General features: G+C 40.5%; 2 protein-coding genes across 3 annotated transcripts; one reads left to right on the top strand and one right to left on the bottom strand.

Annotated features, from left to right (window-relative positions):
• Positions 1–2,065: 2,065 nt before the first annotated feature.
• cpxm2 (carboxypeptidase X (M14 family), member 2) lies at positions 2,066–30,206 on the top strand. Of its 2 annotated transcripts, XM_080475033.1 has the most exons (14): positions 2,066–3,103; positions 5,606–5,707; positions 9,675–9,784; positions 12,522–12,661; positions 17,382–17,466; positions 19,025–19,175; positions 19,877–19,965; positions 22,933–23,056; positions 23,265–23,461; positions 24,781–24,960; positions 25,834–26,131; positions 26,406–26,545; positions 27,176–27,275; positions 29,385–30,206. In XM_080475033.1, exons 1-14 carry the CDS (start codon positions 2,821–2,823, stop codon positions 29,639–29,641), a joined length of 2,256 nt encoding a protein of 751 aa, XP_080331159.1. In that variant the 5' UTR covers positions 2,066–2,820; the 3' UTR covers positions 29,642–30,206. The 2 variants fall into 2 exon arrangements, with proteins under 2 accessions (XP_080331159.1, XP_080331160.1); XM_080475034.1 differs by lacking the exon at positions 5,606–5,707 and having other exon boundaries at positions 2,637–3,103.
• Positions 30,207–40,899: 10,693 nt separating this feature from the next.
• Positions 40,900–45,579, bottom strand: LOC308119422 (G-protein coupled receptor 26-like; the record flags this gene model as incomplete). The annotated part of the gene is made up of 3 exons (XM_080479424.1): positions 44,906–45,579; positions 43,894–44,007; positions 40,900–41,200 (listed from the first exon to the last, which is right to left on the bottom strand). The coding sequence occupies exons 1-3, from the start codon at positions 45,571–45,573 to the stop codon at positions 40,900–40,902; spliced, it is 1,083 nt and encodes a 360-aa protein (XP_080335550.1). The 5' UTR covers positions 45,574–45,579.
• Between the last annotated feature and the right edge of the window lie 15,369 nt (positions 45,580–60,948).

Raw genomic sequence — 60,948 nt, 5'->3', positions numbered from 1 at the left:
ACTCCGCATTTGAAGCCATTTTTGTTCAATTATTGAACTTATTTAAACTCGGACTTTCAACTACACAATTAAAATACAATTGCGAATTATCCTCGAGTCAATCCCCTGGCTTTTCATCAAATACGAAGCGACAAAGCAGCAGCAGGGAGGTATTTGCCGCTAAGCCTCTAACCTATCACACTAGGCACTGACGTCCAATTAATGAGACTTCAGATGGGGATTCTTTCCGTCCTACGAGAGATTATGGGGAAAGGCAGGAGCCATCACTCTCCCACCTTGGGTGTTCCTCAAAAAGAAAGACAGCTATTGTCACAACATCCTTTTCTCAAGCTGCACTGCATCACAAGCTGATAAGCAGCTGTTTGATCCGCCTGCTAGTTTATCGCTGACACTCTGGTTGTTTCAGGCAGTGCGCTAAAGAAGTCTAGCCTTTTAATTAACACTGATGATTTCGTTTTTTCCGAGACATACGGCACATATAGTGAGAGTCTTGTCTCTCATGGTGCAAGTCATTTCATTCCAGAGTGGAAACTAAATCTATATCAGTAGCATTAATAACCAGTGATATTCTCTTTTTGCATAAATGTTGACCGAAGGATAAAATATTCTTATTTATATATCTTTATTTTCATTTGTCCATATCATAATTGAGTGTGGCGGGGGGGATCACCCTGGAAAGGGCCTGTGAACTTAATTTGAAGGGAGCATAGCAGTGAAAACAGTCTGGGGGTCATAAGAAAGTAGACATTCAAACCACAAATGATTTCATTAAAACACATAGAACTTATTGTAAGTGTAAATATAACAAATAAAATTATCACTGTAACAGTGGAAACAGCTGCAGAACTGATAGAACGGATATCCACAAGTTTCTTTCAAAAATTCCCGGTCCAATGAGCTGTGGAAAAAAATATCTTCTAATGTAAAACTAAAAGAAAGTCAATGCTGCTCAATCTCCATGAAGGTGAGTTCATCCTCCTCCACCCCTGCCGTAAACTAGGCAGCCTTGCAGTGTCTCTAAGTACGTCAAAATGTGCTGGATGGCATCAAATGTCACGTCTTCATGTACTCGGCAGTAAAAACTTGCAGTTCTCTTGGCCACCTTCATCTCATCACACCATCCGTTTCCTCCCCGTTTCTTGCACCCAGTCAGCTCAGGATGGGTGTAGTCTCGTTTTGGAGTGGGCGAAACAGTGAACGCTTGCCTAGCTGGCAAAGGGACTGTGCCAACTGAACAGAGAGTCTTCCAGCCTCGAGCTGTCCGCCCACTCCAGATCCTGTTCCTCAGTGATTAGCCTGCAGCCTCAGCCACTTTTAGACTCTGCCCAGATTCCCTCTCAGTCTCAGGTGCTTTTCGGTTTCCCAAACGACCCTTTTGGGATTTTCTGCACGCAATGTCCAGCTGTATTGGTAACGTGCAATAAGCCAGCGTGTTTACATTGGGTAGCATGCAGGCCTTGCCTCAGGTCGATGAAATCTGAAAAACTCCTCACGACTAAACCTTTTAAGCCGGAGGATAGACGTTTCTTTGCTTAGCAATAACTCCAAATGCCACTTTAAATATCAGATGTAACATGCTGCCCGTCCTGTGATGCAACGTTTGACTTTTTCCATGTTTATATATTCATTCCTTTCACAAATCTTCAAGGAAAAATAAAGTGGAGCTCGGACAACATGGATTTAATTGATAAAGTGTCCTATTGGCTCCTGGTTTTAACCTCTTCTCATTAAAGCGTGGCTTCATTAGCTGCTGCAGTCACGACTGCATGAGAGAGAAAGAGAAAGAAGGGAAAAAGGAGAAAAAAGGTTTCACCAGGAACAGACGGAGCTGATGTGATGAGCAGTGACACACAGGACAGCACTCTATCCTTGTGTTGGAACATGCCCGGCTGCTCTGCGGAGAGTTTGTTTGATTGGATTTCAGCTGCTTGTTATTGTGTAAATTACTGCTGAGTCCACAAACGCACACACACCTTGGCTGGAACAAGGACCAGCTCGGCAAATTAGGAGGAGGAGGACGAGGAGGAGGAGGAGGAGGAGGAGGAACAGGTTAATTTCCTTGGCCAGTCTGGGGACATTCTCTGGAGCTCGCTGACATTAAACTCACTAAGCGCACTTTAAGTAACAGAGGCATACCCAGTGAGACCTATTACTGAAAAGAGAAGCTGGCTGCAATCGTTTGTTTGAGAATAGATATTGTGTGCCAGTTTGGAACAAAACACACACACACCCGTATTGATTAGGACACTTGCACCTGCTTCTTCTTTGGAGACCCAGAATTATCAGCCGGTTAAATAGTCGTTTCTCTGTCTGAGTCGTTTCCCCAACAGGAAACAGGAAAGCTTTGTCTGGTTAAAGCAGCTTCTGCCCCAGACAGTGTGGGGCAGGTTGAAGATGAAAGTAGACCCTGTATGTGTCACACTGCCATCATCTGCTCACCACTATCCTCACAAACGAAATGACTGTACAACGTGTCAGCCGGGGCTGGTTTGAATCTCCGAGAAAAACAGAAAAAAGAAAAAAGAAATCTTTTTGAATCACCTGCCAGCCTCTAAAGGAGAGAACTGCTGTCTGGCTCTTCCCTCTCTGCTCCCTGTTTTTTTCCCCTCCCTCACTGCATTTTCCCAGACCGAGGCGTCCATGGACCCTCTGGCTCGTTTCCGTCAGTGACTTGGAGTGCTCTGAGAACTTTGTGAACTCTTTGTGTTGGAGTGGGGCGGGAGAGCAGGGCGAGCAGTTGATGGGACGCAGTCCGGCAGCAGCACCAGGCTCCTCTGGAGACAACCCCGGGACTCTCAGGTGGATATAATCCCCCGGGTCATGACAACACAACGCTCCAGCTTCCTACACCTCCTGGCTCTGCTGGGACTCCTCGTGGGGCTTGCACACCTCGGCCATGGCTCTGTCGCTGAGGATGAGGATTACTACATGCAGGAGCTGCTGACGCGGGAGCAGTATAACCACGTCCAGTTGTTTGACAGGACCATGGCCTCGATACCTGATGGGCATGAACACTCAAGACAGAACCCGGGAAAGAAAATACCCAAAGCGAAACCAGACAGCAGCAGGCAGACAGACAAAACTAAAACGGATGCAAAATCAGGTAAAAGCACTGCTATCTCTTTGAGGAAGAATGAATGACAATGTGATGAATTAAAAGAAATGATACTGAAAATCTAAAGTTTGACAAGTAAGATGAAAGAATCATGTGCAAGACAATAATATTTGTTGGGACTGAATGAAACATTACAGTAATGACATTACAGTAATTATGCATGTTAATTCAGAAAAAAAACTTATATTAGGAAGAAAGTTTTGTGAAATGTTGCCCATGCCATAGCAGAGATCCATGCTCTCTGACAAATGAGAACCAGAAAAATCAAAGCATCAAATTTAATCTTAACGGTCTCCTTGACTTCAGAGGAGCATCTGAATTCAATTCACATGGTGATGGATGTGCAGGGAAAAACAAAACAATTCCAATGACAACCATGACCTCCTGAGTGTAGTCGTCCTCCTCACTCTCACAGAATACATATGACCAGAGCCACACTCATGTGTGGCTTCAGCAGGATTACAAGCTTCGCACACAGCAGAGGTCAGGACTGTGTTATTTGGAGGAGCCCGAGTGCACGTTTGAATCCAACTTTTCTAGCCCAGACACAGCAGCCAGGTCCCGCATACACGTAGAGTTAAAACCTCTCCCTATGGGGCCGTCAGTTCATGCGGTAGCAGGTCTGGAGGTATGTTTGAAATCCGGCCAGGTGATTGGATGTGCAGGCGCGGGCGTGAGGCTGTGTGTTTGTCGGTGGCGGATAATGTCGAGCAGCTGTGGAGACACTGACCTCATGTTTCAGGCATCTGGCTCCACGTGTCTCAGCAGGAATACCTGCAGCAGGTGGCACACGAGGACGACCATCATGATGTAATACATATTGATGTATTGCTGAGTGCTTTGTCCTATGATGTGATTTATATGGTCTTAAATAACAGTCGGCCAAAATGTGGATATTTATTGGGGTGATGCACTTGGAGCTTCTGTAATATATTGCTTGAAATATTAAGAGCAAATCAATTGACTTTGTCTTTCAAAATTACTACCCCACATTATATTATTATGAGGTATTGATATGTCACGGACAGCTTTTGTTCTCACTATGTTCACGCTCACGCTACTGGTCGGTAAAGTTTTATGATAAATTCAAGCAACAGTTTAACAGAACAACATAGAAACTAATGAGGAACCAAGTGGAGCAATTAGCAGCGACAGTAAGTCACTCGTTTTCCATCCGGCACATGTGCAAGCGAGCATATGTATGCAAACTTGTTTACCATGAAAACAACAGTAACTACAATCAATATTTTTTAATATATGACCTTTTGAAAAGGTTAAGATACTTAATTGAAAAGTGATAATGAACATAAGACAAAAGAAGCAAGGAACGGTAAATATAAGATGGACAAAGGGCACACAGAAGATATACTGAAACTAGTTAACAGATGTTGGTTAAATACAACTGAATTAAAAAGAAGTGTTCTCTGTCTTCAGGGCTGGTAATCTGTCCAGGGTTCCTTCTTTCCATTCTGATATTGGCTCCAATGCGCCACAGCCCTAGGCGGGATAAAGCAATGTAGATGAATGGATGAATTTGACCAGTGCTGCTTTGAGGCTTTGTGTTCGATTCAGCTTGATGATTTTCAGAAAAAAAAAAAAAGAAAAAAAAAAAAAGATTTCCTCTTGACATCTGCAGACCAGCATTTAGTTTACAACTTGAAAACCGGCCCACCGGAGGGTCACGCAGCTCACGTGGTGACTATATATAGTGTAAAAATTTTTACTTTTTCAATAAAAGTAGCAGCTGTTTCTGATTTATTCGCTATGGGTTGTACTGTTTCAGTAAGAAAGCATAGGCTGTAGTAGGCCTTGGAAATAAAGAATTTATACATCTATATAAACCTGTACTGATCAAAATGTGTTTTACAAAAGTAGAGTTTCTTAATATGACCTTCAGTTTCCCATTTGCTTTAGCTTAGTGCCTGTTCACTGTGAATTTGTAATGTTGTACTGCAGCTCAGAGCATTGTGGGGGATTTAACCCATCCTCAGAATGACAGGAGGATAAATACTTTCAGATGTGAAATGAGTTGTTGTCATGTGTTTCCTCCGCTGACCTGAAACTATGTCAAATAAAAAGCGCACGGCTCACTTCCATCTTTAGTTCCTGGAATGTGACTCCCTGCCCCTTTCCTTTCCTCGTGTGCTGGGTATCTTTGTGACTGATTTCATCCTTGTCCTGTTCAATATCTCTGCGTCACATATTGTAACTGAGAGTGCAAAATAAAGTTGCTGCATGAGCAGATGTGGGTGAGAAAACTGCTTAAAGATTCAAAATATGTGCGCAGAAATTAACGCTTGGTTTTGTTCCCAATCCTGAATCTGTCCATATGTGTTGGAATTCCAGTAAAGCTTGTTTTTCCCTTTTGCATTTCTATCCTTCTCCACGCTGATGACTTTGAAACTGTTCTCATAGGTGTGATTCAATCCTGCATAGTTTCCTTTAAAAAGAAAACCTAATACGTTTCCCTGGTTTACTATCATTCCTCAGTGAAAGCGCCCAACAAAAAGACAGAGAAGAATAAGAAGAGCACCCTGAAAAACTCAAACAGCATCTCAGAAGGAGATGGACAATACAATCCCATACAAGAAGGTGAGTGGAAAACCAGTGACTCTCAGTCATGGGAAAATGCATTCAAACTTCCACGGGAGCTGTTATGATGGGAAATACGAAACAAACTCTCTCAGACATGAGAAATGTTTTGGAAAAGGAGAAGATTTATTTTTTTGAGAAGACATATTTTCCCCGAGAGAATTAGCCTGGCAAGTTCAGACGATGCTCTCAGAAGTGGAGTAAAGCCACACAGGCACTTTGCTTATGATGCGTCGAGTTTGGTTTCCATGGATCATACTATGTATGTTTGCTAAACTAGAGCCAGGATGCCCCAGTAGTCGTTCGAGTATGTCAAATGATTGATTAAACTCGCCCGGCTGAAACCATGATTTAGTGCAACGTGCGTGAGTTCCCGCCTTGTCGAACTTTCCACACCAATGAAAGCACGGATTCTCCGCTGGGTGTTTTCTAGCATTATGGGAAGCTGTATTTCACAATGTTGGACGGTTCAGACCGAGCAGGGTGGCCAATGGCTGTGTGTGTGTGTTTATGTTGAATTTATTGTAAGTAACCTACCAGAGTAGAAAGTTGGATAATCCTTGCATGTTGAACAGTAGGAGCTCAATGCCGGCATGCCCTGGCATGGCTCACGTAGTCAAGATGTGAAAGGCTCAGACTCTTAAAAATGACGTTTTCATGGGTGAAACTCTTATTTATAATTCCTCTTCTCCTGGTAGCCAAAAACAGACTTTATGTCCTCCATTACTGAACTGTAGCATTGCTTCAACTCAAAGAAAATGTATTATTTATTTTCATATTGTAAGACGTGTTGCCGAGTGCCCGCGTCATGCACATACCGAAACAATTGGGGGAACATTAAAGGGGTCGATCTGAGATCAACAGAGATTTTAAAAGTTTCTCTCAGCGGATGTAACCACACTTCATTCATTGTTCCCATCAGATGTAACCGAACTCTGTGGAAAACAAGCTGTTTCCGCTCTGATATCACAGCTTGTCACGTGTGAGGAGCGAGGCTGCAGAGGCTGTACTGTGTGCAGCTGTCGCACAACGTGCAGGGATATTTCCTCAAGGAGTCAGTCACAGAGTTGTTTAACATGACTTCCTCTGATAGCAAGACGAAGTATCTTTTTGAAGATAGAATATCAAATATGGCTTTCGGTTTTTTTTAATCTTCCTTTTTAAGATTAGAAATGGAAATAGAAACATTTTAATATTTGAAATACAAAAAGCTATTCTGGTGTTTTCTTAAACAACTGTCAGGCTCTTCGGAAATGTGGTATATATCTATCCATCTACAAATGACTGTTCAGGTCAACAGAGCAGCTTTTACATTAAAAGTCGTGCCCTCTATATAATCTATAGTTTACAAAACATTACATCCATCCAGATTGTTGCTGTACAGCTGGAATTGTCTTGTAAAAAAGTGCCAAAAGGTCATTGTTTGGCAACAGTTTAAAGTGCACAAATGCAATCTGGATGAATGGCCGTCATCTAATTTTCATATTTAAATCATGTGAAAAATAAAAAGTTGTGACTCACAAAGCCTGACTAAGCATCGGTCGCTCAATTGGATCTCAAACCCGGGCAGTAACACGGCCAAAAGCCTGGATAGCAACATATGAAGCCTTGGATGTTCGTTCAGCTATTACACATTTTTGTTAAAGCCAGATGCCGTGTTCCTGTGTGGGTCGTCCTGTGAAGGATTGCTTGCAGATTGTGATAATGATTCAGAGCTTTGCAACATGGCAGACGACTCTCTCTTTTCTTGTTACCTTGATTCTCTGATGTACTGTGATCGCTGATTCAGAAAGCTTGCAGATTGTTACTGAGCTGTAAATACATGCAGGCAGGGTCAGGCGTGCAATGACTTGTTTTACTGCTGCATATTGTTACTATGGCAATAATACGTTACAAACTTTCTAGACAATCCTGGATCTACTGTGTGCTAATGTGAAGGATGCACAAGTCAACATCACTTTGTAAATCAGTGAGGAGATAGACTGCGGAGTCACATTGTTTGGCTGAGCTGTTTTGAGGTGACTGACTGGGAGCACATCCAGCACAAGACCCATCCTCCCCAAATACACCACAGAGTGCCACAGGAGGTCATTAATCTTCTTTACATGGAGCACCTTCATCACAAATAATTTCCCCCACGGGATTGTGTTTTTTTTTTATTAAAGGATTTTGATTCTGATGATTGAACAGGGTGGTCAAAGTCACTTTAATTTATTAGACACATATGCTTCAGCGTATGGAATTATGGGGCTGGATTGGAAGAAGAAAAAAAACATTAAGCTCAAATACATGTTCCTGCTCCCTTTTTGGACCCATCTTTTTGACCCACCCATACTCTAATAAAGTAAGCACAGATCCGACTATTCTTTAAGAATTCTTCTTTGTTCTGTCAGACCTGGCTGCGTGACAGCGACATGTGCAGCACATGCTTCTTGTACAAACACACCAGTCTCGGTGCCCGATTGGAAAAATCTTGGCCTGAAAATTCCATCCACTGCGTTCCAGTTCTGCAAACAGCTTGATCGGACCAAAAGAGCCTCAGATATTTCACAGGTCAGCTTTAATTTGAACCCTCACCGGATGAGTTCCACTGCAGTGTCAACAGATGACCAAACTCACTGAAAGAGATCTGTTCGGTGTCGGCCATCTCACGTTCTGTCATCGCTTAAGTGCAGACTCTTGTTCAGACTGATTTCATTAAGAAAAACAATTGTGTTATGTGCAGCTTTCCTCTTTGAAGAGTCTAACGAAGGTCAGCGTGTGTTTTTTGGAGCTAAAGACCGGATATCTTGAACAAGGCTCCTTACCAAGTCCAACACTTTAGCATCAGTTGTTGAGATTCGATGATCAATAGACTCAGAATTCATTGCAAGTTGATTAATCAAATTGATGGCTCCTGATTGGCTCCTGTTTGCAGAAGCCGAATGCAAAAGGCTTAAGTCTCAGTTTCTGATGTGGAAAAAGATTTTATCACGATCAGCTTAAGAAATTTGACAATTTATGCTTCAACTTTTGCCCCCTGAATGTTGAATATCTGATCTGTTGCCATTTTATTTAGTTTCATATAGTTTTGTTGTTTTTATTGATCTCACCTCATGTTTTTAGGCTTTGATGTCTATTCATGTACAGCACTTTAGGTCAGCTGTGGTTGTTTTTAAAAGTGCTCTATAAATAATGTCAAGTTGAGAAAACACCCTGGGGACAGGGCACCAAAGAGATAGACAGTCACGCACACTCACATTCACACCTACAGGCAATTTAAAATCACATGTTTGGCTCAAATGTATGATTTTGGATGGTGGGAGTAAAACTCAGCATTCACAGAGAGAACATGCAAACTACACCATCATCAAACCTCAGAATGGCAGGCCAACATCTGTTGCTGCTGCAATGTCTCATTCTCTCCCCTTTTAGGATAATGATAATGCTGCGGTCATTCCAGCATTTTAATCAGGTATTCGCGGTGCAGTTAGATGGTTGTGATAGTTGCATATTGCAAAATTACAAAAGCCAGCCTTCATAGTGTGCCATCATTAATCACCAATTTCATAACAGTTTAAACATCAAAGTCACTGTTTGAAGATTAAATACTTAATTTAACTTTTTGGGTTTGGCTTTTTTTTTTTCTCCTCGTTGGGAGATTGTTATGTCAAAAAGACTTTATTGATCATGAATAATGAACAGATGTCCTGCAGGTGAGCGGATTAGATTTGATTCAGAGATTTGTTCTGTTTATTGAAAAAGTCTGAGTTAGAGATATCCAATGTCAAAAAAGCTTTTTTATTTTATTTTATATAATGCAGGCATTTTGCTTTTTGAACAGTTACTTTCCTTCATTTCATGAGATTTAATCTTCTCATTGTTAAATATGGGTTGACTGAACTCCATTTTTATTACATTAAGAAATCCATGAACTTTCTTCCAGTATTGCAAAACATGTTCCAGCTTTTTCTTTTTTTTTGTTTAGATTGCCCTCCAATGGGATTGGAGACATTGAAGATTGATGATTTCCAGCTTCATGCTTCCACGACAAAACGCTACGGCCTTGGCGCGCACAGAGGTCGCCTTAATATTCAGGTAAGATAAAGTGCTAGTGATGTTGAGTCCAATACACTGTAGGCTATGTTGCCTTATTTAGAAGCCTTAATGTTGTCCCTAAAGAAACAATACAAAGAGACATTATCTTTTAAAGTGGTGATCAGGGTGCTTGAGCTTCATAAAACGATGTCACCTGTGATAACTTACTTCTTCCTCAACCAGACTGTTTCAATTCTCCACATATTTTACCACCACGAAACTAACTAAACCCAGAAAGTAGAAGCGCTGCCATTAAACCGAAGGGAACATCCCCAAACCTAATAGAAAGGACTGGCATATGGGAGTAGAGGTATTTCCTGTTAGTTCAAGCTGTGCTTTTGGGGGAAATAGCCTGCCTGCAGTCTGCGGCGAACTTGTTCTTCTGCACCACACTGCCCCAAACACAACTGCACAAATAAGGAAACACACACAAAATTAAACACACACGTGCCCTTAATATCCTCAAGATGCCAAGACATACCAAACGAAACAAGAAGACTATGTTTCCTCTGTATGTGCACACTCATGTATGCCTGTGGGTTCTGGAGACAATGAAGGACAAACATTTGCATACAAAACAAACGTTGCAAATTGAATTGGGCAAATGTCCTTTAAAGTTCATTTATTTAGATTTTAGTAGGATCTACAGTATGTTTAGATACTTAACAGTTCTGGAATAAATTTAATTGCATATTGATACTAGCAGGAAGCAAGAATAAACAAATGATTTCCTGGAGGAGCTTAGATAATACATACCCTCTGAATGTGTAATAATAGTGTGCTGCATAAATGATTGCCAGAATCTAGAACTGGGTTAACGTTTCTACACACCTCCCAACCCTCGAGCCAATTTCAAAGGACTTTTTAAATTATATTTTTGCCTGGCTTTTTTATTTCAAGAGAAAACAAAAGGTAGAAATAAGTAATTATCAACAAAAACACATTTTAAAGTTTAACTTTATATTTATAACTTCACCTAAAGTGTAACGGTTACAGGTAATGCTGGCAATTTTATATTGAAATCATATCGTTGTAGGAGAACAGTTATAGATTTCATCGCTGTGTGTAGCTCCAGAAAAAAGTAAAAAGTAGTAATTTTGCATCAGAAAAAGCTTATAAACTGTGAGAGTTGGGGGCTCGTGATGCAAATCTAATGAAATTTAAGCTCTGTGAGAAGTCTTAAGAACTTATGAAAAAGTAGTAAGAACGGTTAATTATCTCACAATTTTCAAACTTCTTGTTTGCAATGTTGAACACGCTGCGTTGTCACTTGTTGTTGCCAACATTAAGTTATTGTCTGCAGTGCTTGCGATACAATTATAAATAAGTTGTTATTCAGTGCATTTTAACTGCTTTAAATTCCTTTTATGTCTTAAAAACGAATGCAAAAATTTCACTGGCATCTTGTAGCATAAACCAGAGGAAACTTTCCACAAAAATACTCACTTTTGCAGCTCTCTCTTGCAACTGGGTTTGGTGCGAAACAAGTGTCCCTATCCTGCTGTAAAAATACTGATCGTGATCGTCTGTAATGTGATGCCAGATATAAATCTGTTCAAGTCAAGAGTTCATGTAAGGTCCCGTCAGTCTGCACCTGGATCTGGATACGTTAAACCGTGTTCCATTTTACCATCTAAATTTGTTGACAAAAAGCCACAATGACAACACTTGGTGGCGGCGGTGTGTCTGTTTTATGATCTGCTTATATGTCAGTGGGTAGAGTTCATCACTGAACAATAGACTTGTATTGACCATACATAAACCAGGAATTTGGTTCAAAGCTGCTCAACAGTCTTGTTTTGTAGCGTCAATGTGCTTTTCCAAATGCTTTATCCAAGCTGTGTGTAATTTAAATTCTTCTTTTTTTTTTTTTTTTCAAGAAACATTCACATTTTTTCTTGTTTTGTCTATGTGTGTGTGTGTGTGTGTGTGTGTGTGTGTGTGTGTGTGTGTATGTGTGTGCGTGTAGCCACGACTGAATCCGTAAATCAGCTCAAACAGCCCGCATGTTAAACTCGCAGCGTGACCTTTAACTCGTGTTTGAGGTTAAAATATGTAAATGCAGATCTGTCAAGTCCCTTTCCTTTATGCTCAGATCTTGCAATGATTAACTGTTCGGTGTACAAAGGCATTAGAGTGGCGCACTTCAAAGGGACTTGACCTTTACGACACAGAGGCGGCGACATTATACACTCGGCGTGTACAGGACAGTAACTCATTATAACGTTTGAGTTCAGATGATGTCTGCACATGAGTGAGTCCGTCCCTCCGCACACCTTGCTCAGAGCCAACAGTGTCAGCAGCACAAGCTTCACAGAGCCGCATTTCATGCACTTGACTTGGTTCATCATCTTCAGCTGTCACACAAAGCGAGAGTGGAAAAATAAGTGTCCTCCGATCACACCCGAATGCAAGGGGCTGTGTTTATTCCTGCAAAAACCACCGGCTCTGTCTGCTCTCGGACGCTCCTTTTAAGGAATGAGGTGCAGCCAGTTTCGGTGAGTCTGCAACACCGAGGAGAAAATTTCGCAGTCGATGTCAGTTGACATATTTATTCAGCTCAGCTGATTCCGGTCTGAACAGTATATTTATGGACGTCAGAGGCTCAAACTTAAGCACTTCTGTTATAATATCCGTTATCCTGTCAGTACGTTGCACTGTACTTCGATTGTAAGTGTGCTCCAATGTGTTCACATGCATTAGAGTGTCGCTCCACATGGCTGTCTCTGGCTTGCAGGCTGGCCTTTATGAAGATGACCTCTACGACGGGGCCTGGTGTGCTGGGAGAGACGACCCGCTACAGTGGTTTGAGGTGGATGCCAGAAGGCTGACTAAGTTCACGGGGGTCATCACACAAGGCAGGAACTCCCTCTGGTCGTGAGTAGGAGCCCTGCAGACACGCATGGCAGGGTTGCAGATGGCCACACAGCGAGGAGGAGGATTTTTGTGTGCGAACAAACTTTAAAGCACACGAGAAACGGCCTTTCTGAAGGGTGGTTCAAGACATCTGGAAGGCTATTTTTAAATCAAAGCTTCACTTCAGGAGTTCAGATAACACTGCACTTTTAACAGGAGTCTCTGTGTTGGATCATTTTCGCTTTCTGGGCAAAGTTTGGTTAATGTAGACATCAAACACTACATAAATCTAATAATGTCGTCAAGTGGTCAGTAAACTTTATGACCAAAAGAACCATTTTTCCAATTTTCCACCCGAAAATAAAATTTATAAACCAAAAATAAAAATTTCTAGCAACAAAATTTTAAGCATTGCTAATTGGGGGAGGACTCATCGAAGTTGCTTTATTAGAAGCACTGGGAAAAGGGGAGATGCAGCAGCCAGCAGCCACAGCCGCCACAGACAAACAAGACACGCCCAAGAAAAGTATGCCACCCAATATATACCACTGCCTCCAGGTGAAGACAATCACACACTCACAGGTGAAAGACATCAGGGGTTGGAGCAGCAATCACACGTGAGGAGGAGAATTCAAGGAGCCTGAAAGAAGCAACAGAGTCAGAATGTCAAAAAATGATCCAAGAAACACAAGACACCAAACATGCTTATCTTTTGAAGTGAGAATAACACAGCTGATAAAGTTGTACATACACAATAGTTTTGTTATATATGCAAATGAAAACTGTATTTCAATTTACCGCAAAATACTTTTTTTTTGCAGTAATTTAGCAAATTTACCCAATTTAGTGTTTTTGTTTCCCGGCCAATTTAGCTGATTTATCCATTGTAATTGTTTTAGAGGGTTTTTTTTTACTTTTCTGGTGGTTTGTAGCTTTTTCAGGCTTTTCACTATGCATCTCTTTCTTTCTCTATATATATACATATATATAATATTATAGCATTCATAATTTTTTCAACCTTTTATATGCATTTCAGCCATTAGACTTCTTAGTGTTGTTTTTTGCCACATATCTAACATACAGATAAACCAGAATCATCAGAAGTGAAAGCAAATGAGTCAATCCACATTCAATGAACCACTGATTTTCAAGAAGGTTGATTGTTGAGAAGTACATTTGAAATGTATCACCAGCAGTGAAAGGCAGGATTCCAGTGACATAGTGGGATGTGTCACCTATCATTATTATTACTGAACTGTTCTTGTTGCATCGAACTGCAAGATGAGGCTCTTTTTGAACGATAGTCTGGTGTAATGTTTTGAATCCTATTAATTAATTGGGATTTGAATGAAAAATAAAACCAGCTTTGTATTGGTTCATTAGTAGTTTAAACATGTTTTTTTTATTGACCATACGTGCAGTAGATGAATGTCCACAGGTTAATGGAACTGATTAGAGTGGGATCAACAACTTCATAAATTGGTAACACCCCCCCCAAAAAAATCTGTGCTATTTTAAATAATTGCTGCAATTGCAATATTTCACAGCTTCACTTTACCTTCAAACAAGTTTCTGCAGCACTGACATCAAAGTCTTCAGACTCTGAACACAGAACTTGGAATTAATGAGTTTCCTTGTGTCATATTTGAGGCTTGGTATTAATTAACATAACTAATACTTGTAGAATAACAATAGAAGCCCCCCCAACGTTTCCCTGTTTCCCTGAGTGCTCCAAAACTTTGAGTGATTCTGGAGATTATCCTGTTTACCCACCCGGTAAAATTTGACTTTAAACGCTGAAAGCAAGCTTTTCAATCCCGTCCGCACGACGCCGAACCCTCTCTTGTGGCGTCTGCCCTTTTCACAAGTCTTTTCTCATCACGTCATAGTGGGATTAAGGATTTGTGAATTTGATTGTGCAGCCTCAGTCTTTCATATCTCGTAAAAGGTCATAACATTATAAAAATAACACAGGGGAAAATAGATTTTACCGCAACGTAAGCTTGTTCCAGATGAAGAGGAAATAAAATATGACAAGTGGGGATTTTAAAAAAAAACAAATTTCTGTCTGCTAAACATTGTGTCTACAGGAAGTATTTAGTCACTTCATACTTCATCAGCATATTAGTTTTTTGATCATAAAGGATTGCGTGCGACACACTCTTGTTTGATTTCTTAGAGATTAAAGTACCTTGATCCATAATACTTTGATGTATTCGGCCTGGACTTTTCAACAGGACCGTATTCTCCATTATCTGAGGCTCGACTGTCCAGAAAGTCCTCACAGCGTCAGGCAGCAATAAAGAAAAGTCATCTTCACTTTAGGATTGTGGCATAAATCTCATTTTGGCAATGGCCCTGGGGTATCATTTTAAATAAAGAATGGCTGACCTTATGAATGATTTAAAAGTCTCAGCTCATTCATCCATTTACTTTTGCTGGAGAAATCAGTGGAAAAGTCTTACTTGCCAGTAGATGGCACACAGAACTCTGCGCCTAAAGAAAACAAACACTATTAAATTAAGCCTTGAAGTTGTGAAGTTATAAGAAATAGAGAGAACAGGATCAAAACAGTTGCAAACATTTGAAGAAGCTCGTGTAAACCCGACAGTTGTCGGCGCACCTTTGAGGAGTCGTTGTTTCTCTGTCCACCAATAAGACAAACCACTGCATCTCTTCACATCTGTTATCGTTCCTCCACTACATGTCTTTTCTTTGTTACAATATTAGATAACTTCTGGCTTTTGTTCTCCTTTAACTGGAACGGGTGGCGCAGACTGCTTCGTAGTTTTTGAAAATACAGAGACACTTTATCAAGTGCTGTTTGTAATGTTTCTTCGAGGTTCGTATGATCCTATAGGGCACAAAAGATACCAGTGCGTGAGACAGGATTTCTCTGCAATTAGCTCTGGAGGGCATGTAGCTGTCTGCAGCGCCAGCTCGGGGGGGCTCTGGTTCATAACGGCGCTTTAATTAGCAGAACTGGGAATTCTTACCGGGCTGGACCTGCTCGACTGATGTCTTTATCCAGAAAAATGTGAGTCTCTGCCAACCTACATCCAGCCTGCTCTGTGTGGCATGATGGGACATGAACTCGCAAGTGAAGTCTTAAGAAAGATACCTAAAACTTATTATAAAAGCTGATTATTATTCAATGTTAGAGTGCTGATATAGGATCAGATTGATGGGGTTTAGGTTTTCAACTAAATCATTTTCATACTGATCAATTTTAACATAAGTCAAAATATTTCATCTTTTCACTTGACATTCAGTATGCACCAATTTCAGTAATCACTATTTATCCAGTTTTAACACTAAAAAACTGTACAGAAGTTATCCCAAAAGTATCTTCAGTTCCAGTACTGGGCCTGAAAGCTGTACTGTATTTCAATCTGTGGTCGGTATGAAAAGCTGGCAGGGAGCAGCTTTTGGCAAAAAAAAAGGAAAACAGATTTAATATTCAATTTGATGGATTAAACAACTTGTACATGTTTCAAGAGTTCACCAACAGACTGATATTCATTAAAGAGATTAATGGGAAGCAAGCAATGCCAGGAAGTTAGGGAAATGGATTAAATACATTAAAATATAACATGCCAAGCAGAACGCAGTGATTTCAAAGCCACCAAATTAGCTCAGACAGCCTCGTAAAAGCCTTTAATTTAGGTAAATACTGATCGGACCTCCAAAGTTGAATGTGGTTTGCGTTCCTTTAAATAAAGTCACTGGTATTTGAGCTTCAGGTCTATTTGCAGATTTTGCTCTTTTTTGGATACTTAAGCTTAACATGCTTTTGTTCAGTAAATAATCATCTTTTATCAACATATTTTTTTTTAATCAATACGTGGCACCTTTTTGTTGCCAAAACTTAAATTACACTGACCATAGCAGGGAGGTTGCCAGGCAACCCGCTTTAGTACAAGCTGTGTTTGTCTTTGTGCAGATTGAGCAAGTGAGATTTTGTCTGCTAATTAGTGAGTTTCATGGGTAACAGTGGGCGCACTTCTTTATTTTAAGTCACTTACAGTGAACAAAACAAAGTAATTTTCCTCTTTGTTTGTGTTAAGCCATGCTAATTATGTTAGTTTCAAATATACCACACACACATATAGACGAGGTGTGTTTTCTGATAAAAGCATAAAAGGGGGTGTTTTACCAATGATGAGGGACAATAAAGAAACTGCAAATATGATAATTCACTGCAACAGAACTTCATTATTTAGTCTGGATAAATGTAATGATATCATCCATCCTTCCTCTATTTCCTCTTTCACTTGTGTTGGTTGCAGAGACTCTGCCATCTAAACATTCCTCCATCTTCTCCAGCACTCCAGGTTAGGATTGCAGGGTGTTCGGGTTTATCCAGACTAACTAGAGATGTGAAGTGCGTTTAGAGTTAACCGCCTCATTTTCACCGTATTGTCAAATTCAAATAACTAAATACATGTGTGAAGTCATACAACCACTAGCCCAGCCACAGCCGTCACGTGTTAAAGTAAAGTAAAGTTGGTATGTCTGATTGACTTCATTTTAAGAAAAATCTGAATTCAACTTTGGTGACCTCATCCAGTTTAACTATTTCTAAGAGGCTTTTCACCCTTGGAGATATGAAATGTTTCCGGATGTGGGCTGAGCTACAGCGTGCTGGTCACCTTGGTGCCCTATTTGCATTAATTCCACCCTGATGGGATGTTCCTTCCTCATCCTGATCCTCATCCGGATTTTCCTTTAATGTTAACAGGAGCGACTGGGTGACCTCGTTCAAGGTCATGTTTAGTAATGACAGCCACACCTGGATAACGCTGAAGAATGGCTCAGAGGACATGGTGAGTAACAAGCATCACAATAACAACACTGCAATCTTCTGATGTGCACACACACACACGGACACCAATTACTATCCCACCGTACAGCATCAGAGCTGCAGCATCAATATTCTCTTTATTAACTAGCCGCATCAGGAGTTTTGTTGTGCATGTGTGTCCCCTGTTGACTGGAACCAGAAGGAAAAATGAAATCTTGCCTCAGAGCAATTACAGAGGGAGATTTAGATGTCTGCTTATTTCCGAGCTTAATGAGCTGAGAAGCAACAGTGAATACTGATGATGCTCCTGCAGATGGGAAGTGCATGCTGGCTAATTGTCGCAGTTGCATCTCAAATTATCCTTGGACGCTGGAGTTGAACGGGCGATTAAATTGTCAGAAATCAAACAATATCCCCAGAGCAAAGTGCATTTTGCTGTAAAATGTAAAAAAAAAAGAAAAGTTGAAAATTTACTCAAAACAGAATCTTTGTTGTGCCACCGCAACCCCATACAAACTAAGTTGTAAAGAAGATGGAGGATGTAAATCTTATAAACCAACATTTTATTTACAATAATAGATGTTGAATACAAAACAATTTCACCATTTCAGGAAAAAAAAAGTTTATTTATTTATTTTAAGTCATGTTAATGATGGTCTAGGCCCACTCACGGTGAACATCTGTAAAGTTAGGATGATTATTGCTGCAGTTTAAGGAGACGTAGGATTTCAGCTGCTCAACATTGAGTTTTCAGTTAATAATGCACAAAATATGTTTTTTTTATTAGTAAAAGAATACAGACAGACCAGGACTCATTCTATAGCTGAATGCACTTTTATAATAGATTCAGTATGTGGTTTAGCATTGTTTCAGCGCTTCTAAAAACTTTTCAGGATCAACGGTGCCTGCTCCCACCATGAGTATGAATTCAAACACTTTAGAGATGCTTACTTTTAATTCATGCTGTCACAAGTTTTTGAGAATTGAAGCTATTGAAGTTATTAAGAAAAACAAAAAAGCAGAAATCTTCTTAATCTCCGTTGATCTAAATCTGTAATCAAGCAAATTTGATTAAGTTGACTTATTTGAGGAAAATAATATCCTCATTGCTCCCTGCTGCGGTTCACATCCCAGCTAATGACATTTCTGTGTAACTGTACACTCCCTTTGCTGATGAAGTTATCGGTGTGGGAGATAATACCCCGACAGTGATTTAGTCTCTGCTACAAGCTTCCCTCTCACCCACTCAACCTCCTTTTTGTGCCAAATGCCAAACAGCTCTGTTGGTCTTTTAAAATGCCAAAAGGTACAAAGAAGAACTCCGACTGTGGGTGTTAAAAATGACAAAAAAGTCCCAGTCGTATCAAAGTTTAATGACACTGTACAGGTGTGTGGATATTTGTTTAGTTAAAGGTCGTGGCGGATGTATTTTGCTGGTTCCAACTAAATTTGGTCTATTTTCTCTTATTTTCCAAACACTTTTTTGAAACTTGATGAAGAACCATTCTACATTGTCCCGACGTAATAAGTTCTACCCTTGACCGTACGTTTGTTCCACATGAATGTGTTTGCCTCAGTAGATATTCGGCGCCAACAGAGAGAAAGAGATCCCGGTCCGAAACGTCTTCCCTACGCCGGTGATCGCTCGCTACATCCGAGTCAACCCTCGCTCTTGGTTCAACAGTGGCAGCATCTGCATGAGGGTGGAGATCCTTGGCTGTCCTATGCCAGGTGACGGGTTTGTATGGACAAAGCAGACACAAATAATTCATGCCAGACAGATGACGTTAGCCCCGCATGAATAAATCCAGGCCTAGTTTTATGTGCTGAGGGTTTTGAAACCGTTTTTCTCTGGAACATTTTTCTACTGAATAAATATTCCCAATGAAAGTTTTCATAACAAGGTCTGGAAAAATTATGCAGTGTTACTAGGACACTGTTTCTGGGAAGACAGGTTGCTGCTGCGTTATTAATGGGCGATAGCCGAATGCCAGCAGCCCAATTATTAAATTAAATATAGCTTTATGTGTCTTTGGGCTGTGATAGGAACCTCAAAAAAACAAACCTGACACTCCCTGCATGCCAGGATGTCATTTAAAAATATATATTTTTTTTTGTTAAGAAGGAAAATACTGCATACCTCTTTGTTTCTTTGGCTGAGCAACACCTGAGTGCAGGCAAAGTGAACAGACGCTGGTATGACTGAGAATTCCTCTGTGGAGTCTGATCTCTAGCAAACAAAATGAAGGCTCACAGGAGGATTCACAGACACATTTTTAGTATTCATTTAGAAATGTAGACGTAGAACACGAGAATTCAACACTGAAGCCTGACTCAGCATGTCTCCATTTGGTTAGAACTGCTAATAAAGGCAACCGCTACCCACCCATTTCACACGTGAATATCAGTAACTCTATGAATTCCTCTTCCAGATCCAAACAACTATTACCACAGGCGCAATGAAGTCATAACTACAGACGACTTGGATTTCAGACATCACAGCTACAAAGAGATGAGGCAGGTGAGTAACAGCAAAAAGATACCGCCCTCCTTAAAAAAAAAAAATCTTCCTGATTTTTATTCAGCGACGTAAGAAAAGACGACATAGCACTGAGTGATAAAACATTTTGTGTAAGTGAGCCAACACCGGGCGAGTTGTGTCTTGAACCGAGCCTTTCCGCCACACATCAAAATGCATAAAGCGTCTCTTGGGTTGTGTCATTACTTATTCATATGGCTGTCATGAGCAGACGCCTGTTTGTACGGCGAAGGAGGACAGCTGTATTTGTTACTGTGTACACTGGGCCTGAGCAGTTGTGACGGCACAAGTGCGTGTGAATCCTCATCCACTGTCATGTCGCAGCTTACGGTGCCGAGCAGAACGCCACAGGTGTCCCGAACTGCTGTTAAACTCGACCACAGGGTTCATCCAGTTTAAGACTGGAATCAGTAACTTTGATCATTGTGAGCGCCATAGAAAAGCTATCTTCAGTTTTTTTTTTTTTTTTCTTTACTTCGAATTTCTACAACAAGGATTCATGAGAATTTGTGGTGATCAATTATGTCTTTAATCAAAGTTTTATGTTTATTAAAACAACATACACATATTTGATATTTTTGAGCTATAAATTGAGATAGCACATCAAATACAGAGCATTTGCAGTTAGTATGAGATTTAAATGTGTTTAAAATTGGCTTTTTGCTCTGAATTCATGGTTTCCTTGCCTGGTTCCCTACTTTTTTTTTTTTTTTACATATGTGTGTCACACAGTAGGCCCATTCCTTATAGAGGGAAGAGTCTTTATTTTCTCATTTATTTTAACAATTTGTCACAGGTTCTTTCACTGTATCGCCCTTTCAATTGCAGCACTTTAATTCGCACTGTCCTGGGTCTTTAAGAAGAAGTAAGTGCTTCTCACATAAATTTCACGTCCCATGAGAAAAGTGAAAGTGAGGCTATCCCCTCTTTTTATAGCTCACTGTGTGTAGTATATGGTAACACCGATGGCAAAAAGCAGAAGCCTTTTTCTCATAGAGGAAGAGACTAAGCTGCCGTTACAGACACTACCTTGCCAAAAAGCTTCGCTTTAATTACAGCATTAGCTTAAGTATAGTAACTACACACAGATTAAAACACAGCTTGCCCTTCACGGGTTCATGACGCTTCAGTGAGAGAAGAAAAAACACCTGGGATTTGTTAAAAATGTTTATTCTTAGGACTGTATGTCCTTCACTGATTCTCCTGAATAATACAAACCAGGTACGCTGCTCCAGGGAATACTATGCTTTATTAAACTGTGAGCTGTAATTTTAGCACGAGCTTGTGATCCTTTATTTCATCAATAAAACCAGATATTTACTCACTCCGAAAAGTCAAGATTCAACCCAGACTTAATTAAAAGCACATCACCTCTTACTGTTTGATGTTCTGCTGCAACAGCTGGAGGAGCGAGCAGCCGTTGCGTTGTTTAACAGCTGGTTAGTCTTTTTTTTATTTTTCCCCCTGCTGGATCATTTCCATTTTGAACCAATCGTGCCCATGTGGGTAAAAGATAATTGTTACTATTTTAATCAACATCTTTATGAGCCTGTCTTCGACATTACCTTGACTGATTCTAACACTGCCCTGCTCACTGTCAAGAGTGTTTTTAATATGTAATAACACAGATATTACTTTTTTATTTTTTTAATGATTTTAAGGTTAAAAGTACCATTAAATGGTGAATGGGTGGACACATATGGATGTGGCACCTTAACAGTCTCAAAGCACTTTACACCTCCAGCTTCATTCATGTATTCACACACTCACTCGTACTACAGTGGCGACGGAGGCGCTATGCAATGTATTTTCGTTCCTCCTTTGAGAACCACTTCAGGATATTTTAGCTGGATCAATGAGTATACAAACTAAAGATCAGAAACTTGGTGGAAGAATGGAGGAAAGTTTGTCTAGTCATGACAAAATAAATATTCTACATCAACTTTGTCCAAAATATAGTTCTCCCAGCACAGTTGACCATGAGTAAAAATGCTGAGTGCACCCCAGGCCATGATAGGAAAACGCAAATGCACACTATTACTTGCTTATTTAATTCGAACTGCTAGGTAAGTCATGGAACATGGAAACTTACATACAGCATGAACCTGCAGTCACATGTGTCTTCTTGCCTTCTGCATCCGGCATTGTGTTAGATTTGTTAGGGCTGGTTTTAAGATTATCTCACCTTAAATAGAAGTGTGATGTGTCTGCAAGAAAGGAAAAAAAACAAAACATTGGCTTATCATTGTGGCAACAATGTGTATCCTTGATCCCTGTATACATGCTTTTTCGGTAATGTTGCTTTTTTTTGCACTGCAGTGAATCTGTGTACTTCAGAGTTTCAGTGGTTTTTGCTGCCAAAGGCTTCAGCACTAGTCAGGTTTTCTTATTGTTATTATTTTTGTCGCAATCTGTTGCTGCTTCATCTGTTTTTGACTAAATGTAGAAAACAGTAGAGTGAGTCACTGCACCACCTTGTGGTACGAAGTGGTATCACAAGACTTATCAGACTGCCGTTACATTGTCTCCTATAGCATGTTGAATACTTTTAGGTCGGTTTTGTTGATGTATTATATATTTTTAACAAATTCATGTATCTAAGTGTTGTAGTATGAAACTTAACAGAATGTATAGGAACAATTTGAATTTTGTACGGAAAGATCAGTAAACGTGACCGCTTTATGAGTTAATTACATCATAAAGTTGTTAGACGTAGTACATGAGAAGTTTATTTCTTTTTCATATAAGTTTCACTTCAAAAACACAATTTGATGGTTTGTCCCTCAGTTTTTTATTTGCAATTTGGTGTGTTTAAAAATCAGATACATTTTTTAATTCCTCTTTCTATTCAAATCAAATTTTAAACAGAAGCTAATGTGTGTGCTGTAGCAGGTTTTGTGGTTTAGTTTTAATACTTTGGATTGATTAAAGAGTTTTTGATCTTCACAGCTTATGAAGGTGGTCAACGACATGTGTCCCAACATCACCCGGATCTACAACATAGGGAAGAGCCAGAGTGGCCTGAAACTGTATGCTATAGAGATCTCCGACAACCCAGGGGAGCATGAAGTTGGTAAGTTGTCAGCATTTAAAATAAACATTAGCTGTCGTGGAACCGGACGCGATGGCTCAATTTGAGTTGATTAAATATGAAACAATCAGAAAGAACCTCACACTGTGTTCCAAAAACTGTTTTTCCCCATGTTGTTTTTGTACTGCATAATTAATCTCCCTCTGTATTTGCCCCCTCATCTCTCTAATCACGCCGGCCTGTTGACCAGGTGAACCCGAGTTTCGTTACACAGCAGGTTCCCATGGTAACGAGGTGCTGGGTCGAGAGCTGCTCCTCCTGCTGATGCAGTTCATGTGTCTGGAATATTTATCTGGCAACCAGCGGATCCGTCACCTGGTGGAGGAGACCAGGATCCATCTACTGCCATCTGTCAACCCTGATGGATATGAGAAAACCTTTGAAGTGGTAGGTCTGCAAGACCGCCATTAGTGACCTCACACCACGAGCTGGACCCTGATGGAAACAGCGCTGCATCCGCCTGGCAGGTCCTCTCCCAATAAAAGTGTTTACGGTGCAGGTGCATGCTAGAAAAAAAAAATAGTTTGGGTGTTTGGGTGGACTTTGTAAAATGAAAAATGGCCTAATAATTATGCATGCTCGTGTTCTTCTCTGTGGTAAAATACCTTTGAAGCAGATGTTGCTTAAATCAGCTGCAGCCCAAGCAAGACTGCTGCTTTAATGAAATGCAAGCAGGAAAGATCAGAAACTGCGTTTGGCCTGCACACAGTCAATAATATCATGTAATTTAGTGACCTGATGTATGACTGCACTATACATACTGTAACCTTCAGTTTCAGAAAAGCTAATGATGTGCTTAACAACTAATTTCCATGTCAGCCTGCACTTGTACATGCACAGTAAAAGAGATGAGTCTATTCGACCGTGTGAGCCTGAGAGAATGGCGGCAGACAAGCCTTATTTTAGCTCCAATAATCACAGTTTGCAGTTACAGCTTTCTTTAAGCGGCACTCACTTACATTGCATGATTGAGCATTTTCTACACAGCTTTACTAGCTTTGACTTTTGGCCACCTTGTCACAATCGCCCATTCATACAAACAAATGTGCTTTTAAAGAAGAAAAAGACGTAAAAATAAATAAATAAATAAATAAATAAAATAACTGCAAGATGAGTTTACTCTGTGACAGACTGGTGACCTGTCCATAAACAGCTGCAATCCGCTCCAGCGCCCCATGACTCAGTTAAATAGATGCTAGAGAAGAAAAATTGATGGATGGAATTTTAGCCATGTAACAATAACTCTAAATATTATAGTGTTTAATTTTTTTTTTAATTTATCGGCAGAAATTCATGTGAACTGGACTTTACTCATATAGTGCTTTTCGTCTAAATGATCAGCTTTACATTGTTAGTTACATTCCCACAGACACGCACACGCACGCAAGGCGCTCAATCCATATCGATTGGGAGCAGTTTGGGATGATCGAACTGGCAGTCATCTCATTGAAAGACGATTTGCTCCGAGAGCAGGCTGCCTATTATATGTTAATACTTTTGGCTAGTTTATTTGTCTTTAATGTAAAAATAACAGATAAAACAGAACAATTCGAGATGCACCGGTATGGATTCAACGTTTGTTCTCCTTCAAATGATGTTGATTCCTGTATTATATACAAAACTGCCAACATGGGAAACAGCCTTTAAAAACTGTAGTTCTCTATGAATGTACAATATGCATTATGTTAATATTCCTTTCCACCCAGGGTTCAGAGCTCAGTGGTTGGTCTCTGGGTCGATGGAGCAATGACGGCATTGACATTCACCATAACTTCCCCGACCTCAACTCCATTCTGTGGGAAGCTGAGGCCAAGAAGCGGGTTCCTCGTAAAGTCTTCAATCATCATGTTGCCATCCCAGAGTGGTACCAGTCCAAGAACGCCTCAGTGAGTGTGACTCTGTTTGACGGCTTGTTTGTTGAAGTTATTTAATGTGGAAATTTGAACATATCTACACATGCAGGCATGCAAATGATCACATTTGTGTCTCAAATCTGCAAATCTGCTGGGGGTTTTTCACAGCTTTCTTCAATATTTAAATAAACCACTTTTTTTCTTTTCTTCGACATGCTGCATTCTTAAAACTGTGATTGCTGTTTAGTTTCCACTGACACCTTCAGCTGACAAGCGATCACACTGTGTTCTTGTCCTGCACCTCCTCCAGTGTAACGAGCAGATCTCACAGTGAAGACCATCAGCCTTTTGAAAAGGGTAAAGCAGTCACCAGGGCATATCAGCGTCGTCTATTTTGGGAGACGCGGATGCATTCGGAATGTGTGACGAAGAGGCTGTGAGCTAAAATATACCCAGCAATCTATTAAAAGCTCATCCTCACGAGTGTTTTGACGTTAGTTGGGCGCCGTGGGTGAGTCACACACAGCCTCCAGGAAAGCTGCTGCTGCTGCAGCTGTACGACCGGGATCCCCATTTAGTCATGAATCTGTGAAAACTACCCTTGACTGATGCAACTCGTTCTCATACATGAAAGTGTAGGCTTATTCAAATGAGTCCAAACAGCGAGAGTAGTTTCATCAATATTCCTGCTTGTGGCAGGCTAATCCGTGAACGCTCGATGCCAGCAGAGATGAAGAGAAATTTAAGTGCAATTTGTTTACTGTGTGGATTGTTTCTTCTTTTTCTTTTTTTGATAGCTTTATTCACTCCCTCTTTAGGAAAATTCCCTTAGAGTGGGTTAATTTATCAATCATAGTACTGAGATGACTGTACAGATTACAATACATACCCCCCCCTCCCCTGCAGGTTGCCTTGGAGACACGAGCCCTGATAGCATGGATGGAGAAGATGCCCTTTGTACTGGGCGGGAACCTCCAGGGAGGGGAGCTCGTGGTGACCTTCCCGTACGACAGAACTCGCTCCCAGTGGGTGGCCAGGGAGCAGACCCCTACCCCGGACGACCACGTCTTCCGCTGGCTGGCCTTCTCCTACGCGTCCACCCACCGTCTGATGACTGATGCCAACCGACGGGTCTGCCACACAGAAGACTTCGCCAAGGAGGACGGCACCATCAATGGAGCATCGTGGCACACGGCGCCAGGCAGTTGGTGTCCACAGCTTCCCCCACTGATCCCAAACCCCTGTGTTATACAGGATTCCTCCGCGCCGCTCTGAGCTTTTGAGCGGTAGCTTTGCTTAGCACATCTGCATATGCAGCCATGAAGCCCCGTTGGCTTTATCCAAGCTTCAAGGCCTTCGCCTGAAACAGCAGCACGTAGAAATTCAAAGACAAAGAAAAAAAAAATCCATTTCAAAGTAAGACGATAATTTAACCCAGGTTGATGCTCGCCAACAGATATGTCTGTCTCTCTTGCCAGGTATGAATGATTTCAGCTATTTGCACACCAACTGCTTTGAGCTGTCGATGTATGTGGGCTGTGACAAATTCCCTCATGAGAGCGAACTGCCTGAGGAGTGGGAGAACAATCGCGAGTCTCTTCTTGTCTTCATGGAGCAGGTACACAGGCAAAGTAGCCCCCGCAACTCACACAGAGACGCAAGAAAAGTTCTGCGCAAACACAAAATACACACAGCCGTGGAAATATGGCTTGACTTGTGCTTTGTTCCTGGCGTTCGGGAGGTGAGCAGGTTTTTGCAGGGTACTCTCAGCACACAGGCCTGGATGTGGTGAAACAGCTGTCACTAAAATTTGCAGAGAAAAACGAGAGTTTTGATTTAATCACTGTATGTTTAGCTCAACACTTCCCAGACAATATCTTTTTGAGAGAAACACAAAGTCAGTGGTGGAAAAATAAACTGAAAATCAGAGTCATGTATAATTTGAGGAGGATTTAGTGTGTTCATTCTTTAGTAGAGGAGGAAAAAATGTGTTTGAAAGCGTCTCAAAATCTGAGCAAATAAGGATCAATTTTCTTCTTCTAATGAAATGTAACCAGTTGTTCTCACTGTGGTATTTAATATGATCAAGCCTCATGAACACTGATTTTATTCCTCGCTATGAAGCCCATACAAGTGGAAAATGTGTTTAATTGAATGTGATACAAGCATATCATGCAACCAAGTGTTTTTATAAAATGGGGAAAATGTGAATTCATACTCGACATGTTGCACTTTCTTTCCTCTTCAGGTGCATCGTGGAATCAAAGGTGTCGTCAGAGACCTGCAGGGTCGAGGAATAGCTAATGCCATCATCTCTGTGGAGGGGATCAGTCATGATATCCGTACAGGTATATTGCAATTTAAAAAAAAAATAAATAAAATCTTCTTACAACTATAAAACAAAAACTCTCAAGCCAACATCTTTTTGTTCTCAGATTGTGACATTAACCATTATTGTTCCGGGACATATTTTTCAACTCTCTGCTTCCACTTAGTAACTCTGCAATTCTAAGTTCAGGGAGGGGCAAAGCAGGTTAAACCATGGTCAGGTCACCAGTCTGCCACAGTGAAACAGTTAATTAACTAATTGACCTCAGGATTATGTTTTTGGACTGGGGGAGGAACATGAACATGCAAACAACATGCAAACTTCACACACAAAGGTGATGTTTAATACCACAATGGGAAGCACACTACAGGTTGTTAGAGCGCCGCCTGATATTTGATGAGCAATTTTATATTGACAAATTTCAGCGATCAAGATCAAATAGAAGCGTTCACTAACAAGAGAAATATAGATTCTCCTGTGGCATTTTTAGAGACTTTTATGAAGTGGGATTGTGATGCCTCAGACGGAAATAGACCCGCCATCGTGGAGTCTTAAATTTGTCAGGTGGGTGTCTTTGGACAGCAAAATGTAGTTTTTAAGCAAGTTAAATTCTGAAAATAATCCCACAAGTAAATAGCGAGGTATGACATTCAGCACACTGAGACCAGAAAAAATCCACCATGACAGAGCAGAGCTGTTTTTTAAAACCTAAATAGAAATATAGATCTTGTGCCGCCTGAGCTTTAGAACAAACAGGACTGTTCGGCATTTATTCTAGGCTCCAGATGAAGATTCTTATTATCTGATCTTACTCCTACTGAGCCTGGTTGTATAAATCCACATTTCCAGCTACAGGATCTACATATTGCTCCTGTTGGGAAATGATGAGTAATTTTGAAACAGACCTTTTGGGATTTTACTCGTTCTTTATATCAGAACGGTTGTTAGAAAGTGAAACCAGTGAGAATGTGTCATCTGCAGTAAAATGTATTCCAAATGATTTTACCAAGAGAAGTAAGATTGGTCTTTCTACAAAAGGAATGTATTAGTTTTCTGAGAACAGAAACATCTGCAAATGGACTGTTGGGGTTTTCTTTTTTTCTTCTCTTTTCATTTTCCTTTTTCAAAGAAAACTGGTCAGCCAACACCATGTGTCCTGAGGCAAATAATCACAATATGGCTGGTGCAGTCATCACAGGCAGCTCTGAAGTTTTTATATCAGCTCCCTTTTACAGTTGTGCTACTGCTATTTATCAACATGGCTTTGCTGCTCTGAAGGCTGGCGGCTTATATACATGCCACAATGCCAAACTGACAAAACTGACTTGCATTTTAACCCCCCCCCCCCCCCCCCCCCCACACCCTTTTTTTAACCCAGGGTTGTCAAAGTTATTTTTAGTTTGAGCCACTAACAACCCAATCTGATCTTAATCAGGCCAATCATAGCATGATAAACAATGAATACTGACAAGTCATCCTAAAAATTACCACATTTCGTGCACTGTTTATGAAACATATTGAGATGAACTGAAAATTTTCTTCAGAAAGAGAGTGCACCTTGGAATTCAACCGTCCACGAAGGTTTTCCTCTGAATGAAATGGGTGAAATATTGAATTTCTGCAGCCTTTGGTGAGCATATTTTCACCCAATATCATAATATAGCCTCTTGTTAATGTTATTTGGGGCTCGGTTGGTAGAGCGGTTGTCTGCCAATTGGAAAGTTGCAGGTTTGATTCCCATCTCCACATGCCTCCGAGAATGGATGATTGTGATTAATGATGTAAAGTGCTTTGGGGCTGCTCACGCAATTGAAAAGCGCTATATAAGTAAAGTCCATTGACCATTTATTTTCTTAACAATTGCCTTCACTCCTACAATGTTGCCATCTGCTTTTCATTTCTGAGTCTTTCTATTACGCTGTGAATTTTTGAATGAAAAAATAAAATCAGATTGACAGTGGATGAATTAGGAACAGCAGTTATCCGGTACACAGCATATGGGACTTCAGTGTGTGAGACCAAAGTGCACCACCAGGCAACCCACCATAGCCCCCAAAAAGTAAAAAACAAACAAAAAACCCCCAAAACAAACAGTATTGACCTCCATTGTTTTTATGTGTTTTCTCAGCTGTTGATGGAGATTACTGGCGCTTGCTGAACCCAGGAGAGTACAGAGTAACTGCCAGGGCAGAGGGCTACGGCCTCAGCAGTAAGAAGTGCGAGGTGGGCTACGAGATGGGCGCCACCCGGTGTGACTTCACCATCGGTCGCAGCAACTTGTCACGGATCAAAGAAATAATGGAAAAGTTCAACAAGCAGCCCATCAGACTGCCCATGAGGCAGCTCCAGGCCCGCAGGTCCAGGGAACGACGCCTGGGAACATAATGATTGTATGAAGAAGCTGCAGGCAGAATTAAAAACAAACATGTGCTCTGATCACACCGCGGTGAACTCCAAGGCTGGGCTTGGATCCGTGTCAGAGTGTTGTCTGTGTGATTCGGTGTTTGGAGACTGAAAATGTGGATTAATTTAAACGAGGGGCTTTTTGGGGGGGGTTTGTACCCAGGTATAAGCTTTCTCTGTTCACTATTGTCATCTCAACTTTAGGATTTATTGCAAACTTTTAAGGATTTAAAGATATTGAGACATCAACCACCATCCCTCGAGACATAAATGCTGACGTGGCAGGAACAAATCAAACAACATCAGAGCATTATTCTGAAGAAACTAATAAGGAAACTGTTTTAGCCACTGTGAGGAACTCCCTTGAATGTCATTATGTACATACTTTGTAACTTATGTAACACAACCATATAAACTATTACAAAACCTTTCATTACCTGCACTTGTGGAAGGTTCATCCCTCCAAAAATGTTTGGACTCGTTTTCTATGTCATCGGCTCATTCTTTGCTTTTACTTATGAAATAAAGATTATATTTGCATAATTTGAACGTGTTTAGCAAGATGTCTGTTCACATGCGGATTTGACTTTTTCTTAGACGTATGAGTCTCTGGCGCCACAAGAATACCAAAATGATGCTCAAGAATAATCCCAGGTATTGTTTTTACAATTTCTCTTATTCATTCTATTGAAAACATATATAGGCAAGTTTCAAATTGTATATGTGTATAAGCTTGAAGTTTACCACTTGGCAAACCCTAACACAACCCAATAACAGATTATTTGAAAATTTCTGATTTGTACAATAAGGATTAGTTTATAAGCCTCATTGTCAACTTAGAAGAACGTCACACATCTTTCTAATCAGAAGTTGACAAATTGAAGTTAAATATACCGTGATCAGAGCAGAGACACATCTACTGGAGGTCATACTATAAATATAAGGAGAGCGGTAAGCCCTTTTTCTTCGCCAATAATCTCTGATGAGCCAAAAGGAGGTTGCAGGCTCCCCGAGCCGCCGGTGGGTGAAAGAAGATAATTATTCCAGCATTGTGCGAACACATCCTGATAGTCAAACACCCACCAGCTTATCCACGGTGATGAGTATTTATCCCATCAGAACTCAATTTTAAAAAGACTATGAGCTGAAGAGGAGTCCCAAACTGATCAAGCATTTTCAGTAATAAGTGATTTACTACAATGTTGTAGATTATTTGGGATAATTTGTTAAAATCAAGTCCGATTTTACATTCGCTCCTGCTTGATTGAAGGTCCCTTGTGGATTAAGAAAAAAAAAAAAACAACCTCCAATTTGATTTCCATAACTTTGTTGTAATGGCTGTGGTTAATTTTAAGCATCAGCTCATTCGATCTCGGCAGCCGTGAGATCGTATCTCAGGAGTGTCAGAGTAGGAAGACTCTAATTATCAGAGAGTGCGCCAGGGCTTTCACAGATCACTGGCTTATCCTGACAACAACACCAGCTCCTCTCGCTCTGGCCAGCATACAATTAGAGGAGGACCTCGACCTCTTATCTCGAACTCCAAAGGTTACTGAATGGAGGCTTACACGCCTGCCATCGTCTCACAGCACTGGAGAATATAAAATATATAAGAGCTTGTAAATGTAAGGTGACAGGCTTTTTTTTTTTTTTTTTTTACAGAGAGTATACAATGTGACTTTGAATGTAAAACACAAGAAACAGAAAGTCAATTCAATTCAATTTATATTTTACAGAGAAAAACCCAAGAATTCCACCTGAGCACCCATGGTCAACGGCGGGAAGAAAAAGCTTGATTTTAACAGGAAGAAACCTTTGCAGGACCAGAGGTGGCGGCTTTCTGCTGTTCTGGTTTGGGTTGGAAGACGGAAAGAGAGAAAAAAAAAAATAGGACAGAGATCAAAAAGCAAAAAACACATTGTCATAAATCTAATAAAATAATAAGGCATGCTGAATGGGGAGATCATGCTTCACAGCCGACAACGTATTGATTAAAATTCCTCCGTCCATGTTATTAGACTGTGCTATAAAATGAGGTTTCATTTGTGAAAAGCCATGCTGATGGAGAGCTGAGACTCATTAGCTCCATCTGCTTCTGCAGTGTTCACTTCACACTTTCTCATTCTCCAACTTTAATATAAAATGGCAATATTGAGTGTTTCTGTGAGCAATCGATGAGACAAACTTATTAGTGTCCGTCGGGGGAGGAAAGCTCAAGTTCTTGCCAACGGTGCACCTTGTATGGCAGCCATTAGTGTGAGTCATTGTGTGTGCCAATGTAACTGATCATGTGAAAAGTGTGTTGCAACTAAATCAGTAAATATGTGTCATATAAGCAAAGTGCAGAGAGTGGAGTGGAACTTGATCGAGATTAAAAGTTGACTTACATGCTTCAATTTTGGAAAATTACTCAAATGTTTGTGTTTTCTTTGAAAATGTTTAATTCGACGTCACAGATTCCAACCAGGGGGCACATATTTGAAAAGTTTTTCGAAACTTTCAATGGCACGCTGGTGCCGACGTCTCTGATGGAAGGTTTTGAGAAGTCGAGTCAGAGACAGGACGGCCGTTCGACTGGAGGTTCAAGGGGAGGAACAGACTTTGATCCACAACACAACTGAATTCCTTCTTTGAAATCTGGGTCCTTCTTTGAAGCGCCCCCAATACTGCAAACATTTTATTATTAATAGTGGCAGCTGTCTTTTCCTGAAGAGCCATGAGGAGAAATGGAGGTGGTCAGCGAGTTAGAAAATACAGATCGTTGCTTGTTTACCTTTATATAAGTTGCATTATTAAATGAAGTCAGCCGCAAAACACATCTGTTGAAATACCAGGGTTGATGTTCAACAGAATAACAGCTTTTTGGAGAAAATGATGGCCAGATTTCATCCACATGCATAGCAGACAATCCTCGTGAGTTCAGGTGGGTTTGACTCGTGATGTAACGGGAAGAACGGGGTGTGGGGGGGCTGTACAGTGTGCAGGGTGTGCAGTGTTACCACTGAGGCTTGCAGCTGTGATACCGTGCAGATGTGTGGGAAGACACAGGCACCGGCTGACCTTGCCAGCAGTTGAAAAGACCAGCTCCTCTTCAGAAGTTGGTCCAGCCTTTGAAGTGTTGGAGCTCGGGCCTGGATATCACGGGAGCGAGTCACCATGCAGCGTAGGTAAACCAGCGTTTAACCTCCCTGGCCCACTCCTCTGGAGCCTCACAGGCAGATTAGACACTCTGCACCTCCTCCGATAGACATCAAAGACGGCAGGCAATGGAAGGGACAGTGGCCCAAAAAGTTAAGGAACTCCTCAGTTAAGGCATTAAGTTTCGACATATTTCACTGTGCTGAGACTTTTCCATGTGGAAAATACATCAATATTTCAACAGGTTTCATGTAGGTGTTTGATTTAAGGAATATTCCAGGTTCTTGTAGCTTAATTAGTTCTTACTTCATAGTTTTGGACATAGTTCCTTTTGGAGCTAATAAAACTGACCTTGGTTGTATATTAACCTGGACAAAGAAACTATTGTTCGGCAAGACAATCAGATAATGTTAAAATAAGAACATTTCAAATGTTGGACTGTTTTGTTGAAAGATGTGAAGAAATCATGATTTATACTCCAACATCTGCTCTGGATTTCTACATCCCTCACAAATCTTCAAGGACCGAACTTAACTCCTTGGTTTTATTTCTTTTATCTGTCCAAAGAAGCTTCACAGAAACTGTTCTGATCAGCTCCTCTTCTCTTTCCACCATGAAAATGAAACTGGCGATCGAACTACCAAGCAGATGACGATCCACTCAGCAACTGAAACAGTCCCCCATGTGCTGGTCGTGGTTTTTTGGTGTTGTGACTAAAATAAATGACAGGTTCCATTGTGATGCTAGTTTGTCCTTTCTTTGTCTCCAAGCTTATTTTCAGGTAACGAGTATAAAAAAAACCAAAAAAAAAAACCTACTGAACAGGTCCAAGATCAGTGTCGGAAAGTTGAACAACTGACCAAAATCCCACATTTTATTGTTCATACCTTAAAAGTGTCTCTAAATAGTAGACGCTTGTGTAATGTACCATTTTCACATTCTTTATTGTACTGCCCCACAAAATCATGTTGTAAAAAATAAAGTACATTAATGGGATTAGCACAATGTTTGGTATAAGCTTGGATTTAGTCAGAGGAGGACTCAAAAGGCCAGACACCATCGCCGGTGGAACAGGTGCTGATTTTATTCCAGCACGAAAAACCAAAATAAACCAGACTTTAAATCAAAAAAAGTCCTCAAGATCACAGGAGATAACAAGAAGACACTGGAAACTCCCAATACACGTAGAACACAGACAAAAGCACCAGAGAGCTTCAAACACAGACGAAACAGAAGAGACCCAACATATACTGCTGGCACCAGGTGACGCAAATCACACACTCAGGCACAGGTGAAAGACATCAGAGCAGGGAGCGGCAATCAGACGCGAGGAGCTGAAGACAAGGAGCCTGAAATGATAGAGAAAGTCAGAATCATGAAATAACAGAAATGAAATGTGACCCATGACGGGATTGTGATACAACTATATTTTCACCTGGATATTGTCAGCCTGAAAGAAATGTAGAAGTCACTTGCCGAATAAACGATTAAACATGTCTGTTTGTTTTCCCAATATTGGTTTGACGTTTGTGAATATGCTAAGAAAAAAAAAGGGTTGTGGTGTAAAATAAAACTGTTAGAAAAACATGGATTAAAAGAGAGTGGGATGCTTTATTTCAGCATGATTTCATTAATTGTGGAGAAGGAATCAATATAAAAGGGCCGAATTTATTATAACTGGAAGAGAGAATAAATGAGGTTCATTACACACCATAAGTGTAATTGATGGTTGCAGACAATTAATGAAAATTTACCAGGTATATATTTAAAAAATATATATATTTCCAGTGTGAGAAAAAACAACTTGGCATTAAAGTGAAGCTGGAGGGATATGGTTGTAGCCCAGCAAGGGTGCGATCGCCCTTCAATTCCATAAATTTGCAACAACCCAGGATCAAGATGTGTTGGTTTATAAGATAAGATATCCCTTTATTTATCTCGCATGTGGAGAAATTTGCAGTATTATACAAAGAGGTTGATAGACATGAGAACCTTGCTTTTTTGGTGTTTGGTTCGCTTCTTTTTAACGTGCTTGTAGCACTTGCATTCGAAATTAAATGTATTCTTGTTATTATTATCATTATTATTGCTTTTCTGCACACAAATTCCTGCAGGTTATGTTGACATAAATATGTATTTTTAAACTTGATATGGCTGCACGGTGACGTAGAGTCTGAGTGCAAAGTTTACACGATCCCCCTGTGCAGTATAAGCTTTCTCCAGGTGGTCCGATTTCTTCCCACAGTCCAAAAACTCACATTTGAGATGAATTGCCTGAATTTGCCCTGTGATGCAGACCGGCAACGTGTCCAGGGGTTACCAAGGTGTTATCTAAAACATATCAGACATATTTTTGGGTGATTTGTCCAGCTTGGTTCAGTTTGTGTCGCCAGTCAAAATTAATTCAAATAAGGTTGACATTTCTCAGAATCAGATTTGCAGACTTCAAAACACAACTTAAAACCCCAGAAATAAATAGGAAAAAAAAACGAGAAAAAAAAAACTTGCTTATCTTGACACAGAGTTGGGAACAGATTTGTCCACGAAAGATAACTTTTATAAATACTGTAAAGAAGTGTAATTCCACAGCAAAACTCCTGTGAGATGTATCTTCAAAAATGTTGGTGAAGGTACATTTTTTTAAAAAAGCTTCAAGTGGTGCAAATCTTAGCTTATGTTGCTCTTTAGCGAGCAAGTTATCTACAATAAAACACATTTCCTTCTGTACCCGATCTGTAAACGACTTGTATGATTAAGTGCATGAATACTGTGATTTAGGGGCTATTATCTCTGAAAGGGACAAAAGAAAAAATACTTTCTCGGCCAACTATTTGAAAACAGGTGTGCCCCACAGATGTGAAGACACAAAAAAATTAACAAATCATTCCTCAAGTTTTTTTGTTTTTTCATACAATCAGATGTTGTTCAGAAATTGTGTCATTCTCACACTTTAAAAACCACATCAAAACTAGATTCCTTACTCTCTTAAGAATATGTATCTCATATTTACAAAACCACACAGTCAGACGGGGAGCATATGGTGACATATGGGAGGGAAACCAGAGTAAGAGGAATAATGAGCTCCACATGCTTTTTGATTATTCATGTGTGAGTCGTGCTGAATTCACCCTCATAATTTGCACATAATCATTTGGACGTGGCGGTAATAATTTGGTTTGTGTGAGTTTGGATGAAACACAAAGCAGCTTTCATGAAGAGGAAGTTGGATCTGTCATAACATTAATAAATGTCTCACTAAACATTTAAAGAAATGAACTTAAATCGCTTGTTAGCGTCAGAATAAAAGGACATTTTCAGGACTCTGACACTGACTTCTTTTGATTTCCCGTACCAAGTGAAAGGATGATGAAAAGCAACACAACAAACATTCCGATGTTTTCCAGACTGAGGTGTCCACTTTTCACTTGGAGCGGTGGTTTATTGCTCTCTGTGGGGGCGGCGGTTTGGCCGAATGGGCTGAATTCAACCATGATGAAGCCGTGTTACGGTCGGCGCCACCCACCTGAGGATAATCAGTAGTTCCTGGGGCGGTAATCAGGGTACAGAATCACAGCCATTTCTGACTGAGGCCGCCTCCGGCAACTGTTGATGTTGTTTTATTACCACCTGCGTAGTGGTGTGAACAGAAAAACTGCGTCCCTCTCACACGGGCTGATTGCGGGTAAAAACAGTCCAAATCGCAAAAGAAACATCAGAGTCAGAAACTCCCGTCAAAACCTTCTGTTCTTCTTGTTTCTGTCCAACACGGATGCAAAATCATCCGAATGGAAGGAACACGTGTTTATGCCACTTATTTAACATACAGTAGGAGATGCATTGCACCTGAGCTATTTCTATATTTACCTATAAAACGTGTATAAGAACTTACACTTAACCCCTAACCCTAACCCTAACCCTAACCCTAACCCTAACTATTCAAATTGAATTAAACAAAAACGAAGCGCATTAACTACAGTTGCTTTAGCTCACCTGCATATTTCTCCTGATTTACTTGGTCTGCAGGATAATCAGCTTTGTATTTTGTTGTTTGTTAACCCACATTGTGTTACTAAAACATTCCCTGTTGAGGAAACTGCAACACAGCAGAGTTTCTTTTATTTATTTTTTATTTTAAAGTTGTTTGGCCTGCCTGTGCCTGCAGGGAGTCTTCTCCTGATGATCTGGCCTGCTCCCAGACTGCAAAATCATGAGTGTTAGATGACTTAGTGTTTTGAAATTATCCCTAGATATAAGTCCATGGGGGATGTTTGTGTGTTTGATCCCTGTGGTGGACAAAATCTATGGACTTTTAACTTAGACACAACAAACTTGAAACTTGAGAAACGAATCCTTGTCTAAAGCGATGGTTTTGCACCAACAATGATTTGATATTGGCTTTGTTCCTTTTAGATGCTTTAGTTTTCTTTTAACATATGTATATAACTCTAGGATTGAAAGCAGACAAAGGCAGTTCATTTTGACTACTCGTTCCAACTCAGTGTCACATGGTGCTGGAGCTGAACCAGGCCCATTATGGCAGGTCACAGGTCGCCCATCCACAATAGGGTGAGCACAGAGCGACAGAGAATCACAGCCACTTACATTCACACCCAAGACTGAGTCACCAATTGGCCTCGGACACGTTTTTGAACTGTAAGAAAACCCACGCATGCACAGGGAAACCATGTCAAACTGGCGGGCAGGATTGCTCAACGTTAGGAAGTGGCTCTTACCCATTAGTATTCGGAAAATTTGAAAATTCCTTTTCTGTCTCCAGAATAAAAGCAAATAGTCTTTCAGATAACTTCCAGGTAAGGAAGTAGAAGAGAAACGTAACTTTTTAAAAAGCACCCTTCATCAATTAATCCAATCAAGGCACAGAAACATGTTTAAAGCTGTAAAGTTGGCCAAACGGTACTAAGTATTTAAGAACATTTCCCCCCCACAACATGAGAAGAACACATCGGTAAAGTCTACAGTTTACTTTAATTGTCATAGTCAAAATTTTAAAACGGTAATCTTCCTCATTTTCGCCAACATAATGGTTACAATCACCAATTTGAAACAAAACGTTCTAATCAACAGAGAGAAATAGCAGCCATCACAACCTGCCATCATCATCATCATCCTCATCATCATCATGGTCATCCTCATCGGTTTCTCATTTTAATCATGTTCAGCAGCAGCAGCAGGATCAATCTAAAGTTTCATAAATAAATAACAAAACACTTCAGGCGGTCGAGTAAGTCACCAACAAACAAAATGAGGTATATTACACTCAACTCACTGTCGCCTTTCCACAACAGTTGAACCCTAATTTGTATTTTAAGCAGCACATTCGGAAAAAATAAAACAGTTGCAGTGTCGTCAAAAAATTACACGTACACACGGTATATCAAGAAGACCTAGAAATACTTTTCACGTTGTCATTTTTATCTAAATCCGTCACCAAATGTAGCTCCATGTTTTAGCTTGTTTCCCATCGAGAACCACAGTCATAATTTACAACGAATAATTAAATGAACTTCAGGTGCATCAGCAAGAATTTGCCACAAAAATCAAGAATGGGTGAATAAATACACACAGATTCTGAATACTGTTGATGAACCAAGGTGAATAAGGCAATAATTAATTCCATCTATGTTGTTTAAAATACTCACGTGGTTGTAAAAAGAAAAACTGTAAACCTCTTATTACACAATTTAAGGCATTCATTTCTACTCTGTATAAACATAAATCCTTCACTTATGAATACCAACTCAAAGAAAATATTTACTAGGTTATGCTTACATAAATAGTTTCTTCTTGTTTTCAGAAAATTAACAGCAGCTACTTGTATTTGGCTCACTGGGCATGATTTATCATTTTGGCACTGTGTGTTCAGTCTCCGTCTCATTGTTGGACTTCTACTATATAAATGCACTGTGTTGTAAATCCTGTAGAATGTCATCCGAGTGTAAATGGGGACAAAAACAGGTGTCTATAAATCTATATGTGATTCTGTATTCTCGGTTTTCTTAGCTGTATTCCTCCTCAATCTTAAGTGGAGCCCAGTCAAAGCCCCCTGTTGTGCAGCTGCCTGCCTTCTGATACAGAACCCCCCCCCCCCCCCCCCCCCCCCCCCCACACACACACACACACACACACACACACACAAATAACAGGTACAACATGGAGAGTTAATCAAGAGGGCTCATGAGCTTAGAAGTGTCTTCAACAAATACCTGGAACCTACTATAGGCTTCTGCAGAAGTACTCAGAATATAAAGAATATGCAAATATTCAATATTTCCTGGGAGTGTAAAATACTGACTTTGTCATATTTCAATAGAGACGGATGTCTTATTCCTTACTTCAAATATTGTAAACTCTGAGTCATTGTTTTACAATAGATATGAGGATTTAGTTATTACGAGTAAACGTGGTTTGAAAAGCAAAAATGGGAGCTTAAGCTAAAACTAAAATTTATTTAAACTTTCTCCAATTACATGTTTTAACTCAAATTTTACTTTTTATACAGTGGTTTGAGGGGCATTTAACTGATTAACATACTCGAACCATATTGCACCACCCATGATTAACTCAAACAGGCACAGTCTCCATGGTAAAAGAAAAATGTGTCGGCCCGGCATTGCTGTTGGCTCGGAGGTTAAAGGTCATCCGTAATGTTATGTAGTGACACATTCATCGCCTCCATATCCCACACAAATACCTGACAAATATTTAGCTTGTGTTTTTCTCATTTTGAAATGTAAACGAGTATCGTATTTTTCAGCTGTGGTCTTCTTGATGGAGAAATAAACCTTTGTAATGACGACGATACTAAAAACCGGCAAAAAACTATTAACTATTTAGTGAGTCTGGTGACTTAAAATGTGGCAGAGAAACAGTAATTTATCTATTAATCTAAATTATTTTCATATGTGTACAAATTCAATCTGGTTTCATTGTGGCAAAAGTTACGAACAATATACAGGATGTTGCCCTTAAGGTGCTGCCAACCATTACGTTTACACATTCAGCAATAAATGTTGAGAAACAAAAAAGCAGAGACTGTTTGTTTAGTTTTACAACATACTCAAGCAAAATCACTATTTCTGGCTCCAGAAGTGATTTGCTCTCTGATCTGCTCGCATCCTTGCACGGATAGAGGCATCCCATCCTTTTGTGAATAGAAAAATACATCGTTGGACCAGACATTTCCCTTTTCACTCCGTCTTCTCCTAAATGTGTGAAAGAGCATGAAGCAATCTCCGCAGGTTACTCGTGCCCGAGTGCAGATGCAGACGACCACAGTTGATCATGTTCTGCTCGACCAAACAACCTGAGGGGCAAACGTCAGTCATGACAGCAAAGGCAGCTGGTTTGGAGGTCCACATTTCCCGTTAAAAACTCTGCTTAAAACTAGAATGCCAGAAAATTAGAAGAAGAAAAAAAAAAGCATGTTCCTCTGATTTGCTTCCACTACATGACAATGTTCTAAACTAAGAGTTTGCCGATTTCGGAAATTCTGTTTTGCCTCATCAAACCTGAAAAACCTGAGCCGGACTGTGTGTTCACTCCTGTAATACCATTAGAAAATGTACCCTTATTATAGTGTATCAAGTTTTGGTTAGGCTAGATTTCAGTGCTACATACAAAAAAAACCCCATATCAACTAGTCACTTGCAAACACGTTGCACCGGCTAAAAGAAGACATAGAGCCATCCCCTTCATTTCTTTTGATTCGACGATTACACTGTATATTAGAGAAATGTCAAAACAGACAACTCAAAATACATTGAACTTTATGTCATGTCAGACTGAAAGTGTGAGCACGTCTTCCGTCTCCTCTGGTGGACGAGAAATCTGCTGTTTATTGTCCTTGTAGCGAGTTCACTGCACTGATCTGCTGTTCTGGGCACTCAGTGAAGGAGCACAATGCAAGGAATTTGCACTTGGCTACCGGTTTTGGATTTTCCTTTGTTCTATATTCTGTGTTTGTATTCGTTTGTCAGCCCAAGTTCAAGCTGATGTGGCCGGTAGAAACAGATATTTCATCTTCAATTTCTGTCTCCTTCGACAGTTTCAGGATCAAACATCAGACTGTGACCGCTCCCGTGTCACTCCACTGTAGGGATGCCATTTCCCTGGTTCTGGTTCTGGTTCTGGTTCTGGTTCTGGTTCTGGTTCTGGTTCTGGTTCTGGTTCTGGTTCTGGTTCTGGTTCTCGTGCCTGCGCCGAGACGCGTTCAAGGAGCTGCGCTTCAGCAGCCTGTTGATGATGTCAGCGCAGGTCTTCTTGTACTGGTGTCGGAGCAGCGAGTACACAAAGGGGTCGAAAGCCGCCTTGCTGTAAGCTAAGCACTTGGAGACAATTCCCCAGTGAGGGTTGATAGGCACCGCTGGAAATAACTCCACGATCCTGCAGGCAAGCAGAGAGAGAGAGAGAGAGAGAGAGAGAGAGAGAGAGAGAGAGAGAGAGAGAGAGAGAGAGAGAGAGAGAGAGAGAGGCAAGTCAGCATACAGGAAAAGACACGCATGCCTTGAGCTTATTATGCAGAAATAGGAATACAGAGGCAAAACACTGTGCCTGTAACCTTTTTTTTCCACTGAGGGCAAAGTGCATCTCCACTGATATCATTATGTAAGGATTTTATATAGCGAATCTTCTCTTTCTGCACTTTTTCGCATTAAGTTATTATAGATATTCTTTGGCAGTCTTTTTTTTCAGGTTCCACCAATACTGGTATATATTTCAGTTTTCCAGATGCATACTTGAATACATATATAATGAGCACATAACCTTTGGTTTTTGATCATTTTATATCCTTATTTGCATGTAGGAGAATTTAATTTCAAAGAAGGCGACAGAGAAAAGAAACTAGACCTTCCTAAGAATCGATAATGAAAAGAAAGTCAGATCTCAGGCTGTACCTAAATAATACTAATGAGTTGTTAGCTAATGAGCTTGTTAATGAGTGTTGGCCAACCCTAAACACTTCCATACTTTCCATAACCTATGCATTAGCTGTAACACTGATTTTTGTCCATTTTAAATACATTTTCCTCTGTGTATTGTCACTAAAGATGTAGAGAAAAAAAGTCTAATCTTCTTGACTGATTACTGTGTCTGAGATCTGTCAGCACATTAACACCAGCCCTACATGGGCCAGTAACCATCACCGACATTTGCCACACACTCTGCAGAAAGAGCAAGAACAGGAGGTTAAGTCAGCTGCCACAGCACACAGCAGGGTTTTCACTATACACATGATGACCCTTACGGCAAATGAGCTTCGGAGAGCCAGTGGAGGAGCTTTTAGCGTAATATATTCAGATTTTAATTAGGGGACTGCCATTTGCAGAGTGGGAGACTGTGCGGCCCGGCTACGGATATTCATTACTGACAGTTTACCGAGAACAAGCGTCGGCTGGACGAAAAGCTCAAAGTCAATGTGTCCACTGGAATATTTATGATGGGGTTCAACTTCCAATTTTTGATTGCGATCAAAGACGTTAATGGGCCGTAATTAAAGGACGGACAGTAAACTAGTCTGGATCATTTCAAGTCTTGTCAAATAGTCATCTAATCATCATAGGAGACGCCACACTGCAGACATGGACAACCGGCTGCCCAGGCATCATTTCCACAAACTGTGATGCAAGGAAGAAGGTTAATTAACTATATTTCAACTCAGCATCGATTGCAATTCATTTCTAAACCCAAATTCATTTCTAGATGGAATTTGTGAAACGTATGCATTTTAACTAATTTACAGCAATGAGTAAGCTCTTTACATTAAATTAGTAGCTCCAGCTCTCATGCTGTGATATATTCTGACCCTATGGTAGAAATTATGGATTTTTAGTGGCCTCATACATCCCAATGTACACGCATGTGCAAAATAATAGAAGCTATTGTTTCATTGAACCTGACATTCATGGTGAAGTTTGACTGGAAGGTTTAATTTGTGGGAAAAACACCCTTCATTGTATACTGATCTTAATCACTTTTGGTTAAAATACAGAAACTAACATACCTGAATGTTAAGGTTTTTCAGAGTCTATTGTATCTTGAAGCTGAGCTCTGGACACTATAGCCGAGGCGGTAAAGATTCGGTGGCATTGTTTGTGTGCAACAAGCTTGTCCCTTTCAAAAATTTACTCAAACTTACTTAAGCCAGTTGTCAGTCAAACTGCAACTTGACAGGAACACTGCCAATTAAACGAAACATGGGGAAATATCTTCTTTTTTTTTTTCTTAGCTGAAATTGTCTTTTTATTTTCAGACATGTTCCTCCTGCTGGTTCACAAATATTCATACACATTACGTTTTCAAGACGTCTTCTTTATTGGGTTTTGCTTCGTGGGGGAATGGAGTCAGTCAACAGAACAAAGTGTGAATACTTTCAGTTCATAAATCAGCCGTTTGAAACATCATTTACTTTCTCAGCTGTATCATAATATTAATTAAATGTGAACAGTTTTTTGAGAAAGAGTTCCTTGTTTCTGTGATTTCTGCTCCTGGTATTAAGTAAATGTCGGTTTTTTTATTTAAAATATTTTATTTTGAACAATTTGTTCTTCTAAAGAACATAATTAATTATTCACAGAACTATAACACATGTACAAAAGAAACAAAGACACCCTTAATGTTTAATACAGTAAAAAGTATTAAATTGTGTTCTTGCTTTGACAGGAAATAAATGAACCAGTCTTTTCTCTTCTTGTGGACACAATGTCCTTTAAAGTTCTCACATGTCAACACCCTTCATGTATCACACCCACTACATTTGACATCCTCCCTTTTGTCCAGTGATCGATGCGAGTGAATTCTACCTAACGAACTGAGATGCACTCCGCGAACTTGAGGGAAAAAAAGTGCTAATGCAGCAGCAACAGCAGAGGCGAGGCATATTACTTATCACAAGGTCAGCCAATCTCATCTTCCAACTCCGGCCAGTGTGAAGAGGAAGCAGAGAGGAGGCAGGGAGGAGGCAGGAGGGGAGGAGGGTGGATGGGTGGGTGGTTGGGCTTGACAGCAGAGAGGCAACCAGAGGGATGCGCACACTGCAGTGTTTCCCTCACACATACCCCGGCTTTCCGAGCACTCACCTTGTGATCACGTACGGAGCAAAGCAGAGCATGAAGGTGCCAATGAAGGTGCTGATCTTCCTCGTTGCTCTCTGCCGCCGCCTTCTCTGTTCCTCGAGGCAACGTTGACGAACACTAAAGCAGAGATGGTTCAAACTGGATTATAATTAGTGGGCCACATAATTAGGGGGGGTTGCAGGTGTCTCTTGTAAGACAGCAAGGAGTGGGTGTACTTTTGTCTTTCGCTGTAGAGATGGTGTTAAATATAGGAGGAGGCAGGATGAGCAGAGGTTTCCCCAATACACTGTGATGTAAGGCAAAGTGAGGATCCCCACTTCGAAGATGCCTTTTAAAACACTTTCCCTGTGTGTGTGTGTGTGTGAGACTCTGTGCGTGAACCTGAGGGCACCATGGCCGTGATACCACGATGACACACTGCTCTGAGCGATATTCTGTGAAATGGAGGTCATCAGCGTGAGTAATGACAGTCAGGATTTAGAATAGCTGCGTGCACCTCATAGACAGCAGCTGTGATCTACAGTATCCTGTGTGACCAGGCTTACGCTGATTGATCTTTTACACGCACACACACACACATGCACACTATATTCATTTTAGCTCCACTGTATGGAGGTAGAGTGCAACAATCACTCTGGATGGCATTTCAGGAGAATTAGATTGTGCATCCCCTCTCAATACCCAGGACACAATTCAAATGTCAGTGCAGAGATGGCAAAGCATCATTAACTACTGCTTTGTATTTACCACAGAAACTGACCCCTGTTATTACAGGCTTTACAATCAATATGGAAAGGAATGATGGCTGCAACTACATTAATGCTCCCAGGGACATGATTTTTGTTGTTTTGTTGTTTTTTTTCCCCTCTGAGCTGATTTGAACAGTTTGTTCTTTTCTTTTAAAAGCTCTTGTTGAACACATAATTTTCTGAAAGCTTCCCAGATATGCCTCAGTGTCAAGGATACAAAGCAAAACAATGACTCCAAGCAGGAATAATAACTTTAAGTGTCCTACCTGGGGTGTATATCCACCAGAAGCACCAAAGTTTGCATTGTGATAACGTCGATCCTCTTACAGTGAAACCTTGCCACTTTAAGGACTTTGAGGTATGTGACACATAAGACTATAAAAGACAGGAGAAAGGTGAAGGAGTGGAAAAACACGGTGAAGATAACAAACTGCGTCCGGCTGCTCGCCCTGGGGTTGGAGAGGGTGCAGGACGCGTAAAGCCGGTGGTATCCCACCCAGGACAGGCAGGTGGCCACCGTGGAGAAGGACACGGAGTGCGCCCACGTGTATCCGAGCACAAACGCCGCGTCCTTGTGGCGCATTTTGGAGTGGTACCTCAGGGGGAAGACCACCGCGATCCACCTGTCGATGCTCAGCGCTGCCATGCTCAGCATGGAGTTTGTGGACAGGAAGGTCTCCAGGAAGCCGACGATCTGGCAGAAGCCGTCCCCACCCGGCTGCGCATTGCTGACAAGTCCCACCAGCGTGAGCGGCATGTTGGACACGGTCAGCAACAAGTTGCAGAAGGTGAGGTTGAGGTTGAACAGACCGGGCACCTGCTTGCGGATCTCCGGATTGTAGAGGAAGCAGATCAGCACCAGGACGTTGGACAGCAGCGACACTATGATAATCACAACCACCAACACGGAGAGGAACACCTCCGCAGTGTCCATCCTGTGGGCCCCCCGAAACTCACTTCTCCCCACTTTCTGTGCGCATATCCAGTCCAAATCGCATCAACCACCCACAGCCGCGTCTGTGCATCCCTCAGATGACTCCAGCGGTGGAGAGCCCCACTCGTCCCTCCACTACATTGTCCCTGCACAGCGGAGATAAGCCGGTGAATTCCGATATGATGGGACGTATTGAAGGGAAAGGAAAGGAGCTGCTATCTTCTGGCGCTGCGTCTTGCAGTGGGGGTTGTGTCGCCCTGTGATGCGCTCTCGAGGCATCACCCCTCCGCTCCTCCGTGCGCACTGCACAGTGTGTGGGCTCCTGTGAGGAACTGACTGAACATCCTAAGGGGGTTCAAACTGGATACAGAGCACAAAAGAAGAGCTGAAATCCCCGTTTAACTTAGATGGTTAAAAAAGAAAGAAAGAAAGAATTTAACATAAAAACATACCTGTTCTATTTCTGTGTTTTATGTTTCTCCCATCAATCAAGAAACACTACAATATATAAATGCTATATTGAAAGCTTTTTCTTATTTGTTATTAATTCTTTAAATTTCTTTGAATTTATTGTGACACTATTATAAGACAGGAAATGCACTGTAAACATTTGATAAAGGATTCTGTCACACACCCATCCAGTTAAGAAGATTATCTGAATGATCAGAAATCATTAAAGTTGATGTCAATGTAGGCTACTTGCCCAGTGTGTGTCATTAAACCCTTGTTAAATCTAACTTTAAATTTAATTCAGAAATAAAAAATGTGATCATTATGTAAGTGGCAGATTTCATTGTATTTCCCTTAAAGTCAGCATCCTCTCTATCTTCACTCATTAGGTCTGCTTCATCAAATTGATAAGAAGCAGCATGCTGTTTCCCCCTGGAAGCTGGAGAACGCCCCCACACTCTGATGCCCCTCCAGACTTTGGTGTGGAGAATTTTTCCTCTGAAGCGTGGCACTCTTGAAAGTGTGCTGCAGCACGTGAGCCACTGAAGGCACTGGAGCAGGGTGAGGTGGTAGTGGTGGTTGTGGTGGTGATGCTGATGGTGGTGGTGGTGGTGGATGTGTCTTCCAGTGAGGGGAGGGGGAACAGTCAGAGTGTGTGGGCAGAAAGAGTTATTGTACACTGCAACACATTTGCATGGCTTTTATCTGTAGAGAGGTGGTACTATGCAGGCCACTATGTCATCTTCACTCTCTGCTCAGTGGAAAAAAATATGGCCACAAATAAATAAAAAAGGGGGACAAAAGACAGTTCTAAAAGTCCTATCCTGTAATGTTTTCTGTGGAGTGTATAGGCAGACTGATGCAAAGAGAAGGCAGCTTCAGGGGCACAGACAAACAAGCCTGCCAGCTGCTCTGTGTTATTAGGCTGAAACGCAACTCGCTTCCGTCTAAGGCTTTTGCAGTGATGGATGCATTTTCAGCATCATGCGTTGTACATGTGATGGGGGAATCAGCCTTTGGAGGAAGGCGCTCTCAAGCACTGTAATGCAAGTGCCGTCACGTCCCTGCACAGCTCTCAACTGTCAGGCCTTATCAGCAAGGCGCCACCAGTTGATCCCAGATGCAAGTGCAGCTTTTTTTTTGTAGGCAGTGCAGTAATTATTCTTTTCATAATTAAATGTCAGCTCCAGAGACAATAATGCCAGTGGAAAAGAGTTCCTCTAAAAATACATCTTTGAGGGGTAGGAGTGATGTAAATGAATGATGCAGTGTGCATGGGTGAATAGATAATGCTTGTGATGGAGCTTATTGTTTCAGTTGGCAAAAATGTCTTTCTACATGAGTAGAAGAAGGATTTTGCCCACACAAACATTGCCATCATCTTTAAATCCACCCCAAATACATGTTATTGTAAAGCAAGTATTATAGCTATGCCGACATATGAATTAAGCCTGAATGAAGACAGACATGTGGTGTGACTCCTCTTGGCTTCACGCACTGTCACCCTGAAACAAATCAAGATATAGAAGATGCTTTGAAAGGTTAATCAGTCTGAGATTGGCAAAAAAAACAAAACAACAAGACATTGGTGAAAGACAGAAACTATACTGATCTTACAATAAATAAATTTATCATAAAACACTCTGAAGGTAAGATTCATGCAAGTTAGTTGTGTTAACATGTGCGTGTTGCTGTAGCAGTAAATCATTTGTGTAATAATGTTGACTGCTATTATAAATAGCAATGCTTTTTTTTTTTTTTTAGATCAGCTGTTTATTCCTATAAACAAATACATGTAAAAGACTCAAAGGGATTTACAGTATATAAAATGTTTCTGTTCAATGAATGATTACAATCTAATGTATAAATGTTATTTAAAAAAAAAATGTGTTTTGAGCCATTATTAAAACCTTTAGATTTTATGGTCAAGAAATTGCAGCATATGGCCGCTAAGTTGTGTAATGATTAATGCTCTCAGCACGCAGCAACAGAGTCCCTCGATCAGATTGGTTTGCATGTTCTCAATGTTTATGGGTTTTCTCTGGATACTCCAGTTCCCTCTTACAGTTGAAAATTTTGATTTTGATTTGATTTGATTTAGCAAGGATAGCCTGTAACTGGAAGGTTGCCAGTTTGAATCCACGGAGAGGCAAAAAAAAAAAAAAGATTTTGGAGAAAGTGAAATCCAGTGCTTGTCTTGCCAAATCACCATCACATCAAACTTTAAATGTCCCCTGGGTGCTGTACAGCGGCTTCCTACAGCTCCTTCCTGAATAAATTAAATGCATCACTGTACTACTGTGCACCCCTGATAAATAAAGGAATTACTTCATGATTTCACCCATAATCAGCTTGGCTAAAGCCTCCCATGACACTGATATTTATAAAGCAGTGAAGATGTACGGATGGAAACTATCATCAAAATTCACAAAATTAACTTGATGAATTAAATCATTTTTTTTGATGCATGGCTGTTTATAATCGGGGTATTAATATATCTTGTTATAAGCATTATTCTTACAATCAAAGGCAGTTTATCAGACTAAACTTCAATCCAAGTGGACCGCTTTAATCAGTTGATCTTCACTGTTTCAGTGATTTATGTTGTCATTCTCCCCTGAATATAGAATTTCAGTTTTGTTGCAAATCTGTCATGTTTACTGTGGCTGAGACAAGATCTTTAAATCCGCAGATCTGCACTTTGAAGATAATACCGCTTGTCAGAAGATTTAACAAGTGCAGGACTTGACTGAGAGAGATGGAGGGATGGGAGAGAGCCCGCAGCACTCCTTCTTTGTGCTGTGACAGTGTGGATTTGAATTTCCTGCCAGTTCCAATTCCACACTTCACTTCCCCTTGATAGGCAGGCCGGAGTGAATTTTAAACCTGCATGTATGCCTTAGCGCCTGCATTTCTCCTGACGTCCTCAAATATACACTTGTCACTTGTTGTACCTTGCACTGCAGGACTTGTGCATTCTACTTAATTTGGAGACAAATTTGGGAATTTTTGTCCAAAAATCTGTAAGACGGTGACTGTGTTAAGTAACTCGGAGCATAAACAATGCATGAAGCGGCAGGTAGAGCGGTAAATCTTCAGACTCATGAAGACTTCACAGGACACTCACTGGACAGGGTGAGAGCAGCAAAGCTTTGACACTGCCCACAATATTGCTGAGAGGTCCTCCTGACTAATTTACCACCACCAGTCTAATGCTGAACAGGGCTTTATACATCTTGTCAAAGCCACTGAGTGTACATATAAATATAGTTAAATATGTTTTTATACTTAACCCCTTTCATTTTTGGGGAAATAAATTTACTAGCTTTTATATTTATGTAGATAAAGAGGCAGCATGATGTAATACCGTTTGCTCAGATGTAGTAACGTCTCCCCACCAGACAGGGGTGGATTTTCTATCTACCTTCCATTTTCATCGTCCCTGCTTTCAAATGATGTTATTTATTGCTTCCACCCATCATTGTCTCCTGATATGGAACTAAAACACCTCAATTTCCTGTTTTAACTGCCCTCAGGTTTAAAAGTAATCTAAACAGGAAGTGTATTACTACACTTAATATTAACCTAAATGTTTAAGGAAGAGCAATATAACCATACAAGTGAATCCACAGGGAAAGATGAAGAAGTTATATGCACTCTCTTAACAAACACATTTTTTTCCCCCCACTTAATAATTTAAATAATGAAGCAAAAAGTCCTTGGCACACTTTGTTTTTGTCACTTTTTCATCTAACTCCTGGTATCCCCTGTGCCCTCCCTTAAAATTCACCCTTTGGCCACAGCAACTCCTTCACTAATCAAGAAACGACAAGAAACGACATCTTCTTTGTAGAATGTCTTCTCAAGAAAAATATCAGCATTTTGCTGAGATTAAATTCTTCTTGGCCCGTATGTGAAACCTCCTGTCAACCGTTCTTCTGAGAAATGCTTCTGACCTTCACAGAGTTCAAATCGTCCCGTAAAATCTTGTCGAGGCTTGGTTTAGATTTTCACATTCATTCATGACACTGAAGAAGTCCTGAATAATCACCAGCTACCTGTTCCCATCAAACAGGCCCTGGAGGGTTCCGTCCACGAGAGATCAAGAGAGCCTCTGGCCTAATGAGGCTGTTCAAATCCGATTGAAGACGTCGGGCTAAAAATACTCCGTTCAGATGTCTCTTTGTCTGTGATTACATCATGTAATCAACCCTGTCTGCTTATTACGCGGCCGCTCTTGATTGTGAGTAAAAGCAGGTTGCTGCTTTGAAGCTCAAACCCATTAACACAGATTTCCCTCTCTGACTCACTGGTACGACACGCACGTTATTTCACACACATGCTGTCCATCATATTTATTTTTCACAACACGGCGCTATGAGCGAGTATATACGGTCACAATATTGAGAGATTTCATTCGATAATTTCATATAATCCTGTTTCACTTCTTTATATATTATATTTGACTGTATTTACTTGAGCAATTTAGAATTTCTTCTACTTTGCTATAAGGGTCAGAAACATAAGGTCATGTTAGCAGCTGTTGTGACCTTTTATAAAGAAAACTAAATGGACGACCAGCTTCAACTGGGAGTGTAAATTGTAATGTAAATGTTTCATAGATTGAAGGAGCTACAAGCCACCAACCTTTGAACAGTAGACTGCAATTTAGACAGTTTATTACCTTTTTGTCCTTTATTCTCGGTGTTTGGGCAAATAGATTCCCCCCGGGAAACAAGTGCACAAGTTAAAGGTTACAGGAGGAACCAAATTCTTTTCGTACGTAATATGTGCACTATTTATTCAGTATAAAATTGTGTTACGTCCGCATTTACTTTTGCAATCTATCCAGCAGAATATGAGAGCTGTTGAACTAACCACTTCATGGCTCTGCTGCCACAACTGTAGACTAATGAAGGACCGTCTTTGATGCATCTCCCCTCTCTCTGTCTTCATGCATTCATTACTGAACAAGCCACTGAATCTCTTTCTCTCTCTCTCTCTCTCTCTCTCTCTCTCTCTCTCTCTCTCTCTCTCTCTCTCTCTCTCTCTCTCTCTCCCTCTCTCTCTCTCCACTCTGCCATTGCTCTCTGACACTTTGCAGAACTATTCCCGGTGTTGGCACTAAAAGTTGTTGGTCTCATCGTCTTGTGATGTTGTTATGCACTATTTCCTTTTTTTTTTTTTTTTATCTCCCATAACACCCAACTAGTAGAGGCTGGTTTGTACCACATCTGAGTTTAGATTCTGCTTCATGTTGCTTCCTGGTAAGAAGGTATTTCTTTTTCTCACTTAGATGAATGAAATGAAAATGAACTGAATCAGATCAGATAAAAAAAAAAACAACAACTACACAACATATTGCTGCTAATCTATGTGTTTTTTAGCTTTCATATTGTCACCATAGCTGATATATATGCTGTAGATTTATAATACAAGCATTTTATCCCTCCTGCTCTCTTATAGCCTAACAATTTTACAAATTGAATGAAAAACCTGTACTACACCAAAATGCCACTCCTAGAGGCTATTAAATGAATATTTAAGTATAATTATGATGTATAATTGATGTTCAATAATCCAGAAGTACTTCAAATTGGCTTTACCTCAACTGGCTACAACACTAAACTGCTGCTAATGTTGATGCATCGCTCACAATTGTACATTAAGGTAATCTCATGAAACCTCTGAGTGCTTCCCCCATAAGATGCTTTTGTCCATGTCCTCCATCTGTATGCCTGGCTGGGCAGCACACCGTCCGACGCTCCAGCACAATCTGAAGCCCGTCCTTTCACATCAACTGTGCTGTAGAGGAAAACCAACACCGGGACTGAGCTCACCATCAGCAATTTATAATCAGCCCAGTGTTAAAACAGCCACTGGACTTTTGAGTCCAGGCTTATTTTCATTATAGACCCAGGGGAGTTACTGGCAGCGTGTGTTCAAGGATGCAACTGGGAAACAGTTACAGACAGAATAAGAGAGGTTTATAGCTCGACATGGTGTTTCACACTCAATGCTGACAGATACCTTTTACCCTCTTGTTAATATCTGGGCCGAGAAACATTTGGCAGCAATAATGAGCTTCAGCAGGACACTTTTCTGCAAATGTTTTCAGTCCAGATATTTGAAGGATGGTGTCAGATTTAAAGCTTCATTATGTAAAGCTGTTGAACCTGGAATAATGAGCCGTTTTATGAGCCGGTGTTGATGTTGGGAAAAGTGCAACCCAGTGTGATTTCAGCATCATTATAAAATAAAAAAGGCTCTTTCTGCCTTGTCGATCCATGCCATGCAGCAACTCACTTATGACGCTGTCTGTCTTTCATCTCTTTATTTTACAGATGAGTTCACAGCGACACTGCGCTTTGAAGGCTTTTTTCCTACATCAGCCACAATTTGCAATGTATTGATCTCATTATTTGCAACTTTCCCACAAATCACGGTGTCTGTGGTGTGATTTTCTTTTTTTAAGGCAGCTCGACAAGCCTTAAACCAGATAATATGTTTTGTCTTGTGTTTTTGAAGTTTCATCGCCCACTTGAACTTGATAAGTTTTATATTTCAAATCAAAACTTTTTCCTTGTGGCAGCAATAACATTGAAAGCGGTCTCAGATATACATATGTTAGTTCATTCATATTGTTTGGATGGATGGATGGATGGATGGACATAAACAAAATAATGAGTACAGTGAATACAATGAAAATGAAACGTTAACATGCTCAAAGGGACTAGTCCACTACACCCTCACACCATATCACTAAATATCAGATTTTTGGAATATATGTTTTCTTAGATGACTTAAAAACAAAATATCAGGGGGGAAGATCCACCAGTTTTAACTACATTATCCTATGTCTCTATTATTTATGTTTTGCATTTTCCACCCAAAGTAAACTGAATGATATGTCTTGTCTTGCTGTCATCTATCAATTGTCTTTTCCTATAATTCACCTTCATAAAATACGTGATGAGAGAATATCCACATGTTCTCATTAGAATCGTTAAAATAAAACTTTTGGCTCTGTGTGTTCAATATGCCAGGAATCAATATTTCAGATCATGCTTAACACAAAAACCTGTAAACTCTAGGTCTATAAATGAAACCTGGTTATCTTTACTGTAAAGTAAGTAAATCTAAAACGACCAACCAACTGACTGCTGTACCTGCTTCACATGTTGAGGATGTTAATCTGATGACCATTGAATAAGTGATCACAGTACAATCGAATAGAATAGAATAGAATAGAATAGAAATGTATTTATTTGGGGCCCTAAAACAAGCATCTCAAAAAAAAAACAGAAACAAAAAAAACAAGAAAACTGGCAAAACAATAATACAAAAACAACAACATTCAGAACACACAACATGCATACAGGACAATGGCTCTCGGCAATTGCGCAACCCTCATGCCCACAATGAGATTTAGTACACAGAAAAATAAATTCCCAAGTGCCATTCGTAGCCTAACCTCGACATGAAAACAAAAGACAAAAACAAAGACAAAAGTATAATAGTTGCAAAGGCACAAGAAATAAATATTACCATCATCACCTTGACCATATAAATAATTTATTAATTCCAGAGAGAAATTGTTTAATCTGATTTTGTGTTCATGAGGAGGGTTGAGTAGATTAATAACACCAATATCTGCATAACGTTGGTACTTAAAGAGAACGAGAGGTACCTACCCGAGCTTGGCCTAAGGATCGAAAAGCCAAATCGATCATCTGGCTTGTCACAAAATCAGACACCTTATCTAATCCATCTTCTACACCACTTGGTGTAACTCAGTGTCGTGGAACGGTGCAGCTGATCCCAGTTGACAGGCGAAATCAGACAGGCAGTCTGCTTTATGTACATTATCATTGGCCTTTAAGAAAATGTTGCATATCGTCATGATTTACTCAGGTGAAGAGTGTACGGCAGGAGCATTTCTAGTGTGAAACTCGTGTCTGTGTGAGAGAAAGCCCAGATTACACGACAACGAATTCAAATGTATCCGCAAAACTTTCTTCACTTTTGGGGGGTCCGTTTACACGGCACCAGTGTGTGGATGCACTGTATCCGCAACGTTTTTAATCCGGCTCCCAAGGTGGGAAGATTCTTTCACGGCCGCTAATCCCTCCTGCAGAGACTGCTGAAGGCGACAGAGTCTGTTACTGCGCATGCGCATCTCTCACCCTCCCTCCTGCTCATTCAGTTGTAAACAAACATGGCGCCCAGCAATGGTACGACTCGCTGTCCATATTCTAGTTTTATCGTCCAGATCAGTAGTTTAATAGTTGAGACTCTCCCTGATAGCATCCGATGCGTCATCAGTCCATGCGGCTGTCGGGTGCTCTCCATTTTTTACACGTTTATAGTGTATTGTTCTCCGTGTATTTTAATTACACAATCAAGCAACAGCGCCCTCCTGTGGCCGGGCATACTAACTACATTGTTGTCTCTGTGTCCGCTGCTGCAGTGTAAACACACTTCATTTTTTTTAACGGATTAGGTGCTGTCACGTCAAACGTTGTCCTGTAAACAGGGCCTTAATCAAGGTACATGCAGTAATGAAGGACGCATGCCCTGGAGAGCAGAGAGTACTTTGTGAGGGTTCCCGCTCCCCGCCTAAATGTAAATAAGGTCCATGCTGGCATCTTCAATTAGTCGAACAATACCTTTTCCTGTTTATTCCTGACAATGATCTGAGCCAGACAACCGGCAGTGTTTTATTTCAATCCTTCCATATGAGCCGCTGCATTGTGCTGAAAAGTCAATTTTCTCATTCACTGATCTAATTCACTGCAAGGATTAATTTGCTGTCCTAATTTGATTTCACAGTAATTTAATAAATCCCCCCCCCCCCCCCCCAAAAAAAATGTCATCAGCGTTTCATTCACCTTTGAGAAAAACCTTAATTAGGCACACTAATGCGTAATAATTATCCTTTTATTTCCGGCTTAACGTAGCCAGTACGAATAAAATGCAACAATCGGATGAAAACAGAATTTAGCCGGAGAAAATTAATTCTATATTGACATGATTACATAAATTAAACAGTGGGCTTTATTCATTTTCTTTTTTTTTCCTCCATGTGTGCATGGAGGAGTCTTATCTAGCTTGCAGGATACAGCAATTAACCTCTGGTGAGTCCTCTCCAGCATGCAGCTGTCACGTGAAGGCAACTGCATGTTTTCATTTTTTGTGGAACATTTATGACACTGTACAGATGGAGATGAATACATCTAATTAAGCGTGTCACTGCACTTATATGACTGGGATTAAATAACACATTTGACATATCACTTTATTTTGGATTCATTTTATGGATTTAAAAAATAATAATAACTCGAAAACGGCAGAAGTGACCACACTGTTGGCCAAACACAAGAGGGAAGACACTCTACTGTTTGTTCAGGTGGCTGGTTTATAATAAAAGTGATTGTTTTAGGAGTTCTGTGTCGAGATGACGCAAGCTCAGCAATAAATCATGCACTCCTGCCATCTAGTGAAAGACTGCAGCATTACAAACTGGCTGAGAGGATCCATTAAATTAATGTGTCATGAAGGAAGAATGAACTCCAGCTGCAGCAAAATTTAATCATTGGTTCCTCCTTGTGGCAAAGCAAGGTCAGTGCTGTTTTTTATCCACTCTGTCATCTTCCTGCTGCTCGCTGTCCGTCGTCTTGTAATAGTGTTTGTAAATTGGTTGTCTTGCTTGTCATAGAAACATGAATTATTTAAAATGTTTGAAAGTGATAAGCTGTGACCTCCAGTCTGGGCTTTCAGCCAGAAGAATGCCTGGAAGAAAAAAAAAAAAAGCAAACAAATGTGTGTGCTTGTGTGTATGCATGTGTGTGTAAATGACTGCACTTGCACAGAATTGATCTGTTTATTGCATCTTTGCGATGCAAGTTTGATCCTGCAAGATTCTTAATTTCATTCACAGAGTAATGGAGAGTAAATACGAGCAAACCATTGGAACCGATTGTGGTGTCAAAGGTCACGGTAAAGGACCCAAGACTAAACTGGATTTAATCTCTGCGGCGTTCCGGGAGCATTGTCCTGCTTCTGCAGCTGCAAAAAAAGCCACTTCACTCCTTGTTGAGATTAATAGCAGGCACACACAGGGGCCATTAATGCTGAAAAGCCACTGCCCCACCTCTTCCCCAGTGCTACCCTGGGAGCCGCAACCTCCATAATGGCTCCATTCTCTGAATTAATAGCGCTCACCGGCCATATGAAAAAAACCCTGATTTTAATTATAGGCCCCGGTGCTACAAGAGAGAGAAAAGTGAAATAGGGCAGCAGGGAAACCTTTTGTGCCTCCAGAGGCAGCAGAGCAGAGCTAAATCACGTTTCTGGATACCACTCCAGAGGAAACTGCGTTTGAATAAACATTATAGGAATATGAAACTATCAAACACTTTGTATGAACAGATTATTGACTAATTTGTCATAACCAAAAAGTATATTTGTGAAAAACAAATAACCATTTTTACTGTAATTGTCTCTTTACACAGGTGAAGTGTGACTTATCAAAGCAATGAGCATTTCTTTTTCAGCAGGATTTTACAATAAATCATTGACTCTGACACTTTTAATTAAACCTAATGATTTGTTTTATCATGCCTTATTTAAACACTTGAAATTTGTCAAATCACAGACTTACCTTTTGCACATTATCTTCGGCTTGTGCAGCAAACAGAAACGGACTGAAAAGACTGAACTCCTCTCACTGGAATCCGACATGGAAGAACTAAGCTGGTAGTTTGAGTGACGACGCTCAGAAAATATGAACATTATCATGAACAACGAGAGGCACCCACTTCATGCATCAGAGATGTTCAGGGAGAGCGCACACAGTGACAGTGTGATCCCACCGAACTGCAAGACAGAGAGGTACAGGACGTCTTTTCTGCCCGTTGCTAGAATGTTTTGCATGTTCTCCCTGTGCTACTTTTGGTTTTCTCATCGTACTCAAGGTTTCCGCAGCGAACACAACCAGCAGACCGGAGACTTATAGATGTTTATCAGCATGAGTCAGCTGGGCCGAAAGATGAATAAAAGCAGTGCATCGTGGCTGCTGGCTGTATTTCCCATCTCCCACCTGACTAGGAAATAAAAGTCTAAATCATGCTTCTTGGCTTGTTTCTCAACATCAGACAACCACACTCCAATCATTCAGCTCATATTTTATTTATTTGAATTTGAATTAATATAATTATTTTGTGTAGACTTACACAATTTCGCCAGTTATGATGGCAGGAGTCAAGTTTGCTTTTCACTTTACTTTCACTTGGGCTTTTTCCTCTACCTGCTGCCATTTGTCAGCCACAGGCTCTACGCCACGCTCCAGATACCCATCAGCCAGTTCTGTAACTGTATCCAAGTGGAGCTGGACAGGTAGAATCACCCACAACAATAGACATCAGTGATCTAATTTCAGTGGAGGATTTCTTCACATTTGAAGCAGTAGACACAAGATCCCGGCACACAGTGCCAATAAAAAGGACGTCACAATTTCAAATGGTAAATTGATCGATCTATCTATCGATATCGTACCTGCCTACCTCATAATGAATGCCTATTCTATTCTATTCTATTCTATTCTAACCAGAATTGTAAACCGTTTAACAAACTGCTGTGTAAAGCGTAAACTTCAGAGTTTCAGTGCCTGTTAAATCCTGCAGAGGGCGAGGGAAACAGTCCGTCCACTCAACATCCCTTGCACCTGAAACCCAAGAAGCACCTCTTAAAGAGAGTCACTTGCAATCAGAAAGCCCCCATTTAATTACAACACACAGGAAATTACTGAGTGAATGGGTCAGGCGCTGATAAGAGCTTGAGCACCAGGGGATGATAGCTCCTGAAACCTGAGGAGCGCCAATCTCAAAGCCGAATTATCACAAAAGGCTAAGTCTGGAAGCCGGACAATCTGATTGTACTGTCATCCAGATTCATAATTAATATATTTATCGAATTAATCGCTGAAAAGAGCTCTGGCCTTCCAAACAGTAGGCAGATTCATTTGCCCCTGGCTCGGCTTACCTCTAATAACAGTGTTGTCAGTGAAATAAGCCCAGAGTGGGCCGGTGTCCCAAGACCTCATGACAGACAAATTGCTCATCTGTGTAGAGATGATATGGGGGATTTGGGGACTAAAGGGAAGAAAAAACGTCATTGTTTGGTGACAACCACAATTGTACCCTTGTTTCAGTTTGTGACTGCCAACTTTAAGGGAACATGAAAGGATCGTCTGCTGTTTGGGAAGAACTGAAAATACCTGCTGTTGTACGTCTGGTTCAACAAATCACTCATCAAAGGGGCTGTGTATCACTGTCACGTGGTATGGAGTATTTGATTCCCTCAAATGAAACAACCTAGAATTTCACAAGGCATTAAAAATACACCAAACTTGTTCTTTTATTCATTATTGAGGGAAAAAAAACTGTGAGATAAAAAAAATGCATAAAATTGCAGAATACAGGTTATTTAACTGAATTCTTTGTATGTCTGTCTCTCTAAACTGTCTTGGTGGACCCTGCCCTCCTCATAGTGAGCACACTGCAACTTCAAGTTGAAGAAAACTTGATCAAGTTTCAAATATTTGTAAAATATATAATACCAATTTACAATTTTCAGTGAAATCACCCATTTCGATCAATTCTTTTACCTTACACTGCACAACAAAGCACGATTTATTCTTTCAGCTGAAATGTTTTAATACGTCTGTAAATGAAACTTGTCTTACAACCCCTCAGAGTCCAAACAAATTGATTTGCAAAGAGTGTGAAATGATTTTTTTTATATAAAAACCATCCATAACTGTGTATTTAAAACAAAAAAAAAGATGATCTACCAGTGTTGTTGTTGCAGCTCTTAAGCACGTAATGTCCTTTAATAGAGTGCCCGCCCTCAAACAAAGGAATTGTCTCACCCATTTTTCTGAAGGAACTAATTACAAATTAGACACATATGGTAATTTAGTAACCTAATGAGGATATTGAAAAGCTGCTGCCGAAGAGCAAAGGCCTCCCTTTTGTCTCCCGGATATCCATCTGGGCCCCTGAAAGAGCATGAAATATACCATAATCATTGGTCAACATCCCAGGTCATTCAGAACTGATTGTGGAGCTATAATTACATGACAAATGTCTAAATTACAGCTGTCGACGATCACAGAGATGATGCAAAATGATATTGACAAATTTGGTGTTGCAGTTGTCTACTCGATGAGCCCCTTTGATGTTGATTGAATTTAAATGGTCAGAAAAGTAGATGGCAGTTCTCTTATGATCTACTTCTTTTATATACAGAGAGCTCTGGTTTTTTTTTTATTTTTTTATTCTCACATGTTTATTTGGTGAAGCACAATAAATAGCCATAATAATCATAATAACATTTTGTGAGTTACAGACTTGGCCTCTGGGAAAAGGTCATTAAACATAAATCCACAAAGAATGGAGCCAACAGATGATCCTCAGCAAACCTTTTTTTTTTTTTTCCAAAGCTGTAGAGCAGCAAATCAAGACTTCTCAAGGTGAAATTCCAAGCTAAAAGCAAAAATAAATATATTTGATTTTGTAATTTGTGGGTTTTCTTTTTATGGCAGCGTATCAAAGATGAAACCTATGAGTGAAAATGGGTGAAAAGACATTATCCTCCTCCGGAGATCAGTGTCGTTGTGGTTCCAGTTGGACCTTCAGGCTCAGAAACATCTGAAGCACTGAGTTTGAATTGTAATGTGTAAATCTTGTCTGTAGAATTAAAAGTGAATTCTTTACCTTTAGAAATCAAACTGGATTTAGATCGTTTTAATTTGACATTCAATCATGCTGTCATAATTGTGTTCTCTGTGTTGCATCGATTTCCTTGCATGATTTATACTTTGTCGTATTTTTATTTCCTATTGCTATAGTAAACAAGATTTTGAACTAATGTAGATGAGCAAACATAATGCAAAACTGAAGAACTAGAACAAAACAGTGCTTTGCAGCAAGTTTTGCACTTCAGCTTGAAATCCATGGTGTGGGGATGAGCTCCGTGCTGAATGCTGCAGAAACATGAAGAATTGAAAGTGACAGGCTTTTGTCAACAACCAGCCTGGAGAGAGTCACAGTAGTGAAGAGGACTTAATACATCAAAAAATTCATTTGAACACACTCATCCTTATTTAAAGTAACACACAGAATGCCCTTTATTGATGTAACCCAAACCTGAAATGAGACACCCCTGATTGATCTTCTTAACAACCAAGTATATAAGTCCTTTCCTTCCCCGTCACCGTCTGATGATGACAATGAAAGCGAGTCCTCGTCTTGTTTACTCTGAGATAATGTTGTTTTAACATGTTGTCCTCGGCAGTCCTCATCGAGCTGGTATTTATGCCGTCTATCAGGAGCTGGGTGAGGCCCTTTTCCACATTGAGAGTATGGCTGGTTCAGCTCCGCAGGCTGAATGGATGCACACTTCAGTGCCAATGACTGCACCAGGCAGGTAGCAAAGGCTTTTCAGCCTACATCAATCAACTCAGGTAGAGAGCCCTCGCTATAATTGCCAACTATTACAATACGTGGCATGAGGGGTTCGGCACTATTTTCATACATGATGAAATGGCATCAAGGCCTCCTCTCACGTCCAGTGATAATTGAACAATTAAACTTTAACATTCAAATTAGCTCTTCATATGGCATAAATAATTACAGAGGCAGGCCAGCTCTCTGAGGTCGATTTAGAAGCTGGTTTTTAGACTGGAATGCTTTAGAGTTTTAATGCAAGTTCAACTGTGTTTATGAGATTATTAGTTGTTCAGTTTGCACACACACACACACACACACACACACACACACACACACACACACACACACACACACACACACACACACACACACACACACACACCACACACACACCCACACACAAAACATATTT

Source organism: Lipophrys pholis (genome assembly GCF_963383615.2).
Source record: "Lipophrys pholis genome assembly, chromosome: 1".
Taxonomy (NCBI): Eukaryota; Metazoa; Chordata; class Actinopteri; order Blenniiformes; family Blenniidae; genus Lipophrys; species Lipophrys pholis.
The sequence above is the reverse complement of the archived record's forward strand: the minus strand, read 5'-3'. Positions and strand labels throughout refer to the sequence as shown.

What these genes read in the sequence shown, in the direction of transcription:
- cpxm2 (XM_080475033.1), top strand. Translation starts at nt 2,821, where the DNA reads ATGACAACACAACGCTCCAGCTTCCTACACCTCCTGGCTCTGCTGGGA. An exon ending in GGCAGGAACTCCCTCTGGTC is followed by an intron (nt 12,662 to 17,381) that starts GTGAGTAGGAGC and finishes TAATGTTAACAG; the next exon opens with GAGCGACTGGGTGACCTCGT. An exon ending in GTGGCACACGGCGCCAGGCA is followed by an intron (nt 26,132 to 26,405) that starts GTTGGTGTCCAC and finishes CTCTCTTGCCAG; the next exon opens with GTATGAATGATTTCAGCTAT.